This window comes from Anoplopoma fimbria, chromosome 17 (genome assembly GCF_027596085.1).
Source record: "Anoplopoma fimbria isolate UVic2021 breed Golden Eagle Sablefish chromosome 17, Afim_UVic_2022, whole genome shotgun sequence".
NCBI classification, from domain to species: domain Eukaryota; kingdom Metazoa; phylum Chordata; class Actinopteri; order Perciformes; family Anoplopomatidae; genus Anoplopoma; species Anoplopoma fimbria.
This window is the reverse complement of record NC_072465.1, coordinates 5438929-5509926: the sequence shown is the minus strand read 5'-3', so window position 1 is coordinate 5509926 and position 70998 is coordinate 5438929. Positions and strand designations below refer to the sequence as shown.

The window sequence follows — 70998 nt, the reverse complement described above, 5'->3', positions numbered from 1 at the left end:
AGGTCACAACATTGCTCCAGTCCGGTGGTGTGGTTAAACTGTCTCTCAATGGGAAGCAAAAGAGGGAGAGTGCTTACGATTGCATTATCTATAAGTAATATCTGCCCCAAGTGATGGTTGTCATTCTCAACACTGCCAATCAGCAGCTATCACTCCTATTGAAACCTTGTGTTTCCATGGCAACCTAGAGGTTAAAAGGGTCAGCTCTGATACAATGAAGCACAACCGATCGTTACTGTCGTCTCAACACATTGGCAGGGTTATATTGCCTGAGTTGTCATTATTTGGTGCAGCGAAAATCCCTCTTGCTCCGTCTCGTGGGACCCGCTTTCTCTCCTCACCCCTCATTGACCCAGTGGCCATTGTCCTTAATGCTCACACTTGTTTTTTTCTTGGCTCTGCTGGATCATATTGGTTTATGAATTCAGCACCGCGGCGCCAGTGCAGTGACCGAGATTTAAATGTCAGGTGATGGAGCCACTTAAAGTGTAAGTAGGTAATAAAAATATACTGCTGTAGAGAAAGTGTCTTTTTAAGCGTTAAGTGAGTAATTTGTGAGTAATTAGTTAATATTCCGTGTGTGTGTGTGTGTGTGTGTGTGTGTGTGTGTGTGTGTGTGTGTGTGTGTGTGTGTGTGTGTGTGTGTGTGTATGTGTGCATAGGTAGACAAATACATATTTTGTGTGTTTTTTCATTTTTCTTTAATGAGCTTAAGTGGCATCTTAAAGTTATAGCTGGACCACCAATATGGTCCAGCTATAACCTCCGGCTATAATGTATGCCGTATGGGCACGGCAGACATTAATTTGTCATGTTTAATTAAATTAACTTAGGTTCCCCTGTTGTGAAGCCAAATCCAACCCACTGTACTGTATCTGACTGTTATTTCAATAGCAGCAACGATTCAGACAAAGCTAATAAAATGTGGCTGATTGGATTAACTAGATATATTCAAATGGCATTGCTGTCAATGGACTTAGTTAGGCAGCAGACTGTCATGAAACACAGCTGTCAGTACCATCATTACAGCCTCTCCAGCTCTGTAGACTGTGTCATATTAAACTGATTTAACGTTGGCATAAGGATGACAATGTTGCAAGGCAGATTTTTTTCCAATGGTTGTATGTATCCCTTGAAAATGTAGCTATGAATGCCTCACTGTCAGAAATTATTCTATTTGCCAATTGTTTTGTGAATGTATGAATATAAAAGGGATACAAAATTACATTCAGAGAGTACAAGCATCACTGCTCTTTCCATTGTAGCAGCAATAGGTCCCCACTGTGAGAAAATCTGTACCTTCAAGCAGTATGCACATTTTATGAACTCCATTACAAAGTTTGTGCAAACACAGACATAAAAAGGCCATAAAACCGGAGATATCATCCTTGGGGCAAACCTCACTATTGGATTCCTGTTCTCCTCAGGATGGACACATGCTTATTGTGCTAAACAAACCCCGGCTCCCCTTAGAAACAACACCTTTCAGCATGTTCCCCCTACTGCCATTGGGAGGTGTGAATGTCAGTGTGGCTGAGGTAGAATGAGAGTGAGATGATTCGTCTGCCTGGATAGTGGGGACAGCTCGAGAGGTGTGTGTGTGTGTGTGTGTGTGTGTGTGTGTGTGTGTGTGTGTGTGTGTGTGTGTGTGTGTGTGTGTGTGTGTGTGTGTGTTGCACTTTTCACTTTTCATTTCTCGCAAGGTCAAGGGGTGAGGTTTGCTTGGGTCTTACAGGGTAAGTGCGCAACTAGTGTCAGTGAAATGAGATGTAATATGTGGCGTGGCGGAGTGGCTTTTATCAAACCAATGCGTCCTTGTGGCAGACAGCGAGCTGTGGCGGTGACAGGTGGGGAAATGAAGTTTTTGGTGGCCGCTGAGATGGAAGAGGAGATGTTTCAGTCAGATAGATAACAGCAAGCTAACAGCAGAGTCACTGAGCTTCCTGCAGAGACTGTCAGCAGAGCACAACGTAAATGATAAGACAGAGACATTTGCACAATTAGGCTGTACGCTTCGGCAACATCAGGCTCAAGGGGTGTACATAAACAGGGAATTACATCAGCATGTTTTAAAATTTGAAGCATCAAATCTAATATGATCGCATTTATGCAACAGATTTTTGTTGTGTTTAGCTGTGACCAGTGTCCTAACCTGCAGAGGACAAGGCTGGCACAATCTCATCTCGATGTGCATCCATTACTGTGTGGAATTATAATGGGACAGAGCCACTACAAGGGCAGAGCCAAAACACTAACATGATTATGGTAATGACTGCCAAAAGCTACACCTCTGAGCGGCAGGGAGATGTGCAGAGAAAAGGCAATTCCTAACTATTAATCAAAACACATAAATAGATGTAATGTCATTGACTTTCACTTCTGGCAGACAAGTGATTGGTGAATGTTGTTGATACCGCTAAAGCTATTCAATCACTGTGATGCATGGAGCTGGAGGTGGGGGGATTTGGCAGGCTACGATACATCATGCCAACACTTAGTTCACACTTTGTCAGCAAATGTAATTAGCTAGAATCACATTTTTACATGTGAGAGACCTGTAAAAGATATTTCTAGCATCCAAATGACCTGTTTAAATTTCTGATTAAACACTCCCAAAGGGTTCACATTGTCATGACAAACCACTTTGGAGTTAAATTATGATTTTCCTCTGGTATGATATGTAAAATGCATTGATAATAGTGCTTTTAATCATGCAAAGTGGCAAGAAGTCTGAGCACGAGGAAATGTAATTAAAGATCTAAAGTCATGCTAGCGGCTCTGTGTGGCTGTGCTTTGCTTGCTAAATGCTTTGAGCTAAATGCTAAAGTCAATATGCTCCCAAAGACAATGTTAACATGCATATAATATGCATCTTTAATATTTACCATGTTCACTATCTTAGTTTAGTGTGTAAGCATATGGACCACAGATAGAAGTTCTCATCCTAAGAGCTTTGCTACTAGCGTTGCTAAAAACAATCTGCATAGCAACAAAATTATGAAGTGAAAAATGATTCAAAACATTTTTTCTTAACTTTATATCTTATCACATTAATATCATCTAAATACATGCAGTGATTACAGAATGAGCTGTATTTCTATCAGATAATATCGGATGGATTGGAATGATATGTGGTAAATAATGAGTCTATGCTAATTTAAGAGCTAATCAGAGTCAGTGTGAGGTTTTAAAGCGTATTATAACAATGCTTTTTGTGCCTGACAGCTTCACATCCTACTGATTGGATCCTCCACTGAAAAAGGGAGCAGCAGTCGACAAGCCCAGACAAGTATAATCCCAACACCTCCTGTGAGCCGCCAGCCTTTCACAGGAACATCCCATCTCAGCACCTACACTTCAGTGATCTAATAAACAGTATGTGTGATCACTCGAGCATGTGCTTAAATGCCAGTGTTCAGTACCACTTTGTGCGAAGACACAGATGTTTGCCCCCCATCACACACCCTCCTCCTTACGATACCACCTTCTCCTTTTCAGAAAAAATATGCGTTTGATTTATGTTCTACACCCATTAGCGACTTCCTTTTTTGCCCCTCTTCTCCTCTTTTAATTGCTACATTCTCTCACCTTTTACACTCAACACACAAAGGAGGAAATTTTACGAGAAGGTGCTGCTTCTTTGTGGGGCGGGAGTAAAAGCTGTAGTATGTGGCTGCAGGCTTTGAATCAAGAGACAAAGCAAATCTTGTGCTGATCCACCTGAGGCTGGACCCACATGCAGGACTAGCCTCCCGTCTGAGAGAACCTTATATATGTTCATATTAAATACCCTGGAAATCTCAATCTCTATCTCTGTTTATGTTGCCGGTTTCAGGCAATATGAAAAATCCTAAACGACAATAAACAATGTTCTTCTGCGTTTTACGCCAATTTATGTTTTTATCGCTTTCCTTTTAACACATGGTGTGATTTCTCACCCTCAGTATCACCATGGGAAGAATATAACCAAGACAAATATATGGCTCTTATCACACAGTAGCTTAAGGGTTCCCATATCTCAGCAATGGCCTGCACTATCAGATATATATACCTTGCATTATCACATTATGAGAAATATGGCTATGGTACTCTTATTTGATTTCTCACCATTCATATCGAGGCATGTACAGTAGGCCTTTGTGATTCTTCTCATCCGGCGGGCAGTGGATGCTTTTGTTAAACACTAAGATAGCTGTAGGCAAGGCATCAAATGCTGGAGATATTTTGGGGCAGATTGAGCAGAAAAAAACCAAAAACACAAGATGGGCAACTGTGATGTGTGTGATCACATGCCCAGAAGCACCACTCTGTTTATTTATCATGCCTGTGGACTCCAGTGTATGTTGGATTCGGTTTGTCCCTGAACATCATAAAGTGGTGATTGGTTTGTGTTTATTAGCAGTGAGAGGACAGCTTAGCCATGATGGAGTTGTATTGATCCTTCATCAACACCCCACATTCTAAATCCCCATCTTGACAACTGTGATTGAACACTCTACACATATTTGACTGTGGGTTATGTATGATGAAGAAATCAGTGGTAAAGATTGTCAGGATTGAGTTTCAGTTTTAGAATGAAAATGCAGCTTTAAAAAAAAAGTTTTTATTGTGGTACAGCTGAAATGAAAGACCAGAGCACTAGTTTGTTGCCAAGGTAATTTGCTGAATTTTGCAAATGTGTATTTTAAATGAGGAGCTTCCATTTTTTAACTGCTACCTCATATTTTACTGTAGTTGTTTGTAAAATTGGTATGTGTGCGTTTGTGCATAGTTCTCATTGTTTAAAAACTTGCCTTTCCAAATGCAAATACATTATTTGTTCAAAAAGTTAAGTTAATAATTTCTTAAAAATATAGCTTGGTACCAAGCATTTATCCCCTGCTGTGCCAATAGATTACTTTTCTCTTATAACAGCCTGGTTGAACGACTGCAGGAAGACAATGCGTGAAATACAAATAGATACAAAAAAACAAAAAACAAAAACCTTCAGTGGGCCCGCCCTGGGCTGTCTACTCAATGTGTTTGCAGTGACATTAATGAAGTTGGGTGTGTAAAAAGTGTAAATTTGTTGTGGAAATGGATTATTGAGTTACATTTTGTGGAGCAGCGATGAAAGGGTATAAATGAAATGCACATGACTTCATGTAGGGAGCGGGTCCTCTTCGTGGAGTCCACCATGTTACAGCGCAATGTTTCTACAGTATCCCAGAACGGACAAATCAAACACTAAAGACATTTTTTTGCGCTTTTGTGTAACCTGAAGGCCTCCGTAGTTCTCTGACATGCTTGTGAAACTGTGGTAACGTGAGCTGCTGAGTGCAAAACCGTGGTAGCGCCAGCCGCCATCTGACTTCCATCGCTTATAATTTTGTGTAATTATGTAAAAGACGACCCCTGAGTGAGGCGAACGGCATTGCCATGTATTTGCACTCTCAAGTTACCGCACTGGAACAGGAGGAGTGAGGGGTACAACCTCATAGCTAGATGCCACCAAATCCTACACACTGCGCCATTACATTTTTTTTCACTTTTGTTTACTACTTTCCCTTTTGGGAGATTACAACTGTTGGTACCTCATAAACTGATGTTGCACTTCAATAAAACAAAAGTTATCCGGCCCCCAGTGGATGGAGATTTCAAGGACTGTAATCAAGCATTCTGGTGACTTTATGCCAACAGTTAAGATCACTAGCAGAACCATTTTCTACTTCTACAGAGGGTTATAAACTTAATGGATCAGCATAATCTCATTTTCTACTTCATTATTAATCTGTTCCTCGACAGCTGTTATCAGGAGGGAAAATCTGTTCAAAATGAATGGTTTTATTTTGTTTGTTGCAGTCACTGTGCAAGCTGGTCATACTGCCTCACTAGCTAATACTGAACAGACAGAGATATGATAATTATCATGAAATTATATCACTACTAACTATAATCTGTATATCAGATTTTATGGTCAAACCTACAAAATCCTACAGGAGAGAGAATATTTTAGACATCATATACTGATTCAGGTGAGCTATAATGATGTTAAAAGTACCTGCTTTGAATGGGTCCCCATCCCATATGCACAAAACCCTCTCACACATGAAGCCAACATGCCATGTGAGCATAGCAGAGCAGCAGGACTTTCACCACCAATTTCCACAATTTATCATAAAACACATGAACATTTTTCGCTGAAACATGACTCAGAACTTTTGTTTTCAATCATGAAATACCTGGCACATGACCCGAACACAGCACGGACTAAAACTACAGCTGTGCGCAAGCTGTTTTTGGGAAAAGCAGTAAATCCCCACTAGACGGTGTGTAATGAGGGAGTGCTGGGCTGTGATCCCCTTCTGCCCCGGGCTTAATATGGTAATACCTGCCCCCACTACACCCAGGCCATCGTCCGAGAACAAAACCAGGATTTACTCTCTTTATTACCTCGGCGGTGCAATTCATTTCCATGGGCCTTTGGGTAGGTTAGCTGTACAAGCAGGTGGGTGTAAGGACTGGGACAGTGACATATGATGGAGAGGGGGGGTCGAGAAAGAGAGAGAGAGAGAAAGAGAGAGAGAGAGAGAAGGGGGAGAGAGAGTAATAATTTGTTTGGTATGATGAGGTGCCAGCTGGCCTGAGTTGCGAAAGGAGATAAGTGCACCATACACTTGCAAGTGTTATATGAATGTGTGGGTGCCTGCCTCTGGGTTTGTGTATTATTCATTCAGTATATTGAGTCATGTGACGGCGATTACTGCACTGAGTGGCCCACAGGAGCTGGTAAACACCACTTGGCCACCACCTTAATAAATAAGTTAGCACCCAAATTGTTTTTAATCAAGATCTCATCTTACTTGCGCTCTAATGAATTCATTATGGTGGGTTGGGGAGAGCAATGAGCTAAACACTGGTTGGCAAGTCGCCCCGCACTAAGGGATCCTCTGTTATGTAATCAAACAGAGCAGAATTTGTGTTTTACCTCGTATCTTCCTGATGAATAAAAGGTAATTCAATGTTTGTTTTAATAAAAAGGTCTTATTTATCATAATTCTGGCTGTCATTTCTATTAGGTATGATTATACTACACTCACTAAACTGTTCCTAAGATCTGGGAACACAGCTAAAACAAAGTCAGACAGGGCATTAAACATGACCAACTACATCCAGACAGGTTCATACAAATGTAGTCATATTATTTCAACTTAATTTGAAGTTAAAACTAAAACTGACACCCAAATGTTCATGTATCAACAGCTAGCAATCAGTTGCTTATTTAAACATCCTGTAGAAAATAATTCATTTGGAGTTGTCTTTCTGTCCATTTGACTTTAATCTAATGCTCACTGTCATTTTAGCTGCGTTTTGGTCTCCTCCAAACTTTGAGAAAAATATCAAGCTTGCCAACTTGTTGCTAACTTTGTCGTCCCGCTATTTGATGCTGTTACTGAAAACTGCAGTGGGGTGACAGTAAACCAAAACACTAAAATTCTGACTGCAAAACCAAAACAATGAGCTAAAAGATGCTAAAATGCTATATAGAAATAATTATTGATAACAGAGAGGCTTTAACTTTGATGGATGTTTGAAGACAGTTTTTGATCATTTTACCTTTTGTTGTTTGGCTAACCTGGGGGTTTCATGAAACATTTTTTGCCCCAACACTTTTTATCTCCATGACCACACATCGCTAAAATGTTTTTGCAAGTAAAGATAACCAGCACTACAAAAATAAGATCCAAGTTGGAATAAACTTGAAGCATCCTTTAAACTGCATCATTCTTGTCATGCTATCCATTTAGTAGAGGAATTCAAACAGTCTCAAGTTACTCCGCCACTGAGATGTTAACAAGCAGTCACATCATATTGTCATTATGGCTGTTTAATGTGGTGATAAATGATGACTTGTTTCAATGCAGGCTGCAGATGTACAGCCACCATAAAGATTAAAAGTCCAGAAGGAAAACACAAATGAATAATCTCATGATTCGTTAATGCGTGATATGTCAACATGAGTAATGTTCATCTAACAGTATCTGCAGTAATGGTTGGCTAATTTGTATGAATCAAAGTGAAAAGCAAATAACAAATGTTACTCTTTTCATTATGTGATATAGACAATCTTAAACACCCTTATGAGTGCATATAAAAATGAGTTATTGTTTTATTGGATGGATCATCTAAATAACACTGATCCAGATGGAGACAGCTACAATATTACAAGGCTAAAACACACTTTTAATACACTATTGCTGCAATGGAGTTGTTTTGACAGAAGAGCATGTTTTTTTTCAGGTGTCAATATTACAATGCAAATCTCACAGGCAACTTAACTCTAAGGGCTGCTGGGTGCACTGCTGTTTATTACTTGAGTGGGGAAAGATTTCAGGATACTTTATCTCCTGTGACTGTTTCATACAAATATTACTTGTAAACATGTCAGTGCACTGACAGAGGAGATAAGCTGTAAGTAGCTAGTGGTATCTGTCGTCCTATCGCTGGTACAGAGCCGCAGTCATCCAGGCCTCTAGCCTCTCTCCTCAGTCATGTTCTCAGTAGAGAGGAAGGATATACCCCACTTCCTAAAGCTCCGCCCTGCCCTACACTCTGCAGAGGAAAGAGGAGAACATAAAATGCAGGGCTGAGGAACTCCATGGGGGATAAACCTGAGGGTGGGAACAGCAAGGACAGCGTCTCTATCATAAATCATGGCTGTTTATAAGGTAACTGGTCATGCCTTAACATGAATGAGTTCCAGTTTGGTTGGTTCAATTTGCATTGGATTTACTTGATCCAAAAGGGTCAGAGGTAATTCCCGAAGAAATGCTCGTCCGTGGATCAAATGAGTAATGAGTCATTGCTCTGCTTTGTCACATCAAAATGTAGACGATCAATGGGAGGTTTTGAGATTTTGATGGAAAAGGAAAATCTCATTCCCTGCACCACAGACTCTGTCAGGGGCAGGAATGAGATGGTAGCACTCATTTTTGCCCTTGATGTGACAATGGGGTATTTGGGCTGACAGAGTACTACTGGTCTAGTGTACTTTTACATTGTACTTGTGCTAACTGCATTAGTTACCGACAACTCTGGATAAAACACCAAACGATACATTTTAGGAAAAATGGAGCTTCCTTTTGATATTAACCCTCTCTGTCATCCTTCTTAGATGGAAAATCTGAACCTTGAAGTGTCTGTTGTCTGACACTTCATTTCTAGGAGTGTTTCAATTCTTGGGTGACTGCGGACAAACTGGATGTTGTCTTCACAATGCACAACGTCTCTTTTTAGCAAGCAGGGGACAATAGTGATGGAGGAACTGTAGGAATGGCAGAGCAGGAAGCATGCTGAGGAGGACAGGAAATAGGAAGCGCAAGCAGGAATTAACATTGTTGAAATAGCCGGAGGGAAATTTCCGTTCACTGTCTTAAGGTTCTCCTGCAAGTAATTCCTTTGCTGTCCTTGAAAGACACAGAGAGCGAGCCACTCCCAAAGATTAGCGATCTCATAGGAGGAATATATTAGGGTGATATTAACACTACACTGATACAAATCAACATGATGGAGATATGGGTCCATGTAATTATTTCTCTTGTGACATTTGAGCTGCCTGAGCAATATATGGACACAAGTCTGAGTGCCAAAACCATTGAAAAGCAGAGCTACCATTTGTCTACTGTATGAGACTGTACTAACAATCTGGTGGCTATTAAAACAAATTGTGTAGCTGTCAAGACTTGGTTTGCAACTTAAAGAAAGAGTTCGACATTTATTCTCTTTCTTGCCCAAAATTAGATCAGAAGATTGAAACCAATGTCATGTCAGCACTTTAAACATATAGGTGGTTCCAGCAGGTGGTTAGCTTAGCTTAGCACAATAACTGGAAACAGAGGGAATCTGGTAAGCTGACTCTGACCAAAGGAGAAAAAGTCTGCCCTCTAATCTAACTTCCAGCAAGAAGGCAAACAAGTGTATTTTCAAAAGTTTCAAATTATTACCCGAATCTTGACAAAAGACAATGGACATTAAAATCGGATCTGTATTTGCATTAGTCTTTGTTTATTGGGACTCCAACTTGGCATCTTAGTTTGTTGTTTTTTCTTACTCAGCTTTTTCCCAATCATACATCCATGTCTCGGTCTTACCTGAGAAGGTTTCTTTAGTTCAGCGTATTTATTTGCAAGGTTTGCTTTTATGTTGTTGTAAGTTGCAATCTGTTACTCTTTCTCTCTCCTTTTCTTTCAGAGCTGGAGTCATATGCTGCGATAAACAAACTTAATGAGAACCTATAAGGTCAAAGGTGTTGCATATAAAGCTAAATGAAACAATAGTCAGTAAGTAATGAACATGTTTAAATGTGAAATATAACTACAGGGTTTGGGTCAGACTTGAAGCTATAAGACACACTAATCAATGCAGAGGCTGCATTTCATTTTAGTCTTACAACACTGAGTTACATCATCATCATCAGTCATGGGAGTCACCACACGATCGTCACTTTCTGTTCCAAATTGTCTTAAAAACAACTCTTAGGGACCAAACATTTGGGGAAAAAAGTCTACGTAAAGCAAGGTTAAATCCTCCACCCCTGTAGACAGGAAGTGCTGAGTACAAATCTGTGCGGCTCTGCCCATCAGAAACAGGAAGAACAAAGTGCAAACCAGCAATGACGCCACACCCCTAATGCAAGGAAGATGGATTGTGTTTTTGAACACCTTGGTGATGTTGCAACAACCCCATGTAAGATCTGGTCCGGCCTCTTCCCTAAGGAACATGTTATATTGTTGACATTGGCAGTGGGACCTATTTGTTATTGCTGCAATACTCCATTTTCAAAAGAAATGCACCTGTATTAGAAATATGTTGATGCTATGTGAAAAAAATCATTATCAGTAGTTCACTTTTACTTGAAATAAACACATTTTAGAATGGATCCCAACCTCTCACTCATTGAATCTACTATCTTGCCTCTTCTTCAGTCAAACTAAAGAGATTATGACAAACCAAGACCCACAGCCCCAAACCATCAAACACAGCATGGTAAAATTTTCCCATGTGATCTATTTCCACTCCGCAATAGGGAAGCGAATATACACGCCAGGCAATTTACGTTAAAGTTAAACACATCCATCACATATTAAATAATTAAATAAATACCTGACATGCAACACATTTCCCACTTTAATAGAAAAAAAGTGAACCGAGGGGTATGCTTTATTTCCTGGGAATCTATTCAGACAGACTTGGGAAGCATTTAGATGCACACCATCACAAAATAATGTAATAATATATGAAGATAATACTGGAGTATGTGCACCAACACACACATATTGGGCTCATATAGCAAGACAACACTGTTTTGTTGAGTGTATATATGGAGTCTAATTGAATTGTGAGCAGTGGCTATAAATCACTGGAGTCCTAATCAAAGCACTGCAACAGAGAAAGTCATCAATCACTTACTACAGTAGAACACAACATCAGCCTGTAGCGTCTCCTTTTCTTCTGGCTGGCAGCCCCGCTCTGGGCCTAACACGGGACACACTGCTGACACATTATCATTAGCACAATCAACACCACTTTGGACGTCCTGACAGGGAGCCATCAAATTGCAAATGGGTATGGAGATATATGAGGCCGTAAATCTGACAACCCCTGATGCCCATGTCGACGCATGCAGAGGCAAAAGGTTTTCTGAAAAAACTGGAGAGCTAGATGAGGAAATATTGGAAAACATCAACAGCTCCTCTGAGGTTTTTCTCCCCAGCAAGGTGTCACATTACTGATAGCCCGCTACGATCAAGTATTTCAAGTAATGGTCTATTTACCACTGGACTCTTCAATCTCTGCATGGATACGCTGACTGTAGTTGGCTGTGATGGATGGCAGAAAGCTGGGTCACCTCAAAGGCACGGCAGTGACATTCAGAGTTTCCCTGCTTAAGGTGGGGGAATGACAGATGGCATTTCAATGGAATCTATAAAAATGTGTCAACTATGGACGATATTTTGACTTCTAGTCCCTTCTGCCCTCCTTTAGATCCAGTCTGCATTCAACAACAGTTGACGCTTTAAAGACCTTTGAAACAATGCTGGAGGCAAAACCAATAAAGGAGACATTGCTTGAAACTTAATATCTGGGCACAATCATACCTACTGACGTGCCCTTGAGCAATACTCCCACAGCAATAGTCTTCATTCATAATAAAGCTGATTTTTAAGTGTCCCATGGGCTTCCATCTCATTTCCCTTTTGTTTAACATGAGAGCATAGCAGAGGTTAAATGAAAGAGGACAAGACAGACAGAACAAATAGAAAGAGAGAGAGGAGGGCTGAGATGGCAGGCAGTCAGCTATGAAGGACATGGCCGCAGCAGTTATTTTTAGTTATCAGTTTTCGGAGGCTGTCATTTGGAACATCTCATTAAAAAATCTGAAAAAAATCTTGATACTCCATCAAACCATTCAAATCATCAAAACTCTGAGGGAAAAGAAGCTCTATATCATGCTGTGCATGCTCTCTCTCTCTCTTTCACTCTCTTTCAGACACACACACGCACACACACAGTATCCATAGTATCCCAAATTATTTGAGAGCACCACCATGCTATCAGTGCATACATTAGGCAGATCTTTGGTGACCTCTGCAGAATACATCTCCTATAATATAGGAGGGGTTGCAGACAGATGGATTAATTATGTTCATGTGCCCACAGGCATGTCTCTTAAAACGCATAGAAGCCCGTCCAAGGTTTATTAATCATTCTATAATGAGAGATTAAACACCCAGATTCATTAGCACAATGTGGACACCGTAAATCAGTTACGTGAGGGAGACGCCCTCACTAGTAAAGTCATTAAACTTAATAACAGGATCTCAATTTCATGTCTTATTCATGCTAGGTGCCTCATGTAGCCATTCACAACAAAGCAACCAAAAGCAATAAATCTGTGACAAAGTTCATCATTATGAAGTTAACACAGTGCTTTTGTTTAGATGTTTATTTACACGTAAATTACATAATAACAACACAAGGAGAAGGGCTGTAAATAAATTGAAAGATTAAATGAATGATCCAGCTATAGTTTGAATCCATGAAAATTTGATTATGCTCTTGAAACAGGTTTATTTAACTCAAATGGGCCATTTCTCTCTTCCTTTCCCTCCTTGACTGTTAGCTGGTTTTATAGGTAATTGCTGAAGTTATAGGGCTGAACCATACAGAGCAGAGCAATTATCAAGTAATTACTGGTAGAGTCAATAATTTAACTATTTACTATTATTAATTGTTATGCTCTTAGATGCTTGCTTAAGAAAGGAGATTCACTGATGACTTCTGGTGACTAGTATTTCTCTTGAATAGCTATGTTGAATACACTTATTGTAAGTCGCTTTGGATAAAAGCGTCTGCTAAATGACTGTAATGTAATGTAATGTAATGTAACCCCACTGCTCCAATGTCCTAGATTCTTACAGACTTGCAAATGTTGCATGAAAACATGCCAAAGTTTGGACATCTTTGCTAAATACACTCTTTTACCATTAACATTTGTGACAGAAATACAGTTTGATATCATCAACTGTAGGTGTGCACAGTGATGGATACACCGTACGTCTCTAAATAAAATGTAAATGCTGTCACCTGCTGGATCTGTGGTGTATCTACCGTCATTGTAGTGGACTGTTGACAATGCTGCCTTCAGAACTATCGGAAATATTGAAATTCAGCTAAAACTACATAGCTAATGCTAAGTTAGATGATATGCCTTTTATCACCTGCAGAGCCTAACTTCGTGACACAAAAGCTGTGTTCGGCTCATATTAAAACTTCTTCTAAATCTACCCAATTTTACGAGAATTTTGATATTATGCCTCAAGTCTTTGTATTTACTACCGTCGACGTCGGCATTTGAAGGCATATAAGTGGCTAAACATGGCGGACGCGGATGAGCCGTAAGTAGCTGCCGAAGAACCAAGCAAGAAACACAGTCATTAACTGCCCGAAAGATGCTTTCAAATCTCATTAACCTACGAAAGCACAGCATGAATGAACCTTCTTTTATTCTCTCTTTTTAGGGAGAAGAAAAGAAGGAGGGTAGTGGAGCTGACTGAGAAGTTAGTGATGAATTGGTAGAACTGGCGGAAGGTTTGAGGTGACCAGGCAGGGGGAAGGTTAACGTTAGCTACCTGGAGAAGCTAATCTGACATTTGTTATAGAGAGAGCACGGTGACTCTAGGCTGGGGTCAAAGCTACTGACCAGTTCCTCGTGAGTAGCTAACACGTCTATACAGTAAAACATAGATGGTACCTTCCACCTCTATGCAAAGTGAGAGGCTTTTACTCTACCTTCTTACAGTTGACATGCTAGCTATTCACCTAGCCTAGCCGCCGGGAACTGTCCAGTCAACAGACTAACGCCATATAACCCTAAAAGAGCCAGACGGTCAGCAGAAACGCCCACATGTCAGAAGTATGATAAATGATTTAATATGTTTCCATGGAGCTGTTAGATAACACTACGTTACCCCCGTTAGAGCAGACGCTGACATAGGACAGACATCAAAACACAAGTGACTGTTATAATAAAACTCTATGAACCTGATAAATGATTGCATGACCTGCTGTGAACTTTAAATACTATGTGACAGATAATCACAATATTATGTTTAGGTTTTGATTGATTGCTGTTTTTTTTTTTGCTTTTTTTTGCATGTTCCCAGTAGACGTAGAAGTTTTTGTGTAATATAAAACAATACAATGTTATGCATGCCATGCACCATCCAATACTGCTGATGACACATCCTAAATGTACTTGTGTTGTTGTTTACAGGATGGTGGTTGATGGAGGCTGTGGACGCACCTGTGAGTGGGAGGGTCGGTGGAACCATATCCAAAAGTTTCTTGAAAGGTCGGGGCCCTTCACGCATCCTGACTTTGAACCCAGCACAGAGGTAACAACTACCGGGATCGGAATTATTCAAGTTTTGTAATTGTCACCTGGGTCATCTCGCATTGCTTTAATATATAATGTCTTCATCGCTTCTCTCCACAGTCGTTGCAGTTTATGCTAGAAACCTGCAAAATCTTGGTCATTGGTGCTGGTGGTCTGGGATGTGAGCTGCTGAAAGACCTGGTATGATAACTATTATATTTTAGAAATATTTGGACAGTATGATTTATGCTTGAACGAATGGCCAACATTTTATTTGTTTTTGTTCATGTTGTGGCTCAGGCTTTATCAGGCTTCCGCAACATTCATGTTGTTGACATGGACACCATTGATGTGTCAAACCTAAATCGACAGTTTCTCTTCAGGTCAGAAAAATTATGTGAAACATTCTATGTCAATTTCGTTCCTGTATTATCGTTTAATGTAATGTTTGAAGCAATCAGACATGTTCTTTAATTGTGTGTTTGATGTTGACCAGGCCAAAAGATGTAGGACGACCCAAGGCGGACATTGCAGCCGATTTCGTCAACAACCGCATACCTGGATGCTGTGTAGTCCCGTATCCTTTTGATTGAACAACTATTGCAAGTTTTAAGATGCTTAATATAAATGTTGTTGTTAAAAAAAACTCCAACCAACAATCCACGTGATTTAAAGGTGTAAATTGGTGCAAGCAGCTAATCCCCATGTCAGAAACTATTTAAAGACTATTTCAAAACGTAGAATAGACACTGACCTTAGTTGTTGGGTTGTGAAAGTAGGTTGACATTCTTTCCAAACTTAACTTCTCCTTAATGCTTTGTGCAGACATTTTAAGAAAATTCAAGACTTAGATGAAACATTCTACAGACGTAAGTATCATTAAGACTTTTCAGTTGCAACTTTCCCAATGTGGGATTGGAGAGGGGGTCACGATTTACGGGGTTTACGGTTTCGATACACTTACTATACTTTTCACAAAAATAACTACATGTGATCAAAAGAAAAGACTAAAAAGCCATTCCAGAAGTTAATAAGAGCTAAAAATGTATTTTATTTATAACTTGTTTGTTATTTCGGTGAACACTGGTTCCCTTACTAAAACACTGCTTCAAAGCACTCCATTACCGTTGTTTACCTCTCATATAGCCACTGATGATTATTTTACATGATATTTTTATGATACAGCGTTACATTTTTCAGAACTACAATGCATCTTTCTATCATTCATCTAGAATTCCATATAATTGTCTGTGGACTGGACTCTATAGTTGCCAGGAGGTGGATGAATGGTATGCTGGTAAGTGGTTCCTCTTTACTGCAGTCTCTGTCACAGTACTTTTGTTTCAATACTTTTGCCAACAGTTTTTTCCCCAAAAATGTCTATCCTTCATTGGCTGAATTTAAAATGGTAAAGCTGTAACATGTGCTAAAAGGAACATGTTTTTTGTAATGACTCTTTGTCTTCCTCTGCAGCTTTCTTTGCTGGTTTATGAGGATGGTGTCTTAGACCCAGGTTCCATCATTCCTCTAATTGATGGTGGGACTGAAGGCTTTAAAGGCAACGCCAGAGTCATCCTCCCTGGCATGACTGCCTGCATCGACTGTACCCTTGAGCTTTACCCTCCTCAGGTGAGGTAGCATTTTTTAACATTAAAAAAAAAGATTTACAACCACGACATAGAGGTCTTACAGAATCATATCATGGTCAAGTTGTTGTTGCTAAAAATGCACCTGTCTTTGTAGATCAACTTCCCCATGTGTACAATAGCCTCCATGCCTCGTTTGCCAGAACATTGCATTGAGTATGTCAGGATGCTGCTGTGGCCGAAAAAGATGCCCTTTGGAGGTACGCATTACATTGAAGTTATCATTTTTGCTCAATGGTCTTTGTAATGTTTCAAATGTTTATTAAGAGACTCAACAAACCTGACTCCTGACATTTAAGACATTTTAAAACTTCTCGTTTGTGTGTATTTGGATTAGATGGTGTGGTCCTGGATGGGGATGACCCAGAGCACATCCAGTGGGTGTACCAGAGATCCCTGGAGAGGGCAGCAGAGTTCAACATAACAGGAGTCACATACAGACTAACCCAGGGTGAGCACACATAGCACATCTATCTGTCACCAACAGAACACTGCTACTTTATTTGCAGCTCAGCTGGAAGGCGAGCCAAATAACATAAAACAGCTAAATTTGTTGTCTGAATGATTTTGGAAGTTTGATACTTTTGCTTGTGTCTTTAAAATACAATTTCTTTATGTGCAAGAAAAATGGTAAAACTTTGCAACTTTAATGTCTTATTGATGTTTGCTCTGATCAGCAGATGTATATAACTTTTATGTCTTTGATTGTTTACTGCAGAAGTACAGAAAATTTATATTTTCTATATTGTATTTAATTGTTGCAGGTGTTGTAAAGAGGATAATTCCTGCTGTAGCGTCTACAAATGCTGTCATAGCTGGTAAGTAGCTTGAATAAATGTGAAGTTGTGTTGGAGAGCTGTGGATCTGATGCCTTTATCAAAGATTGGATGCCCTGTCATTGAAGAGTTAATCATTTCCAAACAGAAATGAGTATAATACCTTCCTGTAAACAGAACATTCTACCCGGAGATAATTTTACATCCTTGTTTGTTTTAACCAGCTGCTTGCGCCACCGAGGTTTTCAAAATAGCATCAAGGTGAGTTTGCAGGTTCTGCTTGGCAGCCATAAGCACAAAGTGAAAATCTGTTTAAACCATGTTGGCCTCTCATTATTTCTCATGGCATTACCTTTTGCATCTGCAGTGCCTATATACCTCTCAACAACTACATGGTCTTTAACGATGTTGACGGCCTGTACACCTACACGTTTGAGGCAGAACGCAAGGTTTGTCCCTGCCAAGGTTTGATCTGCCAGCTCATAATTGCAACAGTAATATATTTGCCTTTTTGCAAAACACATGTTAACATTCACTTCTTATGCAGGAAAACTGTTCAGCCTGCAGCCAAGTACCTCTGGACTTGCACTTTTCTCCATCTTCCAAACTCCAGGAGTTGTTGGACCACCTGACTGAGAGTGCCTCCCTGTAGGTTTAGCAGCCTTATATTGATTTATTACTTATTTCTGCACTCTACTACTTAACTTCTGCTTATGGTTATATTTGCTTGCTGTTATATTTTTTGTTGTACATTACACATTACCTTCAACAACCAAATATACTGTATTTTCTTCAGACAAATGAAATCACCTGCTATAACCGCAACAGTGGAAGGAAAGAACAAAACATTATATTTACAGGTAATTAACCTCTGGTTTCACACTTTTTGTCTTTTTATTATTATTGATATAATAAGGCAATCATTCCTGTTTTGGTTTAAGCTTACATTCAGTTGGTATTTTGTCTTGCAGTCTGTAGTTTCAATTGAACAGAGGACACGGCCAAATCTGTCTAAAACCCTGAAAGGTGAGGTGCTTTATTTACAGAATTTTATTTCCCAGAAATGGCAATGCCTACACTCTAAATTGGTGAGATGAATTTACTGTGAATATGTTGACTCACTACTGTTCTGAACATGTTTTCTTTTAGAGCTGGGGCTGAATGACGGACAAGAGCTGGCTGTAGCTGATGCCACCACACCCCAGACCATGTTGTTCAGACTCTGCTTTACCTCATAGGATTGATTTAAGCACTCCACAACCAGTTGATTTCATGGCCAACTATGAATGCAGAATATTTAAAATGGTCTAAAAACTGGAACCGTTTACAGTGTATTCAGTCACAGTGTAAATGAGTGTACTTCATTTCATTGTTTTAATGTACTTATTGACTAACGTTTTGCACTGAAAAGCCAAAATCATAGTTCATACCTTGTCTTTTCTTTTGTTGATACATTATCTGCAAATGGTGAGGGTTTATGCATTATTGTGTTAACTGCACTACAACCTAAAGCGTGCTACGTGCAAGCAAAGAGACAAAAAATGGTTCATTTGGTAAATATTATTGTGTACATGGTCTGGTTTTGAATATTTATTTATCAGTTTTTTAATTGCAGAAACCACTGAAGTGGTAGTTGGCAAACAATGATAATGATGTGTGAACTGGAATAAAAATGTTTTTCTTACAAAGTTTCTTTTTTCTTTATATGCTCACATGGATTTGTGGGAACTAAAAGGTTTTCACTCAAGATAAAGCATGTAAAGTTGACCTTACTGTCTAAGAGCCACTTCACTTCAGAGCCGGTTTGATTCCATTTATCAATAGAAACCACATTTATTTTATTAAGGTATCAGCTAACAACTAAAGCAGGCTGAAACACAAATACTCATATTGAATGTATACGTGTGCGGCTGTGGCACATGAGGTAGAGCGCTTGTCCCGTAACCACAAGGTTGATGGTTCAAACCCCTCTACCGGCAACATGCCGAGGTGTCCTTGAGCAAGACACCTAACCCCAAGTTGCTCCCCGGGCGCTTCATTGCAGCCCACTGCTCCTCCGGGATGGGTTAAATGCAGAGAAAAAATTTCCCCATTGTGGGACTAATAAAGGCTTAATTATTATTATTATTATTATTATTATTATTATTATTATTATTATTATTATTATTATTATTACACGCACCCTTATCACAGCATTTCATGCCCAGACTGACCAGTCGACTAGTCGGACGGACCGTGACGTCATCGTGCTACGTGGAAAGGAAGTAGAGGCTAATGCTAGCGGGGCTGCAAGTTGAGAGCGACCAAAACAAACGATGACGGTCGAGCAAAGGAGCCGGAAAAAGCTTGGATTACGCCTGGGAATGCTCTTGCTTTTAGCTGGCGTAGAGTTCTAGATACGGTATTAGAGATACCTGTATGTCTAGATGAGAAATGATGCGATGTTGAATGCCAACGGGCCAGTTTTGAGAGCTGTCTCTCGGATAGATGCTGTCCCTCCACAGTGACGCTATGCGGTGGCTAGACAGCTTTGCTAACTAGCTAGCTAAGCGGCAGCGAGCTGTCAACAAAGCTTTTCTGGACAGAACAAAAGTTGGAAATTGCGAAGTATTATTCGCAGCAGGTTATCGTTGATAACGAGAAATGCAAAGACAGTTTAACTTTGTGTGTTAACGTCAAAATCCACTGTTAGATACGAGTCACAACTCGGTGATAGGTAGCTCACGTTAGCCTAAACAGCCACAATGAGTTGGTTCAACGCGTCTCATCTCTCCAGCTTCGCCAAACAAGCTTTAACGACGGCTCAGAAGTCAATCGACCGAGTTCTGGACATCAAAGAAGAGGACCAGTGGGGTGACACCGTTGTAATGCCCTTTGATGGTAAGTAGTGTAACATAGGGTGGTAAAAGCTAATGTTGCTATATGCATATTTCAGATTACTGCTACAACTGGTGGTACCATTTCTTTTTTTTTGTCAGATGTTACAATACCTGGGAAGCTGTCACTAAGTGGAGGATGGGGAATGACGCAGTGGGAAGCGCCTCCTGAGGAAAAGACCACCACTCCTCCTCCTTCCTCTGAGGCCATTACTACGCCTGTCACCCGCACAGTTGTGGATGAATCCGAAAACTTTTTTAGTGCTTTTCTGCCTCCCGGAGATGTACAAGGTGTCACCAACACCCAGGTAGTGTCTGTGCCCCCTGCTAAGTCTCAAGGGCGGCCTCAGGAGAAGGAAAAGAAAAACGACGAAGAGGCCGTGGCACAAAAAGAAGTGGAGACTGAAATGTCAGCACCTGACGATGAGAGTCATGAGAACCAGACAGTTGCTGAGAACCAGCCAGTAGAGCTTGAGTCCGCACCAGCAGAACCTTATGCAGACACTATCCTCCTGCAGCCGGTTTCTCCATCTTCTTCCAGTGACCTTCCTTGTAACCCTGACAGTGACAAGAGCAGTGGAAAAACAGATGTTGGCTCTACAGTTTCTGTAGACACAGAAACAGAGCAGTCAGAGACTCCACCAGATCACCAGATTGAGCAGGACACTACAGATTCACCAGAACCTGCTGCTGTCACCTCTGAACCTATGAACTCTACACCTTGTGATCCTTCGCCCTCCCCACCATCTAAGGAAGTACTCATAGAGCATAAAGACTCAAAGGTGGAGGACCGTCAAAATGATACCCCCTCTCCACCAGTCAGCGCTTTCTCCTCAGGAACCTCTACCACCAGTGACATTGAAGTGCTTGACCATGAGTCCGTGTTGAGTGAGAGTTCAGCCAGCTCCAGACAAGAAACTGGGGAGGGCAAGGCTGGCCTTCACCTGATGCAGGGCTCCTTCCAGCTCCTCACTGCCTCCACCTGTGGAGATTTCCCCCGTCTGGAGGACTATTCCAAACTCACAGAGAGCTGTGGCTCGTCCTCGGACGCATTTGAACGTATAGATTCATTCAGTGTGCAGTCATTGGATAGCCGGAGTGTCAGTGAGGTTAACTCAGATGATGACATCCCTGGCAGTCGGACACTAGCGTCTGTCACTGCAGGCCCTACGCCTTTAACAGTATCGTCAGCTGTATGCCAGCAGGAGGAAGATGGAGTGGCGGAAAAGGAAGAAGATGAGGAAGAGGGCTTTACAGAAACAATGAGGGAGCAATCGCTGGATGAGATGGAGGAGAGTGGGCGGAGTGCTACACCTGTCAACAGTGAGCAGCCAGAAGAGTTGATGGAACAGGAATCTGAGGCTAATGTCACACTCTCTGATCTCACCTCCAAAGCTGAGGAACAGATCACTCCACCAATCACAGAAGAGATGAAAAGTGTCTCGACCGTTCAGATTTTGGAGCTTCAAAAGGTATTATAACCATTGTGTTCCTATGTGGCTGACAGTATCAATTGTTAATATTTGTTTTATCTACATATACATATGTAAGTTATGTATGTTGACAAAGTCAATTTAGTTTCAACTTCATAAACACCTTACCTTCAGTATGGACTGTTTGTCTTGCCACTCTTTGAAAAAGTTAAAAACAAATATGATATCTATATATATATACACAGTATATACACACACTGCTCTGAAAAAAAACATGTACATGGTATATAAGAAAATAATTGAAAAATAAGTATAACTCTGCGGTAACAACTGTTTGCATTTCAACCAGCTCAGTATTTTTCTAAGCCTTAATGCAAAATAGATATGAATAACTTTGCTACACTATCACGTCATATTTCCATAAATTATTTAGAGCTTGTTTCACCCGTCTAATAGATTTAATTGCAATTTTGCCATGTGTTTGAAAACAATGAACTCTAGTGTATTTTAAAATATCTGCCAATATATTGTCAGAAATGTTGGTCAAAAACATTGGTTCAAAAATCAGTATTTCTCTTTATCACAGAATTTGTTATGTTATACGAAGAAGGCAACCATAAAACCCTCACAGTATATTTAAGCAAGATCACACTACTCTTCTTATGAGTGAATTTTTATTTTTAGGCTATTCTGTGCATCTGCTGTTTTAAACACAATACAATGTTGTGGACATGTTGCAGGTCATTGACGAGCTCTCAAGCCGCCTTGAGAAGAGAGAGTCTCAGCTGCTGGCAGTCAGCAAAGACAAGGCCAGGCTGGAGGAGCAGTGTGACAACCTCAAAGAGTGAGTATACGACACACACACCTGGTACACAATGGCACTGTAAACAATGTTAAGAAACCTGTTTTACCAGACAAGGTAACATAGTGCCACCGTATTGGGTAATGAACTTGTTGATCTTGTGAATGAAGCTACAATCAAGTTTTATTTGGTATTTATTTATATACCTTTTATTTAATTATGTAATTATCGTAACTACACTGAAACAAAATGTTTTCATTAAGTCACAGTGATTGTTAAATTCTTAAAATAATCTACTCCTGCAGAGCTTTACAAGCAGTCTTGGCTCTGAGGCTGTATAGCATTTGACAAAATGCTCCTCCACTAATGACTCTGTTCATCCTCTAGTGAAGTGATAACCTTGAAGGAGGAGAGCTCCACTGTTCAGTCCCTAAAGGATGAGTTCACACAGCGCATAGCAGATGTGGAGAGGAAGGGTCAGCTGGCATGCAAAGAAAGAGACATAGCCAAGAAGGTAAGGGATCTGAGGCTCCACTCTCCTTCTACTCCATCAGCAGTACATTTAGATTAGTTTTCCAATAGCTAAAAAGGGTTTATTGTTTTTTTAACTAACCCATATTTATCTACTATTATGTTGAAATTAAAAATCCAAATGTCCAAAGTCTGTGTCAAAGAGGACATTTCTCTATGCAACAGGAAATAAAAGGCCTGCGAGAGGAGCTTTCTACAAGACTTCACTCCAGTGATACACTGGAGATCATCAGAGAGAAGGAAGAGCAGATCAGAGGCCTGCTGGAGGAAGGTAAGACTCATTTATGTAGCAGACTATAATTCTTCACCTCCACCAACCCACTTAATACCACTCCAGAGAGGAAATGTTCAACATAAAGCCAGATCGGTCTCACATAGTACCAAAGCTGCTTTTACTATATCTAACTTCAAAAAAAGTTGTGGTCAGGACAGCACTAAGCCGTGAAAGACTTATTTTTGTCACTTTCAGGCGAAAAGTTGTCCAAGCAGCAGCTGCAGCACAGCAACATCATCAAGAAACTGCGTGTGAAGGAGAAGGAAAGCGACACAAGGATCACCAAGCAACAGAGGAAAATCAAGGAGCAGGAGGAGGAGCTCAGGCAACTGCAGCAGGTCGGATTTTATTGCATAGCTAAAAATGTTGGTTGAACGATAGAATTAATGTTTTGAGTGCAATTGTGAAAGGACTGCTTTAAGCACTTTTGAGGTTTAGTGATATGGGAATAAGTTGTCGTTATCAGTTACTATTCATTTTGATTCAGAGGAACTTTATCTACATTTTAGTTAGATTTTTTTACCCCACGTTTTCATTTAAGTGTTGTTCGAATTAAATTTCAAGTTTGTTTCATTGTGAGGTTTAAATCTTAAGTTAAGATGTAATATTTTTTTACAAGCAAATTTAGGCTTGCTCTAGTAAACCTATTCAAAACTAACAGTTTGAGTTAGCAGCATTTCCATCCTGATGTTACTTTGTTTCAATTGGAGGAAGTGAGGTTGACCAGTTGGGGTTTGGTGTTGTTAGAAGGCGCAATAAAATGGCTATGGACTATTTTTGCTATTCAATTGTTTGACATGCTTTTGGCTTTTAATTAGAAAAAACTTGAGTTAATGTCACCAGATGGGACTTGTTATCCTACACTGTCTAACTTGCATAAGTACATTTATTTACAACGCTTCTGAATGTTTTGCCTGTGTGGGGATGGAAAAAATTATAATTAATTTTCATGGTGTTGTTATGTTACTTGTCATCCATTTACCACTTTAATTACCGCTATCTGTTTGTATTTTATCATTACCTATGTAAAACATTATTTATTTTTCCCCAAAGTCTTGACATTTTTTTTTATCAGTAACAGCACTTTTCACTATTTTATAGTATTAGTTATGATTAGCTTAAGTAACCAAATGTAGTATAATCATGGCTGAAAGTCAAGTGTTTTTTGTGTGTTTTAGGTTCTAGATGGGAAGGAAGAGGTGGAGAAACAGCACAGGGAGAACATCAAGAAGTTGAACGCTGTGGTGGAGCGGCAGGAGAAGGAGCTCAGCAGGCTGCAGACCGACTCTGAGGAGCTGCAGGAGACGAACAGGAGCCTCCAGGCTGCTCTGGACAGCTCTTATAAGTAAACACTGACACACCCTTCTGTTGAAACTGAATACTAACGACGACGAGGGCTCTGACTGTGAATTTAATCTCACAAGCCAGCAATTGTATTGTACTTTACACCTCATTGAATATTTCATGGTTTGCAAAGTAAACAGTCCAGACTATGTATTTGAAAGGTGACACATTTATTGTGAGGTACTTGGGTGTATTGGATTTGAAATGATGCAATGAAAATGTAGGTTAACGTGTTGACTTCCACCTTTTTATTTGAAGATGTTTATATCTACATTGAGTGAACAGTAAGGGAATCGTAACCACTTTAATACATAGTCCCCCAGTTTGACGGGGACAGAGAGTTATCGTACAAATAGGCATGTACTTAAATAATAAATGCCCCATCGTCATTGTTTCATTTCAGCTCCAGTGTGCTGAAGTACAGAGCCAGACAACAACAAATGTCCCACTGTTCTTAAAAATAGGGACGGCACTGTAATAGGGTTATGATGTTGATGGTCTACTTCAACGTCTCTGTTGTCAGGGAGCTGGCAGTACTTCACAAGGCACATGTCAGCAGAACGAGTGAGGCCGAAGAGGCAGCTCACAGCAGGGAAACACAGGCCAAGGGGCAGCTGAGCCTGGCTCTCGAGAAGGCTCAGGAGGAGGCCAGGATGCAACAAGAGGCTCTGGCCGATCAGGTAAAACAGACTCGGGCTGTAGACACATCTGTTGGCTTTGCATGTAAGTAAAGCGTCGAAGGCTCATCAGACATGCTAGTTTGCTGCTGCATGAGCAACCCAACACACCTTGCATGCGTTACACGATACGTTTACTCTACAGTAGGCTTTGGTGCAGCTTCAATAAACCTCAATACTCAAAGGGGAGTCAGTTGTGCAGCTTTTATTTGCTGCAAATAATTTCCCCTAGTACAGGAGATACTGTGGCCCAGAACCAAATATTTACCTGTTATGATTACTCATTCATACAAGCACACATGGTTGACGGTGTGTGCTTTCTTCACTATACCCAGATTTTATTCCACTGCACCTGTTTCATTCTCAAAATTGCAATGGTGATTATAGTGAATGTCTACAGCATGTTCTTGACTATTTTGTTGGAGATGCTACCTAAGCCAGATAGAAATTGTCAGTTACCAAGGCCAATAAAGCATACTAATGCTGTATTTTTTTATGTAATTTCACACATAGATGAAAGTAAGCCTGAACAGTTTCTGATTTATTGTTCCTTACTTTCTGTATTACACATTCACTTGAAACACTGCAAAGTTTAACAGTAAATCCTTTATTAACTCTCTTTAATGTTGTGTATAGGTGGCTGACCTGAGACTGGCTCTGCAGAGGGCTGAGCAACAGCAAGGAAGAAAAGAAGATTATTTGAGGGAGGAAATCAGTGAGCTGCAGCAGGTAACATAATATGCTGGTTAGAAAATGTCCTACCATGCTGGTTCCCTTTGGCAAGAGGTAGAAATAACCAGAAGTTTGACCAGGCAGAATTAATTAAATGAATGCACACCGTTTTTGTCGTTTCATCTTCCACAGAGGCTTCAGGAGGCAGAGACAAGGAACCAGGAGCTCAGTCAGAGTGTTACCTCGGCAACACGACCCCTACTGCGGCAGATTGAGAACTTACAGGCCTCACTGGGTGGACAGACTGCATCCTGGGAAAAACTGGAGAAGAACATCTCTGATAGGCTAGGTAAGAGGAGTTTTACTGTATGTGTAAAACAAAAGCCAAAATACAGTTTTGTACAAAGTAAGCAAAACGCTTTACATCTTTTTTTGGTCTCCCTTTTCTTTTCAACAGCGGATGCCCAGGCACAGCTGGCTGTTGCAGTGGAGAAGGAACGATCAGCAACAGAAGACCTTCTGGCCATCAAGTCCCAGCTGGCCTCTCTGGAGTCCCAGAACTCCCTGTTCCGTCAGGAGAAGGCCCGACTCCTGGCACAGGTGGATGCTGAGAAGACCAAGAGAGAGAAACTTGAGGATGAGAGCAGCAGGTAGCAAAGTGCAACTTAAAACTCAAGCCTAGAATGTGAACTGATAAGGTTGATCAATAAGTGCTGAGTCCAAATGTTTTTGTCTTGTCTGAAGTTAGCTTTATTTATGTCATTGTTATTGGAAACCATATTTTAAAACATTAGTAGACAGTGAATTTTATGCTGCATTGACTTATTATTTCTTTATTATTTTACCGTGATTATCTAACTTTTGTTGGATGTTTTACATGTTTAAATTGTGAATATAATTGACATAGTTTTCTCTGGGTAGAAACAAACGTGTGGAACTGTTGAGGTAAAATGCAGTTACCACATCTCTCCTTGTAATGCTAATGATTCCTGGAGAGGGTTTTTGTCTCACAACAAACCCATCTGTGATGCAGAGTGTGAAGCAGAGGCCAGAGGGACGCCCCCCTGGCAGCACTCATGCATGCACACTTGGCCTCTCTGCCACATGGTTAACTTTTGTGAGAAGTCAAGTCACTGTTAAAGGGCTAGTGGTTCAATGGTTAACGCATTTGATTACGGAGTAGAAGATACTTAGTTTGACCCCTGGCTACCTTGGAGACTTTTTAACTCCTACTGAAAGGTGTAAATTATGTTTCTCTGAAAATATGACAATTTAAGCTAATATTGTATACAGCTTGTGGCCGATTGGGGAACAGTATATCTCCTTTTTTCAGTTATATTGTTAGATTGTCATTATATTGTACACTTGCTCGTCTAATTTAATTATGGGCGTCTCTTATGGGGTATTTCACTGGTTTTGTCTGTGATACAGTTGATTGTTTGTAGTGACTTATTGCTCGTTATCTCAATGTAGGGAGCACGTTGATTTGGAAAATCTACGAGGAGAACACATTCGCATGGTAGAAGAGACCAAGAAAGAAAAGGTACCTTAATGCTCCCTCCTACTCTTGTTGTTCTCCTCTATGAAACAAGTCCCTCATGTGCATCGTTTTGCTTCTTCCACCAGCTGCTGCTGACCAATCAATTAGAGATGGAGAAGATGAAGGTGGAGCAAGAGAAGAAGAAATGCTACCTGGCACATGAGGCCCTCAAGGAAAAGGTTTAGGACTATTAAGATATTATCAATGTTTAGTCTGTTTCATCCCTTGAGAATTCTCAATTTAAACAGTTAAGATGTCTTCATTCTGTTCTGTTAAAGTTGTGAATTTTTTTCCTATTAGGAGCGGAAGACCTTGACCCACTCTGTAGGAGAACCTCCAGCCTCTTCCACACCCTCCTTGTCCCGCTCTAGCTCCATCAGTGGGGCAGACAATGCTGGTCTACACACCTCTATTCTCTCCCAGGTACACGCTGGGAATGATCACGATGATTAGTCTGTCCGTGCATGCTTTGATTTGTGTAGCTTGACCCGCCCTGTACTTTTGTTTCATTCTTCCACAGGATGACTGTTTAGACCACTCTCTGGGTACCATGACCATGTCGATGTCGATGAGCGGGACCAACCTGTACGAGGCCGCCAGGCTGTCTGGAGGCTCCAGCTTCATAGAGAACCTCCAGTCCCAGCTCAAACTCAGAGAAGGAGAGATAACACAACTGCAGGTAGCAATTCAGAACAAAGCTACATAAAGCTTCTTAAAAATGTTTGTATTAGTTTGATGGTTCTGCTTGTGTCAGCACCACCTGTCTGCAGACAGAAGGTTGGCCAAATCTGCAATGTTTCCTTACAGTTACAAAAAAGTATTTAAATATGGTAAAACAAAACATATCAACAGCAAAATTAACATTTGGATAAAAAAAGGGATCATGCTTTGCACTAAAAAACATTGCGTTGTACCCTCTTTCTGTCCTCCTGTTTTTGCAGCTTGAGATATCCAGTCTAGAGAGGAGTCGTTCTGTGATGGCAGAAGAGCTGGTCCGACTCACCAATCAAAACGATGAGATGGAGGAGATGGTGAAGGAGATCCCCAAGTTGAAAGTTCAACTCAAGGTAAGGGCTGTACAAGCAGATACAGGATACCTTTATGCTGTATCTGCAAAGGTTCTTCTAATTAGTGTGGTTGTGCATTGCAGGATCTGGAGCAGAGGCACAACACTATCCTGCAGATGTATGGAGAAAAGGCTGAAGAGGCAGAGGAGCTGAGACTCGACCTTGAAGACGTGAAGAACATGTACAAAACCCAGATTGATGAACTGCTGAAGAACCAGAAATAAACCGTTTTTAACTGTGTTACTTCTGGGACTCCCACAAACAAAACAATTTACCATCTTAGCCACACGTGCATTCACAGGAAAATAATATGCAGAGAATTTAGCTTAAACACTGTGTCAAAAGAAAACTCTTACCCTTATCTATTTTATTTGAATGAATTATCAAATGCTATATTTAAGTGGGGATGTTGGGATTATGCATAACATACAATATATTCTTACAGAATCAGTATGAAGGGTAGCCATAGATTGTGATTCAGGTGTCGATTTGAGATATTTGGCATATGTACCAACTTTGCTTCTGGCTTCATTTCTCATGTTTAAACCTTTTCATAGTATTGTATGAACAGTGTACAACTGTTGGGAGATAGTCAAGGTTTTTTTGCACTATACAAATTCATCTTTGTTCCTTTCTTAATGCATAATCAGAATGGTTTAAGAAATATATAAAACGATATTGTACAGAGAATTTTATGTATTGTTTTTATCTCCTTGCAAATCACAAAATGTGGTGTAAACATGAGAGTAGTCTGCGATTGAAATCCGAAGAAAGAAAGATTGGATTTTAAACCTTATAAATATGTAAATTAATAAACATTTATTTGGGTGGTGAATAATACCATGATTCTTGATTTGAATTGTAAGGATTCACACATTAGAAGTCTGCATTTTTATAATATTCATACAAAATACTTAATAATATCAAGTATGCGCAAAAGTCTTAATCTCCATGTTTTTTACACAGGATTAGCCATACTTGTAAAAGTGTGACTGAAACACGTTTAATTAAATTAACAGACATGTTGATGGTACATATACGAGATTATCTACACAGGAAACATTTAATTGTTAACATTGTGTTGCATGTATGTCAGATTGAACAATGATTTGTAAAACTGTCTGATAATTATTTATTTTCCAATTTCTGAGCTCAGCCTTTTATTTACCTAATTAAAAGACTATTTATCTTTGTTTGTTGTCAACATTTACAGTATAATGGCCCTTTTTTAAAAGAAACCTTGTAGAGAGCTCTCATAGCATCTAGGCTTGGGAGCACTCCCGGGAGAAAGTGTGGTGCACAGCGCCATCCTGCGGCCGTCACTGCGCATTACAAGCCGCCACAAGGTTTCCGGTGTTATGGCGACCACCGGCAACATCATCGCTTCAGTCTGGAGAAACGCAGGCTTTGCATTCAGGTAAACCTCCTTTCTCTCAAACTGAAACCAACCTACTCTAGAGGACCGCTGACAGTGAGATTAGTGCCCCTCAGACGTGTTCACACCATGGACATGTTAATATATATCCTCCTGCTCCGTTCTGTTGAAGCCACATTGGTAACTTACAGCTTGAATTAACGCCCATACCCCTTATGGGCTTTGTCAAGAACTAACGCTAAATGACATGTTAGCCGCTACATGAATATTTCAGATATGAGCCTTCAATAAAGTACACAGCATATTGTACCCTCTGAAATAGAAAAGGAGTACGTAATGCGCAATTATCTCCGCTGAGCTTAAGTCTTAAGATGTATCTCACATTATCAAGTCACTGACTCGTCCTGGCTTCAACCTCATCGTCATTTCAAAGCTGAGTTCACTAATTCACGCTTAAAGTTTGATACTAGCTGGACAAAGTGAGGTTTGCTTCTTTGCGCGCAACAATACAGGGGAGCATACAACCCTAGGTGGACTATTTTTACGAATGCATTAAAAAAAAAAAGACATAAACTGTTTAACCTTTAGATAATTAGACACAAGAAGTCACTCAGCAGCCTCGTGTTTTCACTGTTTTCACATGTAACCTTAGCTCTCCTCCTGAGGTTTCTCATTGAGCCGTTGTTTCAAAGCAGCACAGTTGTTTCAGCCCATGGCAATTCATGTTTTACTGTTACTTAACCCTTTACAAGTAAGCAGCTCCTACTTATAAGTACCTCTGTGATAACATGTGTAATTAATGACTGGTGATAAAACTACTGTTCATACAGTGTTATAAATGGATTAAGTTAAATACAGCAACGCCAGTTCTTCTCAGCTCCTCAAGATGTGAAAAAGTTTTGCCATTTGATATAAAGCACATACAGTGTGGTTACTGCAATAACAGTAGTCACTGTAATATTAAATGGTAATTGATTGATTGATTTTTGGGAGTAAAGAATGGAACTGGCTTTGGGCTGTGTAAGCACATGCATACTGGAGACTTAAATTGCATGGAGCATGGAAATATAATTACACTTTTTTCGGCCACCTGGACCTGCATAGTTCATATTGCTACCATCCAGCAGTTTTCATTTGTCCCTTCTGTCTCAGTTATGATTGCTCAGACAACAGTCGGAAAAAAGTCAGTAACACATCCTGCAACAGGACCTTTCCTTGTGAGGCGCTCCGATCCCCTGGAGCTTGTGGCCACATGCTTGTAAACTGTGGTGTTGGGCTTTCAACCAAGATTACAGAGTGCAAGTTTGAGTCTGTGTCTCTCTTTCTCTCTCTCCTCTTCTTTTCATTTCTTTTCTTTCACTCATCAGAGTGCTGTGAAGACAGGCTGCTATTTCACATGTCTGGGCAATTCTGACTATGCTGCTCTTGGTAGCGCTGGGCATCATTTCTTCTTTCACTGTGCTCACCACTGAGAAGGTTGGGAACGTCAACCGCAAACCACCAGCACCGCTGCTCAACTACAGCAGGATCTCCCTGCCGCCAGAGCACGTCCCCTACTTCCTCTACAACAACAAGAGGGTCGCAAAGCAATGCCGCCTGGACCCGCTCTGCCCTTTTAAAGTAAGATGTGCACTCTGACGACCTTTCACTGTTCAAATATTTTCTCAGTGTGGAGTGGTAACATGTTAGTTCATTTTACTGTACTGTGAGGGAAATCTCTCAAAAAGCCCTTTGACTGCCAAGTGCCTTAATATTTCAATATGAAACTCGTAAGTGTTACTAATAACTATTATTTAGAGCATTTACTTCTACCCTAACTAGAGCACTGGATGAATGGGGTTTACGCTGGAGTTTACTTTACAGTAGTAATTACAATTGTAGTAAGAAGGGTTTTAGAGAAATGCATGTTTAAAATACCCTCATAGACACACAGGTATATATTCACACTTCATGTGCTTGTTTTGACGACAGGATGCACTGCAGGATCTGTCGGCATGTTGGGGCTACGAGAAGAACTGTGATCCAGGGAAGCGCTTTAGCTATCCAGTCTGTACAAAAGCTGACTCTGGATGGTACGGTTCCTCACATCATATCCACACTTTATGTTCTTACTTTGTCCTTCTCAGATAATGCAGGTTACATAATTTACTTTCAACATTTTCCTTGCAGGTATCCAGGATGTGTCAGGTGTTCAGTAATCTTAAATTAAACAAATAATAGTTATCTTTTATTCATAGGTGTAGGAATTTACTGAAACACAGTCTCCATCGTATTTCGAAAGTAAAAGTGTTCTTATTCATAGTATGCATCATTGATGAACAATCATGGTTTTGGCTTTGCCTAAATCTCTGATCTGTCAGGGCCCGTTCTTTGGAGGCAGCCCAGGAGCTCTTCTGGAAGCAGGCTGATTTTGGCTACGTTAAGGAGCGCCTCTCTGAGCTCAAAACACTCTGCAAGGCCAGCAAACCAGTGAGTCTGCTCATTTCCTTAGTTCCCACGGGCCTACCTAGTCAACAGGAAGAAACAACAGGCAGACACAGTGTTCAAGACAAGAGTCCACAGACAATAGACCTGAACATAATTTGCTGTTCAAAAGCATTAATGTCGAGGAAGTATAGTATAGAGATCACTATCACAATCTCTAAGGTCCAAAGTTAATATCACTTGAATACTAAATATTTATACTCTTAATATTTTTCTAGGGGGACTCATCATTAAGATGTAGTAGCCACACTCGCTTCTGTAAGGCTACTAACCTTTACCTGGACCTCCGAAAGCCGCGCAGAAGTCATGAGAGGTCAGTATATTTGAAAGTGACTTGTATGTGAAAAAAAACATTACACTGACATAAACTCATCAATGTTTATGTTGCAGATACAAGGAGGACTTCATTCAGACGGGTGAGATTGGTGGTTGTTGCAGACTGAACAAGGGATCACTTGCTGCCGAGGGAGAGCACAAGAGCCCCTTGCAATCTTGGTGAGGCAGGACACATACCTTCACACACTCAGTTACAGAACTCTTGGAAATTGAAAGAAACATGGGTTTATAGTCACTTAAAGAGGCCAAAAGCATGTTCCTTCTCTGGGGATCGAACCCAATGTGTTGCAATGTGTCACATGCATCCATAGGTTACATTTAGGGCTCATGTATCCTCATGAGGTTGATATGTGAATTGCTTTTTTATTGTTTTTTTGTAGAGTCACTAATGATACAGAAAGATCTGTGTCAGTGTGTTCCTTGATTTTACATATATATTTTTATATAATATGAATAAATACAGGAATACAATTTTTTTATACATATAATACATGTATATAGTATCTCAAATTAATTTAGAAATGTTTGTTCACCTATTCATTATTCTTTCTGTTCTAACCCCTAGCCTGTCCCTTGAAAATAAAAAAAATAGCAAGAATTAGATTCAATTATAAGATATTCATATTTCCTGGTCTCCCTTGAAAGGTTACAAGCTAAGGAATATGAATCCATTGTAAGTAAACCTATTTTCTATACCATGTCAGTGTAAATGCAACAATGGGATAAATACGATTCTTATTCTCAGCCAGTAAAAAATTCTAAATTTCAGAGGCAATACCATCATTAAAATCGTATTGCCATGATCCTATCGCCGTGGATCGATTCTGTGCAGGTCTGACTCATCTCAAACAATCCTATTTCGAGTCTTTTATGCACACTTTCCATAAGTAAGTAAACAGACTATTGGCCTCATAAGGCAAGGACCTGGAAGTGTTTGAATTAAATCAAATATAAGACCTACAATTGTACATGAAAGGTTTTGGTGTCATCAAGGTACCGTGATTTGTGGTAGCAAAGTGCTCTCCAATTTATAGCTAATCATTTCAAACCCTTGCAGCCTCTCACAATCAACTATTTACCAGATGAATTCAGTCCCTGAGGATTTAAAGCTTGAGACCTTAGGGCGGGACATTGGGATTATGTGTGTATAGACCAAACCAAGTCTTGAAACCTAGACTAGGATCAAGTAGACAGGCTATAATCATTCCATGAAAATATTGATATCTAAAAAGATTGTAGGGAAAAACGCTGGTTACCATCAGCATCACTATATTCACCAGGTATAGTTTATGTCTGTCTGGCTCGCTATCTGCTTTAGACAGATATTGGATATGTACTATTGACTTGTAATTACTAAACTTGGCCAAAATCATGTTCCCTAACATGGAATCTTACCATGCAACAGTGGTGAGAGCGTCAAGTCCTAACAACCAGACCACCAGGGAAATGCCTTTGTGGATTGTATAGCATGTGTGACATGTGGCAGTATTGGGCTTTTTGAATGTAGTTCCACAGACTGTCACTAGCTGGTGCTCTGTGCACTGTATTGCCAGAATTTTGCTGAAGAGGCCTTCTAGGTATTAATGCTCTGTCCAGCTTAGTGGCAGTTAATGTTAATGTAAATCAGACCAGCTACCTCTCAGGGAAGTGTAGATACATGTCTGTTAAATATGTTACAGACACAAAGGCATGTGGAGCGATCCCTGTAGCGGTAGTAGCCTCTACCATTCCACTGCCATAGAGACTTGATGATTAAATGAATTAAAGAAACTAGCACCCATTATAATTTCCAAAAATCAATGACACAGCTAGAGAAGTGACCTTGTTTTGTTAAACAGAACTTATGACGTCTGTCCTCCTCACCTCTCTGATTTAATACAATGTAACTCCTAGATCAAAACAAACATATAATGTATATTTAAAAAATCTGCTTAGTTCTCTACTTTTACAAACTATCTCTCTGATTATGTTAAAGTCATATTTCTTAAGCTCCTGGAAAAACATGTTGCTCCCTTTAAAAGCAGTCCTTAAAGGAGAGACAGGACCAGTCAGGATTGTGGGGGTGGAGTTTGCTCCATGCTTGTCTTTTGTCTTAAGCGTACAGGGGGACAAGCGGCTCAGTGGTGCAACGTATAAAGCGTCTGACTACATATTCTAGGTTTGACTCCTGGCTGGCTCGTTAGATGTTTTCCCTGCTGTTCATTAAGTGCACGTAATATATCAGTTCATAATCCTATTATGAACTTCCAGCCAATGGGAGGTAATCATATAACTCAGATAATGACATTACAGGTCAAACAAATTTAACAATTTTTCCAACAGCTCATGGTGAACTAAGACATCAACGAGGGGAGACTGTAAATAAAAAACAGTGCTCCACAAAATAAGCTCAAACTGCTTTTTACAGCAACACAACAGTGGAATGCTATCCCTACAACTATTAGTGTGTATTTGTTTTTATCCCGGGTTCGATTTCCATTCAGGGAATGTAATTTTGGCCCTGTTTCGTAACTAAAAGCCAAATTTAAATGGGGGCCTGCACTCTATATTAAAATCACTCTTTTACACAGATGTCAACTTGACTTATCTTCAACACTTCAAATACCTGTCTCAATCAGACCTGGCTGAGGTATTGTAACCATAAAACCCATACTCAGTAGGTTCATTTTTCTTGATTTTTGCAAATCGCAATCAATATCAAGCATAATTAACTTTCCCTTTCCAAATATGTATTAACATTTTCAGGAGGGTTTCTGACTTTATTTTAAGTTTTCAATGGCAAATCACATTTTTTTTAATTCTCAGAAAACATTACCCGCACTACTTGAAGTTTTGTATGAAAGCATCAGTAGTCACCCCGAAATATCACATTTGTGTGAGTTGCTGTCCGTCACAATTTGTTGATGCTTCCACTAGCAGCAATCAAAGTCAGACATTTTCCAATCATACAGATAGGAGCTTTAAAGAAGTAAGATCAGATGGGGATGTAATGTTTATCTCCATGGCATGCCACCATGTTTTTGCCAATTCTATTTACAACACTAAATTCATGTGCTGTGCTGTTTTTGTAGGTATGCTGAGCTGCAGGCATACACAGAGCTGGACTTTCATCCTATACAGGATGGACACTGTGATGTTGTCATTGAAAAGCCCTCTGTTTTCATGAAACTGGATGCTGGTAGGTAATAGAGATTTACATGACTTAAAGGTCACATATCATGGGTACGGACCCTCCCTCACAGTTTTCGTGCACAAGCACTGATAAGCCCCCCTTTAATTTAAAGTCCTGCAAATTAAACAAGTAGCTAAAACCTTTTTTTAATTGTACCCTCGTAAACATTTTTGAAATACACATGCTCTTATAGACAATGTGGGATAGCAAGGGTTTCACTCGCACTTCCTAAAAATCTTGTTGGCATGTTACAGTAATGTATTGAGAGTTTGACTAAAATTATACTTGTGTGTTTTCCTAACAGGGGTGAATATGTACCACCATTTCTGTGACTTTGTCAACCTCTACATTTCCCAGCACATAAACAACTCCTTCAGCTCAGATATCAACATCATCATGTGGGACACGGTGGGTGCTTGATTTCTCACATTACAGATTGAGGCGAGGGTGTAATCTAGATATTTCTTAATTTGTTGTTTCTATTTAAGGTTTACCAGCACATACTGTACGCTGTCAGAATATAACACAAGGCAGGATTTTACTTGTCCTGCTGCTTCCAGTGAATTGGTGACTCACTCTTTTAGCTCCATCAGAAATACATAAAGAGTGACACATTGGATCTGTTCTTGGGTCATTGTTCAAAATAACATGAAAACACAGGGCCATACAAATATTGAAAGAGTTTTGTGTCCAAGACAGATGGAAAAAAAGTGCCTGAAAAGTGAGATTGGATATGAGTTCTATCACCCAGCGGGAAAGCCAAACAGTATTTTGTCTGCAATGTACTTCAGTCACAGTTTTTGTTTAACAAGTCAGAGGCATATGTGCCCGATGTAGACATCAAGGGGAAACACCAGTTTGAAAAACAGAATGCTTTACAGACAGCTTTATCCGGCCCATTGTTTCCCTAACTGTGCACAGAGGGAAAGAGGAACAGGGAAAGAGAGAAAACAGACAGGGAGAAGGAAAGCACTGACCTTTCACCGCAAACCGCACACTGTAATCCAAACAGTAGCAGGCTATCAGATAATAGAGCGATAACAGATTTTGTATAAAACCAAAGCTTCAGAGAAATACAACCAGCTGAGTTTGAAAACAGATGACAGACCTCTGGCACCGCTTAAGGCTGTAGTTGATTCTAATTTTATTGCTTTGTTTTTCATTTCAGATGTAACATTAATTTGATTGAACATTTGTTCCGCTCTTTTTTATGTCTTTTCACAGAGTTTTTATGGTTATGGGGATCTGTTCAGTGAAACATGGAGGGCCTTCTCAGAAGATGACATCATACACTTGAAGACCTATGACTCGAAAAGAGTAGGTGTAATGTCACCTCCGTTTGGTTATTGTACGCTCCTTTTTTATAAAAGTCTTGAACTCATCACTCACTCAAGTATAGTTGTTTAGTAATAACCACCAAAATTGGTTGGTTGTCTCAGTCTATGAAAGCTTATTAAAGCCTTTAGAGAGTTGACACAGACCCCGACTGGGTTGGATGTTTATAGGAGAAATCCTCTGGCATACAGGAAATATTCTGTTTTGTGTATCCACAAGCAGCAACAAGGGTTTCGATGAAATATACATAAGAAACTGTGAAGTTTGTTTGACCAACCATGGCTGAACTCATAAGAACCTCCGACAGACAGTCAAATTACACCCATTTAAATTCCAACAAAAATGATGTGCCATATAAGCAGGTAACAATAATGTTTTATATATTATATATTGCCTAATTGTCCATATACACCGGCATCCTCATTCATTTCATTTCATTCATTTTATGAAAGCAACAACGTTTCCATGACATATACACAAATATATGTATGTGCCATGCTGTATGCTCACATGGTTGATCTGTCCACAGGTGTGTTTTAAAGATGCCTTCTTCTCCCTCCTGCCGAGAATGAGATACGGCCTCTTTTACAACACGCCTCTTGTAAGTTTCACCTTTTATGTATTGGTGTTTGTGTGTGTGTGTGTGTGTGTGTGTGTGTGTGTGTGTGTGTGTGTGTGTGTGTGTGTGTGTGTGTGTGTGTGTGTGTGTGTGTGTGTGGCTAATAACCAGAGGTACATTACATGTACTTGCTTTCAGCATATTGTCTAATTCAATATTGCCTTGTTTGTGTTTTCATTTCTATGTTTTTATCTCACATTTTATTGGTCTTTCTTTCCCCACATGCAAAATTATATCCGGTTTTGTCATAAACATGCTGTTCAGTTCAAATATTTATGTGATGTATTCCAAAGCTCAGCAAGTGCTTACGTTATTTAAATGACAATTCCAAGGAGATATACAGATGATAGCATGTAAATAAGTGTTGTCCTGTAGTTCAAGCCTTGGGATGTGAAATATTGATAGGTCAGCCTCAAGCTGATGCTTTGGATTGCCACTGCAGCAGCATATATCATGTTTACATTCATGTGCTCACATTTACAGCTGCTGTGCAGCCGTGTATGTGCGAGATTCTTGGACTTGAGATATGCATAGGCTCATGTGATATTAATCCAAGGGGCATAAGAAATATGTGTACATTTGTCAGAGCCCCAGTGTGTTACATGTTTTGCATCTCAAGCCATTGAAATGCAGAAGTGTGCCCTGATTCAATCCATTTCAAGCCAGAGTACATTTTCCAAAAATGCAAATATTGATCATCTTTTTGCATGACTATATACAATCAAAGTAATCATTTTAATAAACTATTTTAAATTGAATGCATGGATGAAAGATACATTGTATATGTGAGGGGAATTGAAACTTTCTGTGGTGTGTTGATGACAGATCTCAGACTGCTACAGTGAAGGGATGTTTAGGGCGTTCTCCCAGCATGTCCTTCATCGACTGAACATCCCGCGAGACGGGCCAAAGGTAGGAAGAATGTCTTTAAGGAATCTGTTTTTTCTTTTTTATGTTTATGGGATTGACCCAGTTTAATGTACACATTTATACTCCAATACAATTCATTGGAGTAGTAAAGGTAGTAACATATACTATCTTAGTGAAGCGGGGATGAATCATCTTACGGTCACTCTTGAAGGCTTTACTTTGTAATGCTATTAAGCATCTGTATCAACAGATGCTGGTGACAACATCTTTGCCTTAGATGTTGTAAATCAATAAGGTACATAGAAGCCAGAAACCATTATTCCATCATTATTATTGCAGTCAAGTAATAAAGGGACATTACATAATGCCTTTTTATCTTTCTCCGTAGATTAAATTGTTGTGTGTAATGTGACAAGTAACCTTATTGTGCATTTATCAAACAGTTGTTAAGATTTTAGATCAAGCATGACATAAACAAAGTGTTCCCTGACCGGGAATCGAACCCGGGCCGCGGCGGTGAGAGCGCCGAATCCTAACCACTAGACCACCAGGGACCCTTGTGGCACACAGAATCCAAGAGCATTACAAAATACAAATGGAAATGTCAAATAATTATGATAAATACTTGTCAGAGCTTTTAAAAATCCTTAAAAAATGGCTTTGTTGAGATTGAGATCACATCTACATATTGCCATGGAAATTTGTATGGACATATATGGTACCAGGAAATGATCGTTGATCGAGATGTCTTAACCTTTCATGTTGCACCATCAGGTAAGAATTTTACGTACCGACCAACAAAAAACAAATGACTGAACTTTATTTAACAGGCTGTTAAACAATCTCATTTGAAGATTGATATTTACTATGTTAGAAACCACGGGCATACACCCATCTTGCAAAGCTCCTCACAGAAAAGAAAAGGCTGGTGATACAAAGTGCTGTGAAGGGAACACAGGGCCGTCCACTCCGTCTCACAACCAACAGACAGTCATTTGATTAAAGATGTCTCTCTAATTCAAATGCAAAAGCCCAGCTTGCATTTTTACTTTAAAGTTGAGGCTGTGCTTAGAATATAAAAAATAAAATGATAATAATTGTCAATTTAACATTCTAATATCTAATAATGGCAGATCTGGATTTTTAACAGCACTGACAAGTTTTAATCATAATTATTTGACATTGCCATTTGTACTTTAGAATGGTCTTGTATCTTCACAGCCACATAGGTCCCTGGTGGTCTAGTGGTTAGGATTCGGCGCTCTCACCGCCGCGGCCCGGGTTCGATTCCCGGTCAGGGAACAACATTTATGTTACACTTCGTTTATGTCAAGCTTGATCTAAAATCTTGACGATTGATAAATGCACAATAAGGTAACTTGTGATGTTACACCCAACAATTACACCTACTGAGAAAGATAACAATCCATTATGTTAAGTTAAAGCTTCAAAACCAAAGCAGAGACCGTTTGCTGTTTTGGTGTCCTTTTACACCTGGACCAAAATAGCATGAGTGAAAGGAGCAACTGGCACAGAGTGATAACAGAACTTTATCAATTTACGGCCGTAAGTTGTTTGCTGTGATAGATTTCAAGTTACAAGTCTTTAGCAGGTTCAACTAACTGCTAAGTGTGTTACAAAACCATGTTTGACATATATGGTACCAGGAAATGATCGTTGATGATTTTCGTGATGTCTTAACCTTTCATGTTGCACCATCAGGTCAGAATTTTACGTACCGACCAACAAAAAACAAATGACTGAACTTTATTTAACAGGCTGTTAAACAATCTCATTTGAAGATTGATATTAATTTACTATGTTAGAAACCACAGGCATACACCCATCTTGCAAAGGTCCTCACAGAAAAGAAAAGGCTGGTGATACAAAGTGCTGTGAAGGGAACACAGGGCCGTCCACTCCGTCTCACAACCAACAGACTTCGACACGTATATCAAGACTGTGAGTTGTTCACTGTGATCTAAATTGCAAAAATACTAAATACATGCACATCAGCCTACCTGCAATTCTCTCAGCCCTCACCGAAACACAAGCTACTTCCTTCCACAGACACATGAACAGACCCACTGTAAATAAAATGAAAAGGAGGGCAATAATATAACTATTGTTAATGGACTCCTCTCTCAGTTTACATTGTAGGTCCTTATGTAGAAAGATCTTGGAGATGACTTATAAACTTTATCAGTGACTACACTGCTCCACATGTCAGACTTTCAGCTGCTAAAAGAAGGGAAACAGCTCCCTGATGGTCTAGAGGGCAGGATTCGGCGCTCTCTCCGCCGACGCCCTTGTCTGGGAACACTTTATGCTGTTGGTTTTTAGTTTGCTTATTTTAACCTTTCAAAACATTTTAAATATAGTAGGCAGTCCTTAACTTAAGGTTATTATACAATAATATGCACTTAATGCTAGTGTCAGTTTTTATGGATTACATTTAATTTGAAATAGAGCATTCAGCATAATCATTGTTCTGTTTGTAACTTTAAAGTTGCTGTGCTTAGGCTGTGCTTAGAATATAAAAAATAAAATGATAATAATTGTCAATTTAACATTCTAATATCTAATAATGGCAGATCTGGATTTTTAACAGCACTGACAAGTTTTTAATCATAATTATTTGACATTGCCATTTGTACTTTAGAATGGTCTTGGATCTTCACAGCCACATAGGTCCCTGGTGGTCTAGTGGTTAGGATTCGGCGCTCTCACCGCCGCGGCCTGGGTTCGATTCCCGGTCAGGGAACAACATTTATGTTACACTTCGTTTATGTCAAGCTTGATCTAAAATCTTGACGATTGATAAATACACAATAAGGTAACTTGTGATGTTACACCCAACAATTACACCTACTGAGAAAGATAACAATCCATTATGTTAAGTTAAAGCTTCAAAACCAAAGCAGAGACCGTTTGCTGTTTTGGTGTCCTTTTACACCTGGACCAAAATAGCATGAGTGAAAGGAGCAACTGGCACAGAGTGATAACAGAACTTTCAACTAACTGCTAAGTGTGTTACAAAACAATGTTTGACATATATGGTACCAGGATTTTCGTGATGTCTTAACCTTTCATGTGGCGCCATCAGGTCAGAATTTTACGTACCGACCAACAAAAAACAAATGACTGAACTTTATTTAACAGGCTGTTAAACAATCTCATTTGAAGATTGATATTAATTTACTATGTTAGAAACCACAGGCATACACCCATCTTGCAAAGGTCCTCACAGAAAAGAAAAGGCTGGTGATACAAAGTGCTGTGAAGGGAACACAGGGCCGTCCACTCCGTCTCACAACCAACAGACTTCGACACGTATATCAAGACTGTGAGTTGTTCACTGTGATCTAAATTGCAAAAATACTAAACACATGCACATCAGCCTACCTGCAATTCTCTCAGCCCTCACCGAAACACAAGCTACTTCCTTCCACAGACACATGAACTGTAAATAAAATGAAAAGGAGGGCAATAATATAACTATTGTTAATGGACTCCTCTCTCAGTTTACATTGTAGGTCCTTATGTAGAAAGATCTTGGAGATGACTTATAAACTTTATCAGTGACTACACTGCTCCACATGTCAGACTTTCAGCTGCTAAAAGAGGGGAAACAGCTCCCTGATGGTCTAGAGGCCAGGATTCGGCGCTCTCTCCGCCGACGCCCTTGTCTGAGAACACTTTATGCTGTTGGTTTTTAGTTTGCTTATTTTAACCTTTCAAAACATTGTATATATATAGTAGGCAGTCCTTAACTTAAGGTTTACAATTATATGCACTTTGGTAGTGCTAATGTCAGTTTTTATGGATTACATTTAATCATTGTTCTGTTTGTAAGTCACACGGCAATGCTTACAGGGAAACAAACAATATTTCTTTGTGTCAACCATTAATCAGTCAATCAATCAGAAAAACAACCCAGATTCTGGGCAGAAACGACTCATATGCCCAGACATTTGTAGGTATTGTTTAAAGTGTCTATTTTCGCCAAGTGAATGTTATATTCATCTACTGGCTTTGATGAATGACTGCATATTTGATGAATCGCCCTTATTCAAATGAAAATTCCAGATGTCATTTGATTATCTAATTCAAATGCAAAAGCCCAGCTTGCATTTTTACTTTAAAGTTGAGGCTGTGCTTAGAATATAAAAAATAAAATGATAATAATTGTCAATTTAACATTCTAATATCTAATAATGGCAGATCTGGATTTTTAACAGCACTGACAAGTTTTTAATCATAATTATTTGACATTGCCATTTGTACTTTAGAATGGTCTTGTATCTTCACAGCCACATAGGTCCCTGGTGGTCTAGTGGTTAGGATTCGGCGCTCTCACCGCCGCGGCCCGGGTTCGATTCCCGGTCAGGGAACAACATTTATGTTACACTTTGTTTATGTCAAGCTTGATCTAAAATCTTGACAACTGATTGATAAATGCACAATAAGGTAACTTGTGATGTTACACCCAACAATTACACCTACTGAGAAAGATAACAATCCATTATGTTAAGTTAAAGCTTCAAAACCAAAGCAGAGACCGTTTGCTGTTTTGGTGTCCTTTTACACCTGGACCAAAATAGCATGAGTGAAAGGAGCAACTGGCACAGAGTGATAACAGAACTTTGTCAAGCAAGGCTGTACGTTGTTTGCTGTAACTCATAGTTACAAGTCTTTAGCAAGTTCAACTAACTGCTCAGTGTGTGACAGAACAATGTTTGATCCTTGAGCTGTGAATATCAGTTTGCAGTGAAATATCTTTGAGATGAAATAGCTTGTTTTACCAACTAAAAAAATAAATACATCATGTTAAGTTCTGGGCCATCAGGCCTAGGGGAAAGCTATTTGAATGGTCTATAATCAATTTCCAATCCCAGCTTCTTTGGTACATTTCAACAGAACCAACACATGGTAATATTGTATGTTTCACCCCTATGCTGGAAGGATTGATTTCAGACTATTTTCGGAAGAAACTTTTTCACTTCTTTTACTGATCAGGCGTTCCTTAGTTTTAAAGCAAGAATCAGGTTCTTACAATAAATTTTATGTTGACGAGCAGAATGAGAAACCATGCGTGATGGGGAGCCAAGTCACTACACTCACTACGACTCGCTGCAATCAGACTTCACTGTTGGGGATTTCATTACTGCGATAAACTCATGGAAAAGGGCTCCTCACTGACTGTAGCCTTCTAGTTTCTGAAAGATGGATGTGCACACTTGAACTGCCACAGCCGCCTCCTTATTCATCCTACATCCATAACTCTTCAGCACTTTTCACAGGTGTTTTATGATCCCAGGTTTGAAGCACTTGAATGTATCTTTATGACCAGCAAAGCCCAATAAGTTCTTCCTTCCTGTAGAGCAGCTCATTGGGTATTCATGGCCTTCACTGGAAATATGCTAAGAGGCTTTTCGGCGAGACATGGGGCTGCTGGCGATAGCGGGCCCGCGACTGAATGAGAGGTCCTCTCTGCCCTGACCCTCCTTTCATCCCTAGATTAATGGCAGAGCCAGAGACTCAGACTGCTGCTCTCCTCTATTGTGTTCCATTCATCCGCCTCTACCGCCCCTCTCCACCCCTCTCCACCCCTCTCGCCCTTGTCATAATTTGCTCAAACCTGGTCTTTCTCAGAATGGCATCTTTTTCATTACTTTTAAAATATTGAAGTAGAAGAGAACAAACTAAGCCTGTGTTGAATACATATATGTCCAAAGTCTATAGTAAGATGTTGTAGTTTGGCTGCTTTTAAGTTGCTGTTGGTGTCATTACTTCGATTAAAAGATAACAAAGTTATGATCCTTATTTTTTATTCCCATATGTTATAAATGTTATCTTAAAAATGAAAAAGAATATATATATTAAATCTACATACTGTCTAAACTAATAAGAGCACATCAGAAAAGAAAACCTTGGGTTCCACTTTAAATGGAAATACTTTGTAATGGGATTTTAGCTAATGTCTCGTCTCCTCCCCTACAAAAGACACATTTTAAGTAGAGGCTTTTGCCAGCCGCCTATCTTTTTCGTCCTTGGCTGATTGATTATTGGGCACATTGCTGTTTTCAGGAGGGGCGTGTTCGTGTCACCCTGCTGGCACGCAGCACAGAATACAGAAGGATATTAAACCAAGTGGAGGTGAGTGAAGCTCCAACCCTCCCTCCAACCTCTATGTCTCTTTACTTTCTTGCACTTGCTCTTGTCCCCTCCATCCTGTTCTCCTTTTCCTTCCTTCTACGTCTTTTACTCTCTCTCCCTGTCTCCTTCTCTTTCTTCTCTCTATACAACTCTCTCACGCCCTCAGACCCTCCTTTCCACCATTGATTTACTGCCCACATCTGTTAAGTGCCTATTTAAAATCGTATTTGCTATAAACAGTGCAAGTAAAAAAGGCTTGTGATTTATATGGTTGCTGCCTATATTTGTTTGCTCTCTCATTGATCAGAGAACACGTCCCTCTGTTGTTGTTACAGCTGGTAAATGCCCTCAAGACGGTGCCTTTACTGGAGGTCAACGTGGTGGACTACAAATACAAGTGAGTTATAGAGTGCTTGTCACAGTATTACAGGAGGTATTCCGTGCTGCTTAGCATTGGTCAGCACTGTAACAGTGCTGTACATTAATTAGTCAATGTTAAGCTTTTACATTTTTGTAATAGCGACAGTGTTTACACAATTAAGATGATTGATGCGTGACTACCTGACTGTCTTTCAGGGATGTTCCCTTCTTGGTGCAGTTGAAGATCACCAGCAACTCTGACATCTTTATAGGGATGCACGGGGCGGGTCTCACACACCTCCTCTTCCTCCCTGACTGGGCTGTCATCTTTGAGCTGTGAGAGAGAAGTTTTGTCTGCCTATGTGTTTGTGTTTGAGTAAAAGACGGAAAAAGACAGAGAGGAGCAGGGAGAGCGATGGCAGCGTGCTGTGCCCGAAGTAGCCCTCAGACACTTGGTGTATGGCTGTGAAATACTGCCTAATTAACCAGGCATTCATCACAGCTGGCAAACCTTGGTAGAAGAGCTTTTTGGAGTCTGTGTGTGTGTGTGTTTGTGTGAGAATGACCATGTGTGGGAGTGTTTTGTGTGCACTTTTGGTGAGTGACACAGGGCGAGAACCACAGTGTGCATACAGCGAGAGAGAGAGAGTGAGAGAGAGAGAGAGAAAGATTGAGCACGAAAGAGTGAAAGTGAGGCGGACCGAGGAGAGCGAGAGATAAAGTGTGTGCATCTGTCCCTCTCAGATATAATTGTCAGGATGAGAGCTGCTATCGAGATTTGGCTCGGCTGCGGGGCATTCGATACGTGACTTGGCAGAAAATTGACAAAGTGCACCCACAGGACAAGGTAGGGGAAACTCCCATACCAGCCATTAGCTGCCAGGCACCTTCGTGTGAGCTTTCTCAATTCATCTCACCTATCTTCACACACTTGCACTCTTATGTACTCATTTCATTATGGCCGATTACAGGCATTGTAAAACAAACGATCGGATTTCATTTTTTACGTATGTTGTATCCCTTGTCACCTAATTGCAAGGACACCCTGACGATACTAAAACACAAATTTTAATGCTTTTTATGTGTCCATTTAATGTATACACGTTTCTCTATCACTTCCCTCAGGGTCACCATCCAACCCTCGGGGACCATCCGAAGTTTACCAACTACTCCTTTGATGTAGGGGAGTTCATGCGCCTTGTGCTGGAGGCAGCTGATTACGTCACACACCATCCCAAATGGCAACGTCGTACCCTTCACGATGAACTCTAGAGTCTCTGTGAGTGTGGGACACATACTTCTGGACGCTGAAGAACTTTTAACATGAACCTGCCGTCTGTTTTGATCTAAAGACCTCTTCACATTAGCGGAGTCATTTTAAAAGATTTTTTTTAAAGTCACCTCATCCATCAGTGGTCTGGTAAAGTATTTGTCACCTCCTGTCCGCTGCTTTGATAGGTCTGGATGGGTGAAAGCAATATGGCGGACGACTCAGAGTCGGATAGCTTCCACCAGCTCTTATTAGTGTCAAATCAGTTAAAAGACAAGGCGTGTGCAGTCGCAGCATCTGGAGAGCGATAAGATGTGTCCTATGTTTCTTCATTACCGCTGCTGCATCTACTTCATTCCACGCTGACAAAGTTAGCTAATGAGCAGCTGTTACGGCGTCCCTTCACACGCGACACCTTGTCACATTTCATCAGTGTCACCTTGATGCCAGCCTCCTCAGAGCTGTTGACAATCCCACCAGAGATTCTGAGCACAACCAGCGTACACCGGTCTAATATGATGTGCAGTATTCACATGCTGGATTCACACAGTGTTTTTTTGCATTTAGTTTGACATATGAATTTAAGTTATGCTCATCACAATAACTCTAAGTGATAGACCAAGGTATCGGAGACACTCCTTCTGCCAATAGGGATGTCTTTTATATCAGTGTTAGTGTTTGTATAACACATTAAAGGTAAGTACTGTAAAACATACATTCAAGTATTTGTCAGTAAAATTCAACACTCCATTCTTTAATGCAACGTTATGAAAAATAATGTTCCTTTTCTCAGTTGAAAATCAAAAATATCTGGTAGACTTTCTAAATCTACCTTTTATTTTTGTGTCTTCTTAACAGTTGACATGTTCTTCTTTTATAATCCTATCATTCATTATTTAAACGTTTATGTATGTCTTATTGGTTTGATGCATTGTCAGTATGGTCAAATGATGAGGGTGCTGCTAGTGTCCATTACCTTTTATAAACTCTTGAATGTTGTTAGTTTTATATTTGAAGGTAAATTTGACTAAAATGGAATGAGCACAATTTGCATGCAGTCTGATGCAATGCACAGGAGTATTTTGAGTGATCAGATAATTTGTATGTTACCTGAACTCTCTGTGGGCGTGTTTGTTTTATTTATCGATGAAACCGAGTTGAACTCAGTCAGTACTTTTTGGTCAGGGCTTTGCTGGACTTGTAAGTGATTTCATATTCAAAAGCTGTGTAATATTATGAAATAAATGATCCTTAAAAAATGCTGAAGCATGTCTTCCTGTCTGTGCTGGCCATATTTGGCATCAGAAATTTAATTCATCCTAATTTAATCAATCTTCTTTAGAAGTCTGACCTTGGAGGGGGAAGAACTGAAGGCCGGTTCTTGCTGACACCAGACAGCTCTTTGCTGTGGGTTTCATTATTTTAGTGAGTTCAGGTCTGAGGAGGGAGACTGCTCCTCGCAAAAGGGCACTAGTCCAGTTTTTACTGTCACCATAATAAATCTGGATGACCTCAAAAACTACTAAGTGAACAGTGACGCATCTGAGCCACACGGGGGCAGTACAACACCACACATGAGGCCAAATCGTCACCCTGCGCTGTGGGATCGTCCCTGACAGACTTGTTTCACACAGTGTAGAGAGTGACAACAGTTTATATATATATAACAAATATATATCTAGTGTCTCATAAGAAGTTACTGCTTGTATAAGTGTTTGCTCCCATATCACAGGTTTTGATGTCAGCAGTCGTGCTCCTCTCCGCTTTTTTGCGGATGTTGTGTCTGAACTTTCGGGGTATTGACAGACACCGGGCCTGTCTGGGATGGACACTATTTATGGCCCTGCTCGGGTTACTGCCAGCGACCTCGTAAAGAAATGAAGAATCTCCATGCGGGGGGGTCAAAGCAGAGGAACAAAGATGTCTATTCTCATTAACCTTCATGGCGTCTCCAAATCGATGATCAACTCCTGTTTTATAGGCGCAGGTCTACCTCCATCCAAAATGGAGCACTTGAGTGGAAGAGAAGACGTGAGGAACACACCGGATCACCTAACCCATCTTTCCATTTCAAGTGTAAAAGCGTGAAGAAAACACAAAGTCTTGAGTGCCCAAAACCATCTCCTCTGTGTGTGTGGTGTCTGTATAACCTCGCTTCATTGGCCGCCAATGTCTCTATGATCAAGGCCCCTAAACGCGCTATACCCCCAGGCCGCTGGAAGTTTACCACCCAGCTATGTTTGGGGGTGGCCTCATTTATTCGTGTGGTGGCCTCCAGAAATGTTTACTGCTTATCTCTGTCGCCCTCAATGCAGAGCCAGGAGACAGGACAGGAGAGCTGATTGCAAGAAAGGGCCGAGGTTTAATCACTGAGGTGGAAGTTGTGAGTAAAGTCATTATCACGTCTGAGCCGTGATTCACACTTTAGAATTAGGAGTTGTTGGGTTTTTTTTTCTTGGTTTCATGGCGTGAGATGTCTGACGAGCTGCTTGGTCTGACTGTTAGTGCGCTATTTTAGTTTATCTGACACCCCCACTGCAAGAGCTGCATCTGACGTTATATTCTGAACTTTCTGCTCCGTCCACGCCAGCATTTGTTGGCTTTATTTCTTTAATTGTTGCCCAAAGATCATTCGTTTTTGTGTTTTTACAACTTGATCATTTGTATAATTTCATTTATCGCGAAAGACAAACAGTTCTCACTAACTGAACTCAGACAAATCAATCACAACCCGGTCCTCCCACTGCACCAGGAAAACAGCGTCTCTCAGAGGGATGCGTGCAGGAATATCGATTTAGGAGGAGGAAATATGCCTCAAGTTGTGAGCAGATATTTCCTTAATGTTTTTTTTCTCTCCCGTGGGTGATGGTTATTGGGGGAATAACCCCAGAGGAGATCCTATAACCCCGCTCCTCTGATACATGACACGCCATAAAGACTTCAGCCTACTTTTACCCTTTCCACAACATATAAGCATGAGGCTGCAACCTTTAACTTGCCATCCCAGCTCCAGAGCGAAACACTGAAACGGATCCATGCTGTGGAACATGTTAAGAAAACGGAAGGCTCTGTAACACTTACAGATCTGACGGGAAGTATGATGGAAGTAAATTAGATTTCACACCGCTCAACCTCGCACTTTCAAGTCAGTGTTTATGTCACATGATGTGGTTTCCTCTGATATTACCTGGCCCCTCAGAGGATGGATGGATGAGATAAGTGCTGTTGGCTGTTGTATCCATTAGCTGCCTCACTTTAAGATAAAAGGCCTCAGATCCCCGTTGTGACATACAGGTTAAGTAGACACAACCACATGCCGGTGCAAACTGGATATAGTATGTTTTATGAAGTTTCTCCCTTTACGTACACTCGACACAGTTAATCTACTTTAGTTTATTTTGTCTGCAAACTGGATTAGGTACTTGACAGCAAAGTAAGCTAAAAGAAAAGCACAGTGACAGCACAGTCTGGAGCTGTCCAGAGTCTTGGATTTATATGCAGCGCGTCTGGCCCTGTCCATGGTGCTGAAATTAGGATCTTTACTTCAGTTGAATGTTTTTGGTTTTGTTCTATCTGCATCCTGCAATTAAAGGGGCTGCTTGTACCTCAGTCCTGTTGAACCCACGCCAGTAACTGATCTGATCTCTGACGTGGTGATGCACATGCACAGGTAGCAACATGGTCATAAGGAAAGGACACTGCCAGACAGGAGTACTGTAAGGTAAATGCCTTTGCTCCATGTTTCAGTCTTGAAATTGTTACATTTCACGTTTTTTTGCTTCGTAAATTAAAAGGCACGTATCTTTACACAACTCCCAACCAAAACTACTTCCACTGACACAGGGCTCACCGTACGGCCCGGCAATGCTGGCTACAAGAAAACGAGGAAGACTAGAACGTATCGGATACTCCTCACCTTGGGTCGTTAGCAGACATCGACCTCCTCTAAGTCTTAACGACTGCAAATACAGCGCAAAGCAATCAATCGCCATCAACACGCTAGAATATTCTAGGGATGGAATAATTGATAGGCTGTCTCCTGGTGCGTAACGGAGAGGCGGCGGTGATTAAATTCTGTTTAACATCGCGGTGGGAAGGGGGGGTTAGATTTACACCATCCGTGAGTATTAGCCGAAAACAGACCCAGGTATTGATACCCAGACACCATCTGTAACATGATCGAAGTGTGGAGGCGAGGTGGACTATTATGTGATGAGTAGGGGTCATCATCGAGCAGCTGTCAGTCACTAGACCCCTCCTCAACCCAACACACACTCACCACACACACACACACACACACACAAGTTATACACAAGTAATGGAGTGGTTAAGTGTCAACACTTTCACAATTAGGCAAACTCCTTCCAAAATGATCAAAAATCAGTGATACCCTTCACTTAGGAAAAAACTATCTCGTGTAAAAAAGTATGACAATGTTAAACAGTGCATGGCAAGGTGTGAACCTAAAATAGTCCCTCTGCAACTTGTATTGTGTATGTTTAATCCGATCTGATGTGTCTGATGACGCTTTAGGATGAATTCATACATCATACATGCTATAAAAGATAATAAACGGACAAGTCAAGTCCATCTTAACAACATGACTTGTTAAGATGACCTCCACCTCCCAACAGTCCATTCTACTTGTAAACTATATGACATCAGTGAGGAAAGGGGGGGGGGGGGGCTGGTGAACTGGGCGGGCGCTGTTGCACGTGTTCTGAATGGGGAAGACGGGCTCGCATCGCATTCCTCATGTCCAATCGATCCCTGCTCGGGAGGAGCGACGGGAGCGCAACTATCACTCCCGCATCACCACAGCATCCCTCTCATCAGGACCTCTCCGGCGACTTTCAACGCCTCCGTGTGTGACAGTGGTGGGGGTGGGGGGAGGGAGGAGGGAGATGAACTTGTGTGGAGTGGACACCAGCCTTGGTGTCTCTTTTGGGGGGGGGGGATTACGCACTTTTGATGACTTTCTCCTCAGTGTGGTTTTGAGATGGGACGCGGCAGCACGATCATGGCACATTGGAGCACATCGCTATTGTGCGAGCTCTGTTTCCTCAGCCGGCTCCGGAGGGCTGGTACTCCGGCGGTGCAGTAGCCCTCCTCTCACCCCTGCTTCAGAGGCTCCGGGGAACTTGGACAGGAGGATCAAAAGGATTGCCCCCGTTTGGTGGGAAACAAAAACCAGTGGAGTTGAAGCAGAGAGTGGAAAAAAGCGCTCTACTACCTCACCTGGATCCTTTACAATTCCCTGTGATCATGCCATCTGGTTTATAGATTTGGGTAAGGTGGTGTTTTTTTTTTTTTTTTATTCCAACTCAAGTAATATATATAGATTCACATTCTAATTCCCTGTGCCCCTTTTTCATGGCGCACGGTCAATAGGCTAATGAAAGGAGGATAGGGTCAGTGGAGGGCTTTGGCTGTAGAGAAGTGGAACATTTGTTTCCACGGGCAGTGGGGAGAGGACGGGTGGTGGTTGTCTGACCCAGTCACTAGATGGATGGCGAGCTGAAAGCAACTTTGATGTTCTTGGCTCAGAGCAGCAGCAAACATTTTTTTTTTTTTTTTTGCTGAGGAACGATTTCTCAAAACAGCATCAGGATTTCCAGCCACAAACCTTCCGTGATCTCCAATTAACTACGCGTGATTGCCATGCGTAAAAGCAAAGCGGACCACACGATGAGTCGATTCCGCTGACCCGTGTCTAGTGCGCACTGTCGGATAGGGCCAGGGAGATTGAGGTGAGATTGATGCAGTGTTTCACAGCTGTGAGGTTAAATAAGTACCTATTGAGTGATCTGTGAGGCTGATCCGCTGACCGTGCTCTCTTCTCACCGCTTTGCATGGATCGTGATCGGCTTGGAAAAGAGAGGAGAGCGCGGACATATGGGAGAGAAATGAGGTGCCGCCGGGCTCTCCTAGCAGATTGCGCACGGAGGCAGAGAGGTGTGATGCAGAACCGAATGGACACACTGTTGGGCTCTCTCTCTCTCTCTCTCTCTCTCTCTCTCTCTCTCTCTCTGTGTGTGTGTGTGTCTCATGCGCACACACACACAAACTGATGGGGGGAAAATGACTTGGTGCATGTTAATGGTTGCAGTAATGAGACCCAACCCCTATCGTGTTGTAATTGTTAGTCATCCTTGTCTCCACCCCTCCCTCTCCCATCCCCTGCTTCACTCCCTCTCTCCCTCTGCTTATATCTCTCGTTGTCCTGCCGCTCAGCTCTGCAATTTGTACTGTTCTGAAAGAGTGTAATTATTTTTCCCCATTGTTTTTTCTAGCGCTCCGCACTGGCACTCCACAGAAAGTGGTGTCATTAGTGTGACAGGGCGGACAGGAGGGGGGGGAGAAAGCGAGAGGAGAGCAGGGTGGAGAGGGTGGAGAGGATCGGGTCCAGGGACTTAATTCTCATTGACAGTCACATTAACACAGGAGCAGAACTCTTAATCCTGGGGAGATTACTCTCTCCAACCTGACCCCCTGGCACACACACACACACACACACACACACACACACACACACACACACACACACACACACACACACACACACACACACACACCTGTATGAGAGTGGCACCCTGGCTTCTGGCTGTGCCGCTTTTCCTGTCCGCAGTGGATGTCTCCTGCTCTGTCTTTGTCACCCTTTTCCATCTCCTCACACCCAACCACCCTCCCACTGCACTTTTCGCAGATCCCCACACACAAACACACACATAAAGTCACACACTTGGCAATTACTCCTCTCTCCAGGCTCACTCTCATTTTAACCCCCGCCTTCCACCCCCCCCCCCCCCCCACAACCCCCGTCTTCCTACAGTCGCTCCCAGCAGTGGGACAGCCGGTATCCTCAGAGGGCCGTTCGGCTCTACATGTCTCAACAGCCTCCTATCTACTTACCCCACAGAGGGCTGTTCAGGATGACTGGCTAGGAATGAGGAGGGAATGGATTGTGTGCATTTGTGATTGTGCATGAGGACACGGCCAAGCAGAGAGGCGATGGACGGCAGCGAGGAGACGGGAGAGCAAGGGAGGCAAGAGAAATGAGCTGGAGAGACAGAGAAAATATTTGTGAGAGATGAGGCGAAGGAAGGAGATAGCGTTGGTGCGCATGTGTGTGTGTGTGTAACTCGGAGGAACTTGTGAATCCGTGTGTGCTTGTTCATGTGTGAGGCAGCGAAAACACTGTGAGATGATGATGGTGTGTGTGTGTGTGTGTGTGTGTGTGTTTCTATGTGTGTGTCTGTGTCTGTGTGTGTGTGAAAGGCTTTCTGGATGATATGCTGGATGAATAAACCGGGATCGGGCATGTAGGACTGGTGAGGTGACAGCAGCTTGACAGATTGGAGATCACCTCCACACACACACACTGGCATTAACAGATTGAATGTGATGAATGGATACTTTCCGACTGGAGGGAGCAGAAAGGAGAGGCCTTCCTTCATGTCATGGGCAGAAGGATGGAGAAAGGCCTCCCATTTGTAAATGACAGTGCCCTGGACAGCTTTTCATCTCGGGCAGTCTCTGGGTGAATTGAGTCAGAGAACATGAATAGGCTTCACGCAGAAGCAGTGGACAATAACGTCCTCCCTTATCCTCAGAGAAAATTCACCCAGGGTACGATGTCTCCTCTCAAACAGGAGATCCATGACTTTAATGGAGGAAAGACTGTTATTAGATCAATTGATTGTGAGTGCGGCGTGTCTCTGTTTCTTGTCTCAACCACAAAACCACAGTTGGATAGAGGTCACGGCCCATGGTAAAAATAAAGGTTAAAGTTCAGATATACCTGTCAGGCCAGTGTGGTAACATGTGGGACCTTGTAACAGTGTGTGGGGATTCAGCAAGATTAGGCCTCAACGAATAAAGGAAATCACTTTCCCCCTTTCTGTAGCTAACAGACTCACACATATCCTTTCCCCTGTTGTGTTTATTGCTCAGCAGTAAGTGCGTCAAATAACTCAGCATGTTATAGTTTCATCTGTAATGTAATCCCCATGCTTTACTACATTACATTACATTACAGTCATTTTAGCAGACGCTTTTATCCAAAGCGACTTACAATCAGTAGTATATTGCATATCATTCACCCATTGATGACAGGCTACCATGCAAGGTGACACCATCAGACTCTAACTAACATTACTAGATGTTTATGTGTAAACTATGACCTAATCTGTCAAAGGATTTGAGCTCAGAATGGTTTTAACTTTGGTATAGTCAGCCTCAGACTATTTATTTAGTCAATACATTCCATTTTTTTAATCTTAATTTCAATAATTTTCTTAGCATTTGCCTCCCAAATTGAGCGTCCCACACTAATGTATTAAAATTACAGCTAGACTGAGAAATCGGTTCGACCAATATATCGACTGCTTATTTCAGCTACATTGGTATTGTTGCATGTCAGCAAATAATGGAACACCTGCAGTGCAGAAATGCCAAACTTTGTTTAAGGTGATTTCAAAACAGTGTCACCATTACCATTGGGAGTACAAGTAGATTTTTCAGCTGAAAAATGTCTCACTAAATATATTCACAATTCTTTAAAGAGACAAATCTAAGGGATCTATACCAAGATTACATTCATGTGTTGACGGAAACATTGCTATTTGCCAAATATAAATATCATCTTAAAAAAATGTAACAACTATCTATCGTTATTTTACATAGAATTGCCATCATCCATTTTTCATTATCACCACTAACCCAGCACAGACAGGCATCATGCACCAATAAATATGAGCACAATTGAGTAACTAGATAGAAGGTCATAGTTTACCCACATCACTGCACATTTCAATACAAATTCACTAACAGCTGATCCAGCTCTGAAAGCGCTCTAGAGTGTCCTTTAAGCAAAGGTGTGGTGATGACTTTGGCCTTTACGTTCACTCAGCAATCACTTTGTTAGAGCAGTGGAGATCTCATGTTGGAGCTCCACAGCTGTGTGTGTGTGTTCCCTGTCTTCCATTCTCCCTTCTGTCAGTCAGTCAATCAGTGACAGCAAGGCCTCGGTCTCCTGTGTGTCGCCATCACACCGTCCAGAACCTCTCTAATTCCATCTAACATGTCCTGCTTTGACTGACAGCCCACACTGCCACATGGCTTCCCCCTGTCCAGCCCAGAGACGACAGTGAAAGGCACAGCGAACCACATTTAAATGAACAGCTCCTCTGCTTGAGAGTAGTTGACAGTTTGCGGTGTTAGTTGGATTACCGTTCTTCAGGTGCCAAGTGCTTTTAAAGAGTCAGTCATGTACCGTTGAGGGATTCTTTTTTTAAACATCTGTTTGGAATTTTCGAGTAATTAATTTATGTTTGATTTGAATCATTTTCAATTGGGAGAGAGTTTTTGAGGACGTTGTGGCCCTTTTATGAAAACCGAAAATTACACCACTTCACTGGGCTCAAGGTGATTCCTCCACAGCTCCAACTCACTTTGACCATGACAAATCCCCAAAGTGATAGTAATGATTGTAATTGAACGGGCACAGTTCTTTCCCACAGTGCTCTATCTATCACCTTGGATGCAATCTGCTGCTTCCACTCGTGTGTGTGTGTGTGTGTGTGTGTGTGTGTGTGTGTGTGTGTGTGTGTGTGTGTGTGTGTTCATGTGTGTCACTCTGTGTGGGTCTCTGCGAGATAGTGCGTCTGTGTTCGAGCCCCTCTGGCAGCTGGCAGATGCGCTGGTAACCGTGAGCGACAGTGTTAGTGTGTTTGTGGGATTATGAAAAGCTCCCAGCATGCTCTGCGGCGTGGGTCCGCTGTGAAGTTGTAGCGAGGAAGCGGTGCGGTGGTGGTGGAGCCTGGGGCGGTCGTCACAGCAGCCCTCAAACAACAATGCGCCTCACGAGGGGGAGAGGGTTCGACCCCGTGGGCCATGAATGGAGGTGGGGGAGAGATATAGAGGAAGTCAGGGCGTAATGCGGATGTTAGCTGAGTTGTATTGAATGGGTAGTCAGGACTGAGGGGAATCTGTCAGACGAGTGAGTGAGTGTGTGTCAGTGTGTTTGTCAGTGCACACAGTTTACGTGTGTGTGTGTGTGTGTGTGTGTGTGTGTGTGTGTGTGTGTGTGTGTGTGTGTGTGTGTGTGTGTGTGTGTGTGTGTGTGTGTGCTGGAGGTGATGGCTCTGTAATGAAAACAGCAGGCAGCCAGTGGTCGAGGGTCCCTCTTGGTGGCTGACTGATGTCAGTCACCAGCGGACAATAGCCTCCCTTGGGGATGGCTGCTCGGAAGAGGATGAATTATTATTTGTGAGTGTGTGTATATTTGTATTGCTATCAAGTAATACATTTCAATTGGATTTTAATTCATGTAGTTGAAGGTGAAATATATGCCTAAATTGTTATATATTCTTGTATAAATCACAGTGTCGGGGTAAAAATCTATTTTTATAGTCAAGTTATGTGGACTCACCTCCACTTTGGAAACAAAAACATTGATCCCATTGAAGGAAAATCCAGACATTTCGGGTTAAGCCTTTTTTTCCTTTCGGGTTAATTTAGAATTAGGCATGTTGTGGTTATGAATGAGGGTCGGGTGAGTCTCCAGGGAATTAATGTAAGTCCTTGCAGTATTCTTTCAGATGATTAAAAAAGGTTGTGTGTGTGGTGAGAATATGCATCTAAAAGCACGGGGACATTTAAATGAAAATGTTTTTGTGTCAGCTGTTCCCGATATCCATGTATGATGCTTGTATGGAATTGTTTTGTGTGTTTTTGTGTGTTTTTGTGTGTGTGTGTGAGACAGAAGAGGGTTAGAGGCCCTGCTTGTCTCAGGGGAGCAGAGTGATATGGTGTCATGCTCCAGAGACCCACAGACAAATTAATTCACTTATTGACACTGCTGACACGTCTCAGTGACTTTGTAAAATGAACAATTGATCAGGCTTCCTCTCTCACTACGCTCTCCGTCTTTGCCTCTCTCTCGTTCTCTCTGCACTCTATTTTCCTGACCTCTCTCTTCCTCCCTCCTTCTCTGCAATCTGCCACTCCGACCAACTCCTTCTTCTGTAGCTTTGTTCCTTTCCCTTCTTTTCTCTCCTTTTCTCCTTTCTACTTGTATCAAGCTCTCCCTTTTTCTTTGGCCAGCCAATTGACAGCCGTGGCACGTACGGTAATTAATATAATTACGCGCAAGCTGGTCATTAGCAGCAGAGGGGACTGATATAATCAAGATGTCGGTTTGTGTGCATATATGAGTTTCTGTTGGTCTACGGATGTGCAGAGATGACTTGCTAGAGAGTGCGTGTGTGAAAGGAAGAGAGGTTGTGAAAGCAGTTTCTTTATCTGTGTGTCCATTGATTTAAAGCTGTTGTGCGAAAGCACCGTGAGGCTGAGAGTTGAGTGTTTGTCCAGCGCTGTTCTCTTGGCCAGAGGAGTAGCTAAAACTACAGTGCTGTCAGGCCTCATAGAAAATCAAAGCAGACTTCACATCAAGGTTGTTTATTTTCCATTAATCATAATTTGGGGCACAGAGCACAATGAATGGCCCCCTGCTCTCGGGTGACTCACTGTCAGGGCCTCGTCTGGCTTTTGTTTGGCTCCGGTCTGCCTTCAGATACCAGCAGCCACAGAGAAAGTGTCCAGTCTTGGTTGGGAATACTTTGCCACACAGACACACACACTTTGTTCTTATCTTTTTCTTATTCTTTGCACAGGAGAAAGGAGCCTTGACTGGGTGTGTAAAACCATGTTTTATTACTTGGCTTCTCTCCTCTATACCTCTCCTCCTTTTTGATCCCTGTACTGGTGGAGAAGGGAAGAAAAACTTGGGGACAGTGGGAGAACTGGTGAAAAGAAAAGAGGGTTGTAGTAAAAGAATGACAAGAGGGAAAATAAAAAAAGAAAGGTAAAGAAGCACAAAAGAGTTTGTTTCCCATTGCTGGAAAATTGGCCTTCCTGTTACAAACATTAAGATTATGAAAATGCTAAATTTTGCATTATTGTACCCATAAATTATTACAACCGCAGTCCTAATAAGAAAGTTTGGTATTGTTTCTTTAGTAAAGGTAAAAAAAATTGTTAAGCATGACTGTGACTTCACATTTGCATTTGTGCATGAGAGTGTGAATAAAATGTGGACTGGTATGATATCATTTTAGAGGGAAACATAGCAGTAGCCCTCGCAGGGAGTAAGGCAGATCACTGGTGTAAACAGAGAGCTTACAGAGTGAGCAGAACAGTACATAAAGATTGCGCTTCACTTTTCGAAATCACAGTGTTTACTTTTCTTCTCTTTTTCTTTCTTTTTTTTTTTTTTTTTTTTTATCACAAAAGCTATCTGCAGCCAGCAAGTATAAAAGAGGAGTAACAACAGGAGGAAAGCATCAATATTGCAGATACCTAGTTTGTCTGAGCGGAGAAGGGGAAGAAAAACCTGCCAAAATGTGTGTGGGTGTGTACGGCCATCTAAAAGTGTCTCCTTTACTTTCCACCTTTCCATCCATCTTCCAGCGCTGAGGGACACTGACTTTTAATGGCCTTTTATTGCTTTATTAGAGAGCGCCGGATTTACAGCTCGGGCCCTGCCTCTGTCTGTCAGCAGCTCTGAGGAGGGTTGCTCTGATCTATGCCGCCCCAATGCAGGCTGTCTGGGTTTTTAAACGACTAACTTGTAAAGAGGAAACCAGGGACTGGGTCATGGCTGCAGACCTGCTGTGTTAGCGAGCTAATGTTTATTAGCCTGTTAGCGTCTGTGCTTTTCTCCCCCTCCATAAAACAACTAACAGCCTACATCTGCCTCTCCCCCCACTCGTCTGCTTTAGTGGAAGAGGATGTTAAAATACTTTAATAAGACTTGCAAGCAAACGTGTGAATGTAACAGGTACAAATACTCCAGGGGAGGGGGAAAGAGAGTGAAAGAATAAGATGGAAACAAGTTGGAAGAGAGGGAAAGATTGCGAACACACACACAAACACACGTATATTCTGTGGTCACCGGATCCTGACGCGACGGCTTGTGCAACAAGGTGGGATTTGGATTTAAGTGCAGGCCGATCAATCGAGCTGTAATGGTACCTTAGTGCCAAGGCCATTCTCTGAACTCTGCAGTCAATACCAGACTCAGGTAATGGCTCTGAAGTCAGACTTTCACTCACAACCTTCTCTCCTCTCTGTCTCCCCACCTGGCCATTTCACCAAACAGAGGATCCTCTACTTTATTGCTTGTTGGTTTATTGGAGGAAACAATACAGGGGGGGGGGGGGGTGGAATGTTTCCCTCAGATGACTTCTGACCTTTTCCTATTAAAATAAATAATTAAAAAAGCAATATATGGGCGCTATCATACAGATTCCATAAAAGATTATACCTAAATATTTATTAATGCTAGTTTTAAAGTATTTGTGGCACATATGTTATAAACAAAACTATCATGATGCAAAATATTGTAGTGTTTTATTAGTACATAAGTGGTAACATGTATTAGTATAATCTTGTATGATAACAGCGGAAACATTGTTATAAACATCTACATACACATTACACTTGAAGTCATTTATGCACCATTTAAACATATACAGTGTGTGTCAGAGTACATACTGTACTTTTCACAATTTACATATCATTTGTAGAGTGGTCTACTTCCTCGTTTATTTGTAGAACTGTGGTTAGTTGGGTTTGTGCGTGTGTCTTTCATGTGTCCAAGATTTCTACTTCACTGCCTCTGTCTAATATGACAGAGAGAGGAGCTCCCATGCATGTTCTCTTTTGTCACACACAAACATGCCTGGTGATGTGTGAAGAAGAAAAAATGTTGGATGATTAGAAATTACAGTTGGGATTATTGACTTGGTGTCCTAAAGAAAACTGTGTGAGAGGAGAAAGAAGAGGCTTTAATCTGCACACTGATACAGAGAGTAGAGGGGAGAAATAGAGAGAGAGAGAGAGAGAGAGAGAGAGACACATCCGCATGTACAGAGGCATGTATACTAGAGAAATGGGGCCCTGGCTTCTGAATACATACTGGTGTGTTAATTTAAGTTTTTTCGTGTGCCTCTGTGTGTGATAGTGTGCCTTTGCGTCTATCTGCCCGGCGACCCAGAGGGAAAGGCGGGGAGCGGCATGCTGTACTGTTTGGAAGTCGGAGGCAGACAAATGTATAGAAGCAGATCATTACACGTCCCTAACTGAATGTTAATACTCTGCATATCGGCAGAAATCTGAAACGCTTCATGTAAAATTCCATTGGGCTTTGTGCTCTCGCCCGTTTCATTTTCAATATCTTTCCGCCTTAGGGAGACGCACTTTGTTTTACACTGATATGCTTTTTGTCTGCTTGTTCTGTGTCTGGGCACAGACGAATCAGCATACTGAGATACTGGTGTGATGCTTGTGTGATCTCCAATCTCACTGCCTTCCTATTTTTCACACATGCAAACTGGAGCCCAAGCAAAGCCCATGTGACAATACCAATAATTAAATTAGTTTGCTTGTTTCTGAGTCTGGGATACATACATGAATATTCCTTTATTTGATTTTTTATTTAATGCAAATAGTTTAAAATTCCAAATAAATCCATTAATATTCAACCTTATAACTATTCTTGTCTGTGTACAAAAACGGCTCCAATTCAGCATTTACAGCATAATGGCACATCAAACTTTGCTCAAAACACAGACTAAATTATTTTGTTAGAGTAAGTTGCTGTTACAGTAGATGATCCACTGTATTTATTTTGTGGTATTAGAAGAAATTTCAGGACAAATCACTATCTTTAAAGCACTGCTGAACTGAATTGCTAAAAATGAATACATTCAATGTACAAAAGGAAATTAAATTGCAGGTTTTCAGAGTGTTTTTCCCTCAGAACATGACCCAGCCAGCAGTATGTGTTACATGTTTGATATTTCATTAAAGGCCGCCAATGGTTCATCAAATAAACCAGCCAATATATCAGTCGAACTTGAAAGCTCATTCATAAAATGAGTGTTAGACAGACAAAATATATAAACAAAACTAAAGGACTACTATGTCATCCCACAGTGTAGTAAGGTTGGACAGACAGACAGTATAATAATGAGGCACATGAGTCATAAGAAATTTGAAAAATGTGAGTATTAATATGCTCAGTTATTTTTTTTCCCTGCTCATTTAGATTTTGTTATTTCAGCCCAGAGAGTCACCAAAACGTTTTTGTCGAGTACAGTATCACCCAAAGTATCGTACATTTTCAGGCAGTAATCTTCTTTTTTTTCTTCGTTTAACCTTGAGTACACAAAATGTCAAAGGTCACCAAAGTCATCGTCCTGGAGATCGTGAATGCCCTTAAGAAATATGTCGAATTTTGCGGGTAGTTGTTGAGAAATCTTGCTCTGGCCCAAAGTTTCGAATGGATCGACCTAATGACCAGCATCATCATCCTGAGGCGGCTAGTGAGTTAAAGTCAATCATAGATTGATGACGAGACTATCTTGTCAAATAATCTGAAACAGAATACATTTATCATTCCTGTTATTCTTTCAATAACAAAGTCTGATAAACAGCACTTAAGGAAATGCAATTACTCCAATTAGAGATAACATATCGATTTAAGAAAGATAAACCAGGGATATTAACAAAAGCCCAAAGACTGACGCTGTTACACACTAAACACAGAGGTTACCACGTAATGTTGCTGATTCGATTCTTTGCAGAAGCTCAGTCCTATATAACAGGAACTTCCTGTACCGTCCTGACAAATTATATAATCTGACAAACAGCAGAGTGTCAGTAACATTCCCGTCATGCAGACAGTGTCTCACTGTTTTATTTTTGATGCAGAGCATACACATGTTTCCCTACGTGACAGATAAGGTCATCCAGCTTTTATGAACAAGTACCATTTTGCGGATTCACGTTTTGTGTGCGCATGTTTGTGACCGTGCATGTGTGCTCGGAGAGTGCTGGCAGATGAAGCTGTTTGGATGCAGGTCACACAGATATATTTGTGACCGTGGTGGGATTGTCTCATTGCATGTCAATGAGCGCCCGTGTCACTCCTGTGTGATTACTCCAAGGAATGACACAAATCAGCCCTTCAGCCCGCAGAGACACAGAGAGGGAGAGAGGGAGAGATGAGGTGGTGACTGGGCGTTATAGGAGCAGAGATCATTTTAGAAAGAGTGAGACTTGATGTTCTCAGATAATCTTGAGCATGTCTGTGCTCTGTTTGTTAATGTTTGTGTGTGTGTGTGTGTGTGTGTGTGTGTGTGTGTGTGTGTGTGTGTGTGTGTGTGTGTGTGTGTATGCGTGTCCCTACTGCTGCCAAATCCAACGACTCCTCACAGCAGTGATGACCAGCTGAGCTCCTTACACACCTCTGCTTCCTTCAACATAATTCACCCAGGGACACTTGAGCCTTTTTGGTAACATGGATGTTTAGTGTGAGATTGTGTCTGATTCATGCGCATCAGCACATATTGTTTAGTTGTTGTTGTTGTAACCTATTTATCACAATGTTTATATGTGTGAGACCCAGTAGAGGTGACAGCGGAGCTGTGACTGATGAGATGTTTTGTCCCTGAAGTCCTGACGAGACTGAGCTGGATCACACACACACACACACACACACACACACACACACACACACACACACACACACACACACACACACACACACACACACACACACACACACACACACACACACACACGCACACACATGCCCTATTGTGCTCTTTTAATGAGTGTATCAGAGAACAAAGCTGATAAAAATGCGTACCATGGCCCCAGCCTTTAAAAAGAGAATAAGAAATGGGCTACAGTGCTGCCATGCAGCATGCCTAATCACACTGCACACACAGCACATGAACCATTGCATACTTTCACATACTGTACTGGAATGAAACACACCCACATAGCCACGGGTATACATTATGCATATGCATTCTATACGCAGAAATTATACAAATATTAGTCATCCCTCTCCAGGAGTCCATAACTCGAGAATACACAAACAAACACGTCCACTACTTTTTGCGGTGTGTGTGTGTGTGTGTGTGTGTGTGTGTGTGTGTGTGTGTGTGTGTGTGTGTGTTTGCAACATAACATAATATATGATCCATAAGTTTAAAATCATATTTCCTTAAATTTTTATCTTTTTTATTTTCCAGTCTTTCCTTTCGTCCACTTTCCATTTTCTGCCCTCTCATTATCTCACCTTTTTCCATTCTCAAGATACTATTTTATGCTTTCTGACCTATGTCACTCCTTATTGTTGTTTTTAAAAGGTTACTTATCTTTGCTAATAGACACAAACAATTCACATTAACTTAGTCTCACCTACATTTCCCAGCTAGGTTCTCACTTACAATATTTGCTCTTTCTGTGGTGTCTCTGCTCAGTCTTTGACTCGTTTGTGGAAGTTGCTGTTAGTTTGTTCCCCACCAGGGGGCAGTGGCACTACACTGATGGTTCAGCGGAGGTATCAGGCTTGGATGAAGCTGACACATTCCCAGGAAGTTTCTGAGCATTGCAGCGGACTGAGCTGCATATCAATGAGTCATGATGAATAATGAAGCTTCCAAGAGGAGCCTTTTTGTTATTAATGTGAATCTGTTGTCTTTCATTTAGATTGCGGAGTTAGTCCTTTTGTAAAGAGAGGTGTGTTGACACACTCTTGCAGCGGCATGGTAATTGACTCTGTATGTGTGTGTGTGTTGTGTGTGTGTATGAGAGAGAGAGAGAGAGAGAGAGAGAGAGAGAGGGACAAGGACAAGAAGTGCACACGCATCAGAAGCTGTCACTCAGCTGTAATTAGGGAGAGTCTCTCCTGCTGTCCTCCAACACTGTTTTAATTTACCTGGCAAACAGTGTGTGCAAATGTACTCACTCTGTGTGTGAGTCTGCCTCTGTGTGTGTGTATGTAGAACGTAAACTTGTGTTTACGGCTCGTTTGATCATCTGATTTGCTGCAGGTGAATGTTTCAGCTATGAAGCTGTTCTGCTACGTTTTTCTCATGTACACCCATTTGGGAAGTTTTATTGTGTTATATACAATGTTTGAGTGTGTCCATCTGTGCGTATTCATGACAGAGAATGAGGGAGTGTGTGTGTATGAGTGTGTGTGATCTAGAGTGAGGATCACATTCAGCCTGAGGGTAGGTGAACCTATTGTAAACAATGGATCTAACAGAATCTAGGCCTTCACATCTTTACCCTTGTGTGTGTGTTTGTGTGTGTGTAGACCTTCATACGAGGCTATTGGAGGCCACTGAGGTACCTCAGGGCAGGCTGGCCTCTCTGACCGAGTGTCTTTGTACCTCCTCTCTCCAGGGGCTTCTTCTGTTTGAGGCGAGGAAGAGGAGAGGCAGGAGGAAGAGGAGGAGGAGGGCTAAGGTGTGAGTGAATGCAGCCATGGCCTGTGCCCCCTGTCCATAGAGGAGCTACAGAGTGGAAGACAGATCAGAGAAGACAGAGACAACCAACAGGTGAGACAGCTTCCTGTGCAGAAGCACACAATAACAAACTTCTATACTGCTGCAACGAATTATTATTTTCATCATCGATTAATCAGTCTTTTTTTTAATGAAACAGTTCATTGTTTAGTTGTATTGTAGCATTAAATGTCAGAAAATTCGAAAAAAGTTCCGAAAAAAGTCAAGTTGACATCTTCAGATTGCTTGTTTTGTCAAACCAACAGTTTAAAAACCCAAATATAAAGGATCTGTATGGATATAAAAGCAGCAAATACTCACATTTCAGGACCGACCCAGCTATTCTGCTTAAATGATTAATGACAACTTCCAAATCGCAATAGAGCTGAACCAACGAGTTGATCAACAGAAAATTAATTAGCAGCTATTTGGATAATTAATAATTGATCGTTTTAGATCTATGTTAACTGATCTCTCATTCCAGCTGATAATCATAATAGGTAACTGAATATCATTTAGTTTTTGAAAGTATGTCGAACAAAGCCATTTAAAGACGTCACCTCTGGGAAAGCCATGTGATGAATGATTTTCAAAATGTTTTGACATTTTATATACAAATGATAAATCAAGACAATAATTTACTGAATGATTAACGATGAAATAATCATAAGTCGCAGCCCTGGTCCACATATTATAATTTCTGAGCTGAGCCTCATGTTTCTTTGTAACCTGTCATGACTCATAAAGTCGACTTTTTTCTAATTGTCTGCTGCCAGAGGGAAATTGGAGGAGTTAATCCTAATGTGATACTAATAGGTATAAAAGGATGCTGGTAGCAAACTGCCATGTTGCCGCTGGTGAGTTAGCTCTTCCCACATTATGTGTGTCTGTGCTGGCTGGAATAATATTTTTCTCAGGTCTATTCTGTTCTCGAGGTTGTCACTTTTTCCTTTGACCTTTGCCAGCTCGCCTTTTACATTGTTTCTGCTAGTTTGAAAAGCAATATGTCTTTTTTTTTTTTTTTTTTTGGAGCTTGGGGCGGGTTCTGACCTCTTCTCATGCCCTCTTCCTCCTCTCCCTCCTTGGCCTACTCTTTGCCCCTCTCTCTCTGCTCTTTCCCTCTCTCAGGATGAAACTGTGGGGGAGGTCAGCTTGGCCTGTGCAGGTGGCCTTCCTCGTTGCCTTGGTGATGCTCTGCGTTGACCCGGTGTCCGCTGGCAGCCGTAACCATCGGGGACCGACAGGTACACCAGGTTTTGCTCCGAACCCCCCCTCGCAACACCACAAGAGGTTAATTACACTGTCACTGCAAAGGTACAACACATGTTCCCTGAGACCGCCGCTGACTGAGTCATCCCGATCCTGGGGGCCGAGCGGGGACAATTTGCTCCGTCCCTCAGTGTGACATAATGTAATCTAGACGAGACCTCGTTTTGGTCTTGGATGCAAACACACCCCTGTTTGAATGATCGAGCCTGTCCAGATACAAATGGCACTTAAGCTGTCAGGAGCTGTCAACACAAATAGATCAGAGTGAATGTGATCTGATCTCTGCAGAGTGGTTGCAGACGACCAGCAGTTCAGGGCTGATGCTGTTGTTCTCCAGCGGCTTAATTCTTAGTGATTAAGGGTTTGCTATAAAATAGGGTTTGTGTCTCGTGTAGAAGAGGCCATGTAGGCTCATGACTTATAATCCTCAGGCTACTAATTGCCAGTGCCGACATTAATATGCATAGCTCTGCAGGGTCACCGTTAACCAAAGCACCACTTCACTTATTCCCTGAGAAATCCATGAAAAAAGATAGAAACCATAGCCAACGTTGACTTAATTTAAACCCACAAGCTAAATATATTCTCTATCCTTAATTTCCATAAGTCATGGAGACAGGCCTCCACACAACCAAAACATGACCAACACAGTGTTATTTAATATTTTATCGGGACTAGCTGCAGGGACAGTTGTGCCGAGTCACAGCATCCTGCGGTTCGACTTGTTGGCAACCCGCCTCCTCCTCACATTTAATAATGACAATTCCCTTAATTATCTCTTGGTCTCTACGCTCTCACTGCTGGTGCTCTGCAAGGTGACCTTTATGTGCCACAGAAATGCTACCAGCATACAGTCCGTGCAGTGAGTGATGGTATTAGTTTCCTTTTGACGGAGAGGAGGCAGCCTGCTTACGGCAGGGACACTACTAATTACAGGCCTCGTGTATAGTGAAGGTCAGCGTGGGTTCTGCCCCCTTACTATTTCACTCTCGCTGTGAAACAAAATGACTCGCTCCCAAATTGTCTGCTGCTTTTTATTAGAGGGTTTTCCTCTAATTGGTAGAAGTTTAGGACTTGTGAATACCAACATGGCACACACACAGTGGTTTGAGGCTGAGAAATAATTGGCAGTTCATTATGACCGCTAGATACGTTTCCTGTGTTTTCCTTAAGTGTTTTTACCGCTGTTCTGTTGTAGGTCAGCGAGGCAATAGTTTGATCCGTGTTTCTGGTGATGTACCATTTACTGCCACATGGTGGCTGTAGAGGTCAAAAAATCCTCCTCTGGAAATATGTATTTTTTCCTTTATCTTAGTCTCATTGACCCCATGTCATTCTCAGTGGCAATCTGTCATTTGACACAAAAACAAACAAATCTTTAATGTGAACAGATGGAATGGATGCCAACTAACAAAGCAGACATTATATGACTGACAGCTGTCACTTTAAAGAGATGTGGAAAAACATTTTTTGGCAGCACTCTCATGGGAATAAAATATCTAAATTGTGTTAAGTATCAGATCCATCTTAAAAACATATATAAATACAAATGTCACAATCTCACAGGAAATAGCTTTCACCTCTTCAGGTCCATATCTTACTTGACATTCAGCACATGAAAATGATTAACTAATGTCTTCATTACTCATCTTGCCATTTTCACAGTTGTATCTCTCACAAATAGTACAAGGCTGTGTAGAAAAATAGGAAGCCTATTGCCAAACATGCAGCAACAAAAACTTTAGCACGCCATAAGATCTGTAATGCTATTCATTTTATCTTTTATTGTATTTCATAACAATTACACTTCAGCAGGTCACACAATAAATTGGATTCCAGGAGCTGTGAAGGTAGCGCAACATGAACAATTATGAACTCCCACCTTCTGTGCTGTTTCTTGAATAAACATCAGACTTAAATTGATTTCTTGTACTCTTATAGCTCTGAGAAATACTCTCCTTCATTTTGACAATGAAATCTTTTCATATGCCCTTTTTTCTTTTCTTCTTTAAATACCTGAAGTTTGATCATCTGAGACCAGCAGTTCAGTCACTAGCTTGCAGAACTAAAGCGCAGCGAACGAAACAATTTTTCAGCTTCTAGTATCAATTGCTAATCCCTGTTTCAACATAATGTTGATCACAAGTGATATCTTAAATTCCCAGAAAGACACATTTCTTCAAGAGATATTGGGCCTTGCTTGGCTATATTATATATGGCATTCTGTACACTAGTGTGTCCGTCATATAAGATGTGTCCTCAGTTAGCAGGTTTAATTGGGGATAGATTTGTTGCGCAGGAGTACTCAGCCGTACCAGCGACCTGTTATGATAATTAGCATGAAGCCTGTGGGCCTGTCAAACACTGATAATGTCAGGAGGATTGATGGGCTGTGTAGGACCAGCGTGAGGAGGAGATGGAGCAAGTTAAGGAGGTGGAGGTCAGAGAGGGCAATTGAAGAAATAAAGGCAAAAGGGTTGGACATTTAAACAAATAAAAGGAGTTTCAGCAAGTAGGTGTGATATGCGAATATGTTGATTTGTAGTATAAAGGATGTGGGAAGATGTTTGACATGGTTTCCCACTCTGTTCCACACAGCTGATCACTGTAATCGCACTCTCTTCAGACCCACCTGTGTGTTCCTACAGAGACGTACAGTGTGTCCCCTTCACATTGACTTTGCCGCCCCCGACAGATTTTCTAGATATCTGGCCTTTCATAGCCGTGGACATGCTTGTCAGGTATTGACGGGGGAAAGACACAGCTTTTTGATAAATTGCACGATGCTCCTGCTCGCCTGTGTCTGTCAGAATACATCAATCGCCTGGCTAACCCATCAGTTCAAGGTAGCTTGGTTTGTTGGCTGCCCAGCTACTGTTGCTACTCTGCCCCCCCACCACCTTGCCTCCCACCCCACCCTCCCTTTGCCTGCTGCGGAAATAAAAGCATTTAGCCATGCTTGAGAAGTCTTTTCATCTCAGCGAGCGCTGGGCTCTATTACGTTGAGATGGCCATAACAGAATGGTTTAAAGGCAACATTGAGACATTAGATACACTGTTATTGTGTGTCTATAGCTGGAGGCTGACTGCTCAACACATGAATCTTAAGCAGATGAGTTGTGAGAGGCTGCAGCGCTCTGAACAGAGTGCAGACTGAGAGTGCTCACTGTAAAGCTGCAGTATTTCAGTCTGCACTCCAGACCACTTTTCTGAAGTTTGGGACTTGTCTTCAAATGTTTCTTATACAACAGATGCATTTTTACAGGTTAGTATGGCTACACTGAACCATTTATGGACAGTTTGTTCGAATTGAAACGTGAAAATTAAATTGGTAAATTCGTTTTAAAAACCTTTTTTTCCAACTTCCATTTTTGGCTACTGTAGCGATGTAAGGAATCACAACTTCGGTCTGTCTGTCTGTCTGACCCACCACTTTGGTCCAGCTCATAATCAGCCTGTTAGCATTGTCGGTGTTAGCAGGCTGCGCCTACGCACAGACCTGCTGCTGTGGCTTTAGACTCATATAGTCCTTGTTGAATTGAAACTACGAACCTGTAAATATCTTTAAAAATGTCTCTGTGGAACAATGTTTAGGAATGAGTGGTTTTTGAGTTAATTACTCCCACAGTGAATAGATTTTGGCTGCAACTCTGTATGTCTCTAACCTCTATTGATTGACTGGATGCTCAAGTGTGTAATTCATAGCAATGCTGCTTCTTCAAAGATTTACATTTCTGCTTCGAAACAAGCCCTTAGTCATGCACAAATTGACATATCCACCTTTTTTTTTCATAATAACTCTCACAAATTAGTTAATATTTTCCAGCACATCATCAGGATAAAACTTTTATCTGTGTGGGACAACATGCCAGCTGTCCATTATTAAAGCAAAACAGTCAATACAATGAAGGTTAGGTTGCCATTAATATACAAATCCAATGTAGCTAACAATTTTAGAACTTACCCACGTTCCCGTGACACCACATTGATCCCCCTCGCCACTTATCTGACCACACCGTGTTAAGTTGATTGACTTTGCGAGCAGCTCCACGAACCAAACTTTTTAGATTTTCTGTGGCTAAAGAAATCAATATTTCGAGATATGATGTTACATTTAACTTGAAAATAAATTGTTGGTGCTTTAAGAGCACTCACACTTGAAAAAGCAACTGTCCTTACGCACATGAAAGTGGACTATAGAACAACTTAACAGTCTTTTACTTGCCCTTTCATCTGCATGGTGTGATTTACTCTTAACTTTTCAGGCAGATAAAAATCTTACTGAGGTAAATCATCCATCATGTATGAAGTAATGTGATGACATTTCAGAAGAATTTGTCAAATGCAAAAAACAAAGTCGCTATCGTAATTTTATTTCAATTGATGAAACTTATTAAGCAGTAGATCATCATCAATTTAAAGAATGTGTTCTTGCATGCAGTGTTGTGTTACTCCTTGATCAAGGCCACACAGGCAACATCTAAAACACACAAAAATAGTTGAGTGTCCTTTTGAAATGGCCATGAATGAAAGGCTTTCAGAATATTTGCTTGAAAAGCAGCTTCAGCTATCTTTTTTCATTAAGCTGCGACTGTAAACCACATGAAAAACCCAATGGAGGCCCTATACGTTACACTAGCTTGAATTTAAACCCTACCTACTTAAGGTAGATATAAATTAGCATACAAAGCTGGACCGACACAAAATAGGAACATAAATGAGGTTCAGGTGGGTTTATCTCCCACTGCTCACACACATCCTCGCAGCTTTACAGTTTTGAAATACAAACAGGCCCAGCCCAGGTTTGATGTAAGCAATAAAGA

At 41.1% G+C, this 70998-nt stretch overlaps 4 protein-coding genes and 4 non-coding genes across 14 annotated transcripts in view; 7 read left to right on the top strand and 1 right to left on the bottom strand.

Moving 5' to 3' along the window:
* Positions 1–13897: 13897 nt before the first annotated feature.
* Positions 13898–19007, top strand: uba3 (ubiquitin-like modifier activating enzyme 3). 6 transcript variants are annotated; one of them, XM_054616806.1, is made up of 18 exons: positions 13898–13937; positions 14061–14099; positions 14816–14936; positions 15038–15118; positions 15218–15300; positions 15414–15494; positions 15743–15786; positions 16150–16214; positions 16391–16546; positions 16661–16763; positions 16901–17014; positions 17328–17381; positions 17564–17600; positions 17707–17788; positions 17887–17987; positions 18136–18199; positions 18311–18365; positions 18489–19001. In XM_054616806.1, the coding sequence occupies exons 1-18, from the start codon at positions 13918–13920 to the stop codon at positions 18575–18577; spliced, it is 1389 nt and encodes a 462-aa protein (XP_054472781.1). In that variant the 5' UTR covers positions 13898–13917; the 3' UTR covers positions 18578–19001. The 6 variants fall into 6 exon arrangements, with proteins under 6 accessions (XP_054472781.1, XP_054472782.1, XP_054472780.1 ...); XM_054616808.1 differs by lacking the exon at positions 13898–13937 and adding an exon at positions 14342–14455 and having other exon boundaries at positions 14004–14251; XM_054616807.1 differs by lacking the exon at positions 14061–14099 and having other exon boundaries at positions 13903–13937.
* Positions 19008–19614: 607 nt separating this feature from the next.
* Positions 19615–29705, top strand: tmf1 (TATA element modulatory factor 1). Its single transcript, XM_054616610.1, has 17 exons — positions 19615–20219; positions 20318–21687; positions 22389–22492; positions 22838–22964; positions 23147–23252; positions 23451–23593; positions 24434–24600; positions 25123–25279; positions 25913–26005; positions 26141–26297; positions 26406–26598; positions 27422–27491; positions 27575–27667; positions 27789–27911; positions 28009–28167; positions 28430–28555; positions 28639–29705. Exons 1-17 carry the CDS (start codon positions 20084–20086, stop codon positions 28777–28779), a joined length of 3465 nt encoding a protein of 1154 aa, XP_054472585.1. The 5' UTR covers positions 19615–20083; the 3' UTR covers positions 28780–29705.
* A 182-nt stretch (positions 29706–29887) lies between these two features.
* eogt (EGF domain-specific O-linked N-acetylglucosamine (GlcNAc) transferase) lies at positions 29888–47412 on the top strand. 2 transcript variants are annotated; one of them, XM_054617372.1, is made up of 16 exons: positions 29888–29972; positions 31298–31550; positions 31902–32002; positions 32291–32399; positions 32633–32727; positions 32805–32909; positions 35822–35928; positions 36227–36330; positions 37147–37239; positions 37787–37858; positions 38702–38788; positions 44837–44905; positions 45241–45302; positions 45482–45601; positions 46010–46112; positions 46391–47412. In XM_054617372.1, exons 2-16 carry the CDS (start codon positions 31347–31349, stop codon positions 46535–46537), a joined length of 1578 nt encoding a protein of 525 aa, XP_054473347.1. In that variant the 5' UTR covers positions 29888–29972; positions 31298–31346; the 3' UTR covers positions 46538–47412. The 2 variants fall into 2 exon arrangements, with proteins under 2 accessions (XP_054473347.1, XP_054473348.1); XM_054617373.1 differs by having other exon boundaries at positions 46010–46158; positions 46391–46524.
* On the bottom strand, positions 39229–39300 carry trnae-cuc (transfer RNA glutamic acid (anticodon CUC)). The gene has a single exon. It is a non-coding gene; the product is annotated as a tRNA-Glu (tRNA).
* Positions 39977–40048, top strand: trnae-cuc (transfer RNA glutamic acid (anticodon CUC)). The gene has a single exon. It is a non-coding gene; the product is annotated as a tRNA-Glu (tRNA).
* On the top strand, positions 41439–41510 carry trnae-cuc (transfer RNA glutamic acid (anticodon CUC)). Its single transcript has one exon. It is a non-coding gene; the product is annotated as a tRNA-Glu (tRNA).
* On the top strand, positions 43069–43140 carry trnae-cuc (transfer RNA glutamic acid (anticodon CUC)). Its single transcript has one exon. It is a non-coding gene; the product is annotated as a tRNA-Glu (tRNA).
* Positions 47413–66035: 18623 nt separating the features above from the next.
* Positions 66036–70998, top strand: part of tafa4b (TAFA chemokine like family member 4b) — a 17865-nt gene continuing 12902 nt past the window's right edge. The window contains exon 1 of the mRNA XM_054617567.1: positions 66036–66150. Coding sequence (XP_054473542.1) covers positions 66036–66150 — 115 coding nt within the window. The remainder of the gene's footprint in view (positions 66151–70998) is intronic.

Coding starts and splice junctions, on each gene's coding strand:
- uba3 (XM_054616805.1), top strand. CDS start 14,032: ATGAACCTTCTTTTATTCTCTCTTTTTAGGGAGAAGAAAAGAAGGAGG. Junction 16,547..16,660: donor TTGAGCTTTACCCTCCTCAG/GTGAGGTAGCAT, acceptor CTGTCTTTGTAG/ATCAACTTCCCCATGTGTAC. Junction 18,200..18,310: donor ACAAAACATTATATTTACAG/GTAATTAACCTC, acceptor TTTGTCTTGCAG/TCTGTAGTTTCAATTGAACA.
- tmf1 (XM_054616610.1), top strand. CDS start 20,084: ATGAGTTGGTTCAACGCGTCTCATCTCTCCAGCTTCGCCAAACAAGCT. Junction 23,594..24,433: donor AGCTCAGGCAACTGCAGCAG/GTCGGATTTTAT, acceptor TGTGTGTTTTAG/GTTCTAGATGGGAAGGAAGA. Junction 27,668..27,788: donor ATGAGGCCCTCAAGGAAAAG/GTTTAGGACTAT, acceptor TTTTCCTATTAG/GAGCGGAAGACCTTGACCCA.
- eogt (XM_054617372.1), top strand. CDS start 31,347: ATGCTGCTCTTGGTAGCGCTGGGCATCATTTCTTCTTTCACTGTGCTC. Junction 35,929..36,226: donor TTTCATGAAACTGGATGCTG/GTAGGTAATAGA, acceptor TTTTCCTAACAG/GGGTGAATATGTACCACCAT. Junction 37,240..37,786: donor AGACCTATGACTCGAAAAGA/GTAGGTGTAATG, acceptor ATCTGTCCACAG/GTGTGTTTTAAAGATGCCTT.